The following is a 72,089-nucleotide window of genomic DNA, read 5'->3' as shown; positions in this document are numbered from 1 at the left end:
TATAAATTTGAAAACAAACCTGGAGGGCAGAAGGTGAAGACCCCTAGTAATATTGCAGTATTATGGAACAAGTCAGGTGCTCTAATTTACGAAAATAGTGAATTCTGGAAATCTTGAGTTTTTATTCTACTTTATATAATCACTCAAATAAACAAACTTTTGGAATACTACAGATTTCATAGCAGCAAGCTGAAGCCCTCATAGAACCCTTTACAATAGAAGAAGTTAAAAAAGCCATTAAGGGGGAAAGAATTCTGTTTGTCTGGGGAAAGAATTCTGTTACATATGTACGAAAAGTTATCTGGGAGCATGGACCCCAATATACTATTTTCATTGGATGCAGAAAAAGCTTTCAACCTAGTGACCTGGAATCATTTATTTGAAACCCTTCATAGGTTTGGGTTCCCTGATGAATTTGTGCCTATGCTGAAAACATTATACAGAAACCCACAAACATTCAGAAAGGGACATGACAAGACATGCCACTGACACCACTGATATCTTCTCTCACTTTAGAGCCGCTGGCAACAGCTTTAAGAGAAAGTAAAGAGTATAAAGTTAATAGTATTGGTGATTTGGAGAACAGTTTAGCAGTATTCCTCCACAACATACTACTATAAGTTTCTAAACCTGAAATTCCCAACATAATAGAAACAATGCAGTTATTTGGATCATTTGATGGCTATAAAATAAATATTAACAAATCTGAGGATCTCCCTCTATGTTTTTACTGATTCAATTTAAGGTTGTGAAAAATAAATGTAAATATTTAGGTATAAATAATTCAGCAAACCTAAATGACATATACAAATTTAATTATACACTAGTAATAAATAATGTAACATAACAAAAATGTAAACAGTGGAAAGATTTGAACCTCTCTTGCTTGGGAAAAATGCTGTAATTTAAAAGTGTCCTTCCCAAAACTAAACTACCCGTTGCAGATGCTCCCTGTCTGTATATCTTGAGCAGATGCTACCAAATAATCATGATGGGCCTAATTCAGTAAGGAAAGTAGAGAAAAAAAACGAGTAACTTTGCACCTTGGCAAAGCGATTGCAATTAGTACGCCATATGTTATGACGCACACATTTACATCGCACTTACACTTGTAATTAATATACATTTATTAAGGTTCCAATCCACATTTATTTATTAGTAAAATGTATTAGAGATTATTTATACATAAACGATAATATATTCAAGGTACCTAATGCTTAGGTTATAGGAAATGTATCATGTTTAGTGTCATTTTGATATATACATTACCATGATGAATGCACTACTATCGAGGAAGCGGTCATTTCCTGCGATCGCTATTAAGGAAGATAAAGGATTAATGCTTAAAATGATATTGTGTTTGGAATGCAAATAGGTTGGTAAAAACTGGTTTAGATCAGTTCCCTTAGGCACAACATGTGCTCAGCTGTTGGAGTGAGCTGGCCACACCTTATCAGAGAAATCCTTTGAACTGACCTATGACCAGCAGACGACTGGAACATCTTTAACTCTGGACCAATGAAGACCTCTGTAAGTGTTATCTGTATACATAGTTACATCAGCAGTCTTTTTTTTGTAAACTGAAGCTGCATATAAGCAAGCTTCTCTGGGTCATTTTTTCTCTACCTTCCTGACTGCATAAATACACGGACATGGGCCCAGGTGAAGCACTAGCAGAAATGTAATGTATTCCATTCTTATACTTTCCTGCTTTATTGTAATATATTTTATGCGTTATAACGGCTTGCTGTAAATCCTGCTATATTTTACAATTAAATATCTTTGTGCGTGGAATCACAATAATCGCACTGGACAATGTTTATTGGTAAGCAATAAAATGAATGCAATAAAACAGGGGTGCAAAACATATGTTGTAACATATGGAACTAACATTGTTTGTTTTTAATATATATAATATATATAATATATAATATTTAATATATATATATATATATATATATATATATATATATATATATACATATACATATATATATATATATATATATATATACACTCACACTTATACACAAACGTGGGGACCTATGGAGGAGCGCTTGGCTGTAGGATTCGAAGGGAGACATCAAGCATAAGTTGATGTGCTCATTAGTGGATGAGTGTGACAGAATCTAGGCATGCCCAAACTTACTACATGCCATTTTAAAGGCATGGAAGGAATTAGAAGAAACTGTTCACTATGTCAATGTAAAATGAATGTTGTCAAGCCTAATGGAAAAATTCCTCTGTAACCAATAGAATCTATAGCTAAGTTATTGTTTTGCTTCCAACTTATAATAAATGACTGATAAACATTTTTATTATCTGCAATGAAGCAAAGTTAGTTAGTCAGTGGTGGGGGTGAGAGGAACTGTGAGAGGGAAGGACACGGAACATGAATCTAGCAAAGCCAGTGAAAATAACAATAAAAACAGGGTTTGGACAGACTGTAGTAATGATGTTATTGAGCTGGATAAAGAAAATAAAACCTGTATATCAGTTATGATTCCTAGTCTGAACTCAGCGGGAGGAAACAGATATAGAAAAATCAAATGTCTTTAGTAAGGCAGATAATTGTACACAGAGGTTCATAGAATTTGCAGGTTTAAATAGCAGAAATAACAGGTATTCTCAGGTACACAAAATAAGAACAGGGGCAGAAGATAGCAGGATTAGTTCATAAAAGCCACAGGTTCCAAGGAATAATTTAAATGAAAATGTACAGTTCAAATGCAGGAACAAGGAGACAGAGTTACCCAATCTGCCAAGAGACACGAGGCACCAGATGATGGAAACAGGTATCAGACTTCCAGACACCAAGAAGGCATGAGACACCAGATGAAGGAGGCAGAAATCCAGATAGTCAGGAGGCATGAGTCACGGGATGAAGGAGGCAGGAATCAGAATTCCAGATAGCCAGAAGACATAAGGCACCGAATGAAGGGTCAGGTATCGCAAATAACAAACCAGAGTCAAATACCAGGCAAAGGGTCTGTCCAGGCAGTGATATGCGTAGTTGGGTCCCAGGCAAAGGGTCAAACCAGGCAGCAATAAGGGACGGTCAGGTCACAGGCAGAGGTCAATCTGAAGTATAAACTGGTGCATTTAATTCACAGAGAAACAGAGGCAGCCAGGAACAAACAATGAATTGCAAGAAACACTTACTGAGGCAGGTATATAAAGGAGTGGAACAGATGCAGGCACTAATCAGATAAGGAGATTGACACTTGCAGGTGAGTTGGAATGTTCAGGGGCAAAACAGCAGCACCTCTGGTGGAATTGAGGTACTGCAGCCACATACACAATATCTATATAGTTTTAAAAAGCATCTAAAACTAATTTCACAATTTCAAAATCCTTACAGGTTTTGGGCGCATAGGTGGCCTCCAGGACACAGCCGGTCTCTTCACATTTTCATACCAAATAAGTAAGTGAATATACAATATAAACTACACTAGGTACACAGCTAAATATTAGAGGCTGTGCTATGATTAGAACATTAATTTGAAACTTGCTGATTTAAATTAAGAGCAAAGTTTATAATATGATATTTTTCAGCATTTGGTTATTGTCAGGTTGTTCTTTATAACTGTTAATGAAACTTACAATTACCTCAGTAGACACTAAAGTTAGTATACTTACTGTGCTAAATGATAAAGCATCATAATATTCTTTTTAACCGGCAGTAATCCATCAAATCTCAGAGCCACGAGAAATCAGATTGTTTTCTTACATCTCATTTATCATTTTAGTAAATGTGGACAGTACTTTTGAGGCAAGGAGTATGATTCAGCCATATGTGGACAAACCAGGTTCAAGATTCAAGGTTATGATGTCTGTAGACATCTATTCTCAAAACTTTGACTCTGATATACAGTAGATATTGGTAATGAATGGACCGATAATGTTCAAGAAAAGAACTTGCATATGGAAACCAAAATAAAAAGTAAACTATGTTACTACATATTTTTTTATAGATTCTGAGATTTATGGCTAGTCAACAAGATTTACTAGTAATTCTTGCATTTCTAACTTTTGCGGCCTGGTTTTAAAGCAGTTTTGCAGAAAGCCATTTTACCATGGAAATAAACATACAATACCATTTTACATATTTACAGCATATTTGCATTATCTAAATACACAAGAAGAATCAGAAACAGTTTGTCCAGAGGTGACATATAAGAATTGTAAGTATCCTTAGGTAGATGAATCCTGATAATCACTGATCACCACATAACACACAGTACAGCATCACAAGAAGGAGAACTTTCACAAGATAAACACAGAACTATATGTAGAATAACCGTTTTCCTGGAATTCATCATTCTCTAGTAATATTTCATTTATTTGTTTATTAGTTAGTTAATCTCTACATATTGGAGAGATTATCTGATTATTCTCAGATATGGTAGCAAATTTTATGGCTGACATGATAACATGGCACAAATGAGGCAAGAACTAAGTCTTTTCATTATCATATACCATTGCCAAAGAATATTCTTCAGATAATGCATCTGAAGTCTTTTTTTTGGCAAGTAGGACTGGCTTTAGATGCTGAATTTGGGACACAAAGACAAAATCAATACACAAAGGACTGGATGAAACAAGCTGAGACGGATGATTAGATTCAGATGTGGAGGGTCCCAGAATCTCCCCAGAATCCTGAATTATACAAATGCAGACATGACTGTCCAAGAATCTCAATAAAACATATGCAGATACAGATCTCTACACGCAGTTCAGGTACATTCATAAAACCGGGCATAACTTATAGACATTGGTCAATAAACTAATATACTTAAAGATAAAAATAATATCCTTCACCATTAATTGAAGAAACTTTTAATAAGTTAGGTCATTAAATAGGAATACATTTTGGAATATATCTTCTTTTTGTCCAAGAAACAGGTACACAATCTAGTTTCTAAGTTTATCACAGCCTTAATAAAAACCCATATTAGAAGAAAAGAGTACGACCCAGCCCAGATTTACTTACTAGAAAGCTAAGAATGAAAGAAAATGTTCTTGCAGAATCAATGGCAGAGAAAATCCTTCTTTTGTGTCTAGAGAAATAGGTTGACTTTTGAACCCTATTAAAGGAAGTTTTCGATGCAGCAATAGTCAATGTAAGACTTGTGCTTTTATTGTCTGTAGACAGAAACAGAATCACATACAATAGGTGAAGTTGTTCGTATTAAATTATATATGAATTTTTGAAGAAGCTTTGTAGTGCAGTTAGTAAAGCATGTAATTGCTGAGAATAAGGTTTGGCCAGCATAGATGTAATGTCTTTGCCAACTTTTGTCAACTTTCCTCACAACAGTGTCTCTAGACACAAACCGTTGGAACGTATTAAATATCCTAATGTACTGAAAGCACCAACTGAATGCATTACATTTTTGTCATATACTACTAAAATGCTAAAAATAACTTATTAATAAAGAGCCCTTTTTGAATATATAAACTGAGAACATTAATCATTAATAGTTTAAATGAGAATTTAGAAATCTATTATTATTCTATTGATTACAGTATTACATTTATATGTTTAGGGTCTGTATTTTTTCAGATTCTTACTTATGTAGGAACAAAATGGTTTTCTTGCATGACTTCCATTCAGTTGCAAAAGCTTGAAGGAAATGAAAAGTAGTTTAAAAACTACTCAGTTTAGTCTTATGTATGGGTTAAATGACCATACAACATGGGGACTGCCATTATTACAAGTGTCACTTGCGTGTTTGTAGCTTCTGTTTACATTGGACAATGCATGTCTGTAACATACTTCTCGGCCAGTCCTTTTGTGGAGTGTACATTGCTGTACGCTCTTCCATATCTTTTAATCTTAGTGACAAAATTAAATCTTGTGTTTACACTTCTCCTCAAAACTTGACTCACTCATGCGCCTACACCATAATCAGCAATTTGCCCAACTCGTCCTTTCGGCAGGGGAAAACTTCTGCTCCTCCACAAATGTAACCACGTTGGAAATATAGTCACACTTGTGTACATCATGGACCACAGCATCCGCCAAAGGGATTTTCTGCTGGGTCTTTGCTATTTTGCATTTCCTAGCTGGCGTTTATTGAATGTAAAATATAGACCTTACCTATTTTAACTGTCAGACAATATGTGACAGGATTAACAGATTCTAAAGATTGACAAAACTGTGATACATTTATACTGAATAATTTAAAAAGTTATTTGAGTCATATACTAAACAGTGGTAGTCAGTAAGACGGTACTGACTGCCCCTACAGAAGACATGACGTCACGAGGACTCCATCTGAAGAGGAGGGCGACCTGCCAAATAAAGTACTTACCGGAATGCAGATGTCTTCAGATGGCGACTCGTTGTCTTGCCGGCTTCCGAAAATGGCGTCATCCTCAAGCGCAACTCCCCTTTAAGGCAGCGATGGCTGGAGCCGCCTGTCATTTATGATAGGTAAGTACTATTTTAGGGGTTAGGCGTGTTAGGGATATTAGGGTTAAGATTATGGTTACCCTTAATCTTAACCCTAATATCCCTAACACGCCAGCAAGACAGCAAGTCATCATCTGAAGACATCTGCATTCCGGTAAGTACTTCATTTGGCAGGTCGCCCTACTCTTCAGTCGGAGTCCTCGTGTTGTCATGTCTTCTGTTGGGATAGTCAGTACCGTAAATACGTATTACACCCATACTCAATATACAATAAGCATGTGAATAGCACTCACTGCACATACTACTGCATACTAGGACTGATATGGATTTTTTTTTTATATAGGCTTACAGGTTTATTTTCTTCCATAAAAATAGGAACAGCACTGCAGATTGCAATCTTAGGGGTAAATTTATCAAGTTGAGGGTTGAGAAAGTAGACATGTTGCCTATAGCAACCAATCCGATTCTAGCTGTCATTTTGTAGAACGTACTAAATAAATAACTAGAATTTGATTGGTTGCTATAGGCAACATCTTCACTTTTTTTAAACCCACAGCTTAATAAATTTACCCCTTAGAGTGATTAGCAGAATTGCATTAAGTTAATATCTCTGCTTTCTCTTGGTTATTTATATATAAAGTTATTGTTATTATACTCTATTAGGGCCTGATTTTGAGTTAGGAGCAAAGTAAAGAAAATTAGCAAATTTGCACCTTGGCTCGACCATGTTTCATTGGAGGGGGAGGTAATTTTAAAATGTAGGGACAGAATTATAGTTGGGACATGGCATGTAATAGATCAATTTTAATTTCAGTGTAAAAATAAAGCTATCAAGTATTTGTGTGCTAAATGAAAACAACAGCCAGTAGTTTCCTTGCGTGCAAAAAAATTAAGTCAATTTGTACCCCTTGCATTATAACATGATTTGTCCAAGTGCAAATTTGCTCCTTTTCTTTGCTTTGCTCCTAACTTAAAACCATGCCCATAGTTATTTACCTTTATTAGTCTATTGCTGTGTAAATTTTTGTAGTAACAGTGACTTTTCCAGTTTGGGAAGTAAAATAAATTTCTTAGGGTTTTCCTTTTAGGCAAGTAGTTTGTTGTACTTGCTGGGATGCAACATGTAGCTTAAATTATACAATTTCTAAACTCATAAAATAGCTGTTTTGTTTTAAGTAAGATGTAAGATGCAACTAAGATGCAACTAAGTAAGATGCAAAAACAGTAACCACCTATTGTGATAATATATCAAAGGTTACTACACAGCTTAAGTTTGATTTTTATTAAATAAAATTGCATCTTATTTACAGGTAATAGAATTTTGTCACCTGGCTCTGTAACGTATTATTATTGACTTTTGCTCATGACAAAAAGACGAGTAAGAAGCTAACATTACCATAATGGCAAACTATTATATACTGTAATTTAATGTTTTACTACTACTACTACTTGTGGAGAGAGAATCTTCAGAGTACTGTATTGGTGATATAATAATGGTTTACATTACAGTACAAAATAAAATAATCTGTGGCTATCAAATAATTTTAAAGTAAGTAAAGAGTTTTAGGAGCCCAGTCAGTAGATTAGACAGCTGTACGGGCAAATAAATTAGCAGTAGAACAGAGATTTATGATTTATTACTCCAGATTTTTATTTGGTTAGTTTTCAATGTAGAGAGAGGTGGCTAGAACAAATGAGGGGAGTGTTACGTTTAGAAATCCCCCACGAGTTACATACTATTAATTTAAAGGAACTTCAGGTTCCTTTATTTTATTAGACATGTCAGCATGTAACAGGTGAGTGATGTCATTTTGTTTGCTCTGTTCTGAAATCTAATATTTGTGCCTCCCCTCTAGATATTCTGTGTTTGCTCCTGGACAGCATTCTGCATCAAACATTAGTACATCTGGACATCAGTGCATCTGAACATCAGTGCACCAGCCTGCCAGGAGGAGGTAAGAGTTACCATTTTTAATTTTACAAGTGTATGAGGGGCTAAGAAGTGGGAATTGGGGGGAGGAGGGGCAGTAGGCTGGAGCTTTGTCTAGGGCACGGAGCAACCTTGCACCAGCCCAGCATAGGCTAGTACATGCACATACACAATTTACTTTGTAAGCTGTTACAATGGTGGAAGACACTTTAGTCCAGAGTTCGCCAACCCCCGACAAACAGCACCCTGCATTGTGGCCCGCCGATCGGCTATCAATGCAGCACTTCTCGCCAACACTGAACTGCTGCGCATTTTATGTAGCATATGAACTGTATGCATTACTGTGGAATAATATGAACAGGGGGAACAACTCTATGGTATGTTATGAATTGTGGGCACAACTATTTGGCATAATATTAGCTAGGACTCTACTATGAGAAAATCAGTGGTTTTGTGTGTTTTTGCTTGAGTTTCATGTTCATACTTGTAAAGTTTTATATGGCTGCACTTTATACAAGATTGTCTACTTTGATATAGTTTACTTAATGAAGCTTAGTTATTTTTTTGGAATGTATATTTTTGTATGTGTAGTTTTTTGTTATAGATATAGATCTGTTGCGCACAATGTTTTAGAGTTTTGTTAACTTAAGTTATTCTAAGGTTATCTTGTAAAAGCCATAATTTTAATAATTTATTATAAAGTGAAGAACTTATTGTTGATTATTTATATATAATATTGTTGACAAAGTTTTCATTATTTATTTTAATTAATGTTTATTTAATATTTAAAACATGTTTAGTTTCATATTAAAATTCTTTCTCTTTGGAAATGTGCAAGTGATTACTTTGTCACCCATACACAAACACAATCTGGTTTCATGCTGATCAAAGTTTTACAGGTTCCACTAGACACGCCCATTGGGTGGAGCTGGACACACCCACTGGGCGGAGATGGGCACGCCCATAGGGGGAAGCGAGACACGCCAATAATGTTTTTTACTATCTCCCTGAAATGATGAAATGATTTTGCAAAAGTTGCCAAGTATGATTATTTTGAGTATCTACATGTGTACTTTATAAAAACAATTGTATTTGTTCAGTATTTCAACATTTGGGTAATTAACATCAAATTAAATACATGTACTTAGTCTCAAACAATGTAGCATAACAGGCATGATAAGTACATGTGTAAACTGTATCTACAAAACTACAAAAGCCTATACCAAGTCCTAAAAGAAGACAAAAATGGGCGCTTCTGTGTAGATTTAATATATAAATTTAGTATGAGGACCTTACTCAAAAAGCCACCATATATTACACCTGATAGTGGTGATAGCAGCTCTACTTTAAGGATTTTTGTATTTTTTGTATTAATCCCTACATTCAATATAAAAACCAAAAGAAAAAAATAGAAAAGGGCTTTATCAAGCAAATTACACCATCACAAATCAATCTTGTTTAAAAGAAATTTATTCTTATTAAAAATATATAATTTTCATATAAAAACATATACCATATACCATAACAATTTATATACTAAAAAAATATTATTTTCCAGGATAAAGCGTGCTTTGATGTTCAAATAATGTCACTATATACCTACAGTGCACTTGTAGGGAACCAAGTCATTGAATTGAGGTTCAAACTTCATTACCTAGTTACTCACACACACAAAGAGGATTTATACAATATTGTCTCCTTGACACACTTTAAATTTTAATAGCTCACAGGAACTTTGCTTCATTGGAACTGAAGAACAAGATTATGCTTTTAACAGGGGTGAGTTTAGAAACTTGACATACTCCAGCAGCAGCTTAGTTCTCTATCAGCTGCAGGTGCTTCTGTTTTCTTAGTAGCTTGTTAGGATACAGTTCCAGATAGAGTAGCAATATAACACATATGTGACTCACTTGTTCCCAGTTGATCGTGTTGCTATTTGTGCACGCTGTCCTTACAGCAATATCTGACTAGTTTCTCCACCATACCATGTGGTTTCCTGAGAGCACGTTTTATCCTGGAAAATATTTGGACTGTTTCTTAGTATATAAATTATTATGGTATTTGTTTTTTGTGAAAATAACATATTTTTAATAAAAATTAATTTCTTGTAAACAAGATTGCTTTGTAATGACATAATTCGCTTGATAAAGGAGATATGCGCTTTTCTTTGTTTTTCTTTCGCTTTTTATGTATATTGCATCTCGCAAGTGAAATTACCGCCTTCAGTTAGTTATTATTTTATCTAAAGAGCTGAACATAATTGATACATTTATATTCCAGAACTTAATTTACTTGCAAATTTCAATAAATACAATATATTTGTATTATTTGTTACATTGTCACAGTATTTGGTGAAAATATTGATATAATTGTTTAGATGCGACAATCAAGGAGTGGTGATAAAAAAAAAGTATTAGAAAACAGTAATAAAAATTATTATTCGGAGAGTAAATCCAATGTGTCTGTCTTACTCTGACTCTGTCTCTAAGTTATAGATATTACTGAAGGATTAAGGCGACATACATTCATTTGACTGTTTCAAAAATATTTATTGGAAAAACTACAGCAACAATCAACGTTGTTGTCTCGCAGCAGTGAAGTCATGCAATCAATTCTGACTTGGGCCCTACCAATATGGAGTTTGTATGTTATCACTGTATTTGCACAGGTTTCCTCCAGGTGCTCTGGATTCTTCCGACTCCCGACAGACTTAATGGTAGGTCAATGGGCTTCTGACAAAAATGAACACGTGTGTGTCCGTGTGGTAGGGATTATAGACTGTAAGCTCCACTAAGGCAGAGGACTCATAAGTACATACATGGTAATATTGCACACAGTTGTTATGCTACTGTTGCTTAGGAACACATTATAAGCACTGGGTAAAGTTACTCCCTTGCACCCTTGAGATCTGGAAACACTAAAGGAATAGAACAGTAGCTGTTACACTACCATGTTTTGTGAGAAAATAGGTACAGACTGGTTAAGTGAAATTCAACCGCTCGTTTTGTCAAACCACCTCTTCTAAATGATCAGTTCGCCCACTGCTGCAGATGCAAAATTTAAAGTTGTAATCAGAGTTGTAACAAGGAGCCAGAGTCTGAACATCATGTGCTTTCTGACTCTGTAACACAAGGCTGTGATTTTTAACCTGTTTCTCACAACAGCTATTTCCTTATCTATTTTTTTAAATTATTTCTCCCTCACTTTCCATCTCTCTCCACTTTGCAGTGTTCTTTCTCACAAACTTTTCTGTTTTCTCTCTTTGGTTTAAACATTATTTCTCTTTCACTCTTTTCCATACTAAGGGCCTGATTCATTAAAGGATCTTAACTTAAGAAACTTCTTATTTCAGTCTCCTGGAACAAAACCATGTCACAATGCAAGGGGTGCAAATTAGTATTTTGTTTTGCATATAAGTTAAATACTGACTGTTTTTTCATCTAGCACACAAATACTTAATAGCTTATTTGTACACTGAAATTTAAAGTTGATATTTGAAAAAACAGTCAGTATTTAACTTATATGCAAAACAGAATACTAATTTGCACCCCTTGCATTGTAACATGGTTTTGTCCAGGAGACTGAAATAAGAAGTTTCTTAAGTTAAAATCCTTAATGAATCAGGCCCTATGACATTAATTATCTTCTCAATGTTAATTTTCTTTCTTCATCTGTCTCCTGCTCCTTTCTCTACTGTCTCTGTCATAACCGTTCTGTGTAACAGTAGGTGCCACTCCTCCGTCATGCGCATGTACCTCTTCCACCCAAGCATACACCTGCTGCAGGTATTCAGAATACAATTTAAGGTATTACACTGGTCCTTGTGACCCACAGTGCACATAGCGCCTGCAGTACATGCTCCACTTTCGCCACCACTGCTACACCTCTGGATTCAATGCTAACTATTATTGTGCTGGGACTATTGTATCAGTCGCCCAAAGTGTAACAATGGCGTAAGCAGAATCTAGAAAAAATATAGGACTCTGCTTGGGTCTTTCTTGGTGATTTGCTTTTAGAGAAACCTAAAGGGCAGAGGATGGAGGTCTGTGGGGAATGACCTCAATTATCTTCAATTAAGAGGAGCAAGGGGACTCTCAGTTACTTTGTTATATTTTTCTCCAAAAGTAAATTTTTCAACTATTACATAAAGTCCGGTCTTAACTAAAGCAATGTATCTTCATTTATTTGATTTGCTAGATTTCATACAGTAAATAAGAATCAGAATACATACATTAAATGATTTTAGACAATGTTTATGATTGTATTAATTTTGAACTATCTTAAGTTGCAGTTTCTCAATCTCATCAGGATACCACAAGGTGGCAGTATATCCACACCTCAGAAAACATTTGTTTTTTTCTGATTATACATAGATTGCTTTAAACATCTCAGATTAAAACAAATAGGAAATATAAAATGGTCAACCTTTTCAAAACATATCACTTAAATTATTTCTTAGGTGGAATATGCTTCTGCTGCATATGCAAAGAATTTATGCAGCCTTGAAGATTATGCAAAAACAGTTGGAAAGAGCAAAACCTGACACTTTATATATTGCTGGGAAAAGTCACTTTAGCTCATCTCATACAGTTTTAGCAAAATATATCTGTCTGTAATTTTTAAGCAGCCGATAACCTCATTTGCTGTTTTTATCATAATGCATAATCTACACCCAAATGTCAGTTTTTATTAAATGCATCTGAGGAAGAGGCTCCAAAGAAAAAGAGATTATAATCAAAATCTCTATTTTATTAAATGTAAAATCTCAACATTTAGAATTTATGTTTAATATTATAACTCATATTTTGTAATAAATAAAAAATATAATATGCAATTTACATATGTATATGACCATGTAAAAATCTAAGATTACCAACCCCCTGACACTGACAATTCATTTGTCTGCTTTATTATTATTTTTTTGTAAACATATTCCTGCATTCAAGAACACCTAATCCTAAAATGAGAGTTGCTTTCAGGGGCGCACGCAGGATTTTTAAGGGGGGGTTTCCCCCCGCCCAAAAAAACTCAAAACCTAGAGAGAGCTGCTGCAAATGCGCCCACGCATGCACAGCAGCTCCATTTCGGCAGCACTGTACTATACAGCAGCCGCGGCGCTGTCAAAGAAGCGTCCGCGGCGGTGCTGTATACAATACAACGCTGCAGCGGATGCTTCTTTGACAGCGCCGCGGCTGCTGTATATTACAGTGCCGCTATGTAAGGGCACTTCTTTAGCGGAGCAGAAGGGTTTCTGGATACCCAGAAACCCCCCCTGCGTGCGCCCCTGGCTTTATATAAAATAGATGCAATTAGCATTTACAACAGTGATAGGAAACCTGATACACTTTGGGGGCCTCATGATGCAGTTCCCTGACCTTCAAAAGGGCCACATATTACCCTTATTCTCAGCAGTAATTTAAATCAATACATTTAATCAAAGACAGATACATCTTTCTATAATAGCATATCAGCAGACATTTTAAACAAGTGTCACAAGCTATTACTATCAAATCTGATGGTAAAGTAGCAAGGAGCTGGGGGCTATAGGTGAACTCTCAGAGGGCCACATGTGGTGCTAGGGCCACTGGTTGCCCATCACTGATTTACAAACTATATAGCTCTTTCCAAGATAGTAAGAAAAAATATCACTGAAGACTTCTTCCTCCATCCATACATAATAAGGGAAATTGTACACAAAAGAAAAATCAGGTACCATTGTTAATCATACCAATAATGATTGCACTACAAAAATCACTGCAAGAGCAAGGTATACAATATTTGTGAAGGCTGCAAAGAACCCCAAGGTATTACAATGATCTGCTGTCTTCTCCTAATTTGTCTAATGTCAGTGTACATGAGTCTACAATGATGAAAACACTGAACAAGAGTGATTCATCAAGGCAAGTCTTTCCTAAATTTTGAGTTTATCCTACGCAAAATCACTCTGCACATGCCCAGAACTGGGAGTTACGGTCCAGAAACAAAGAGATAAGGATGTATATGTCAGCAATGTCTGTGAGAAAGTGAGCGCAAGGTGGACTTATGATATCATATGACTTTGGGGAGTGAACTGGGCAGGGTATGGATGTGTTGCCATATTCACTGATAAATATGGGTTTGCCAAACTCGAGCTCAAGGAACCATGGCTCTACAGACATGAAAGTAACTAGTCTTTCTGTCATATCTCTTACACCAGCTCGGGGTCTAGTCTAAGTCCAAGCCAGCTGTCAACAGTGCTGGATAAACACAGCTGCACACTCTTGTCATCTGATGCCACAGCAGACCATACACCTGCATATACTTCACTCATTATAAAAGATTTAATGATGCACACTTACATTGTTGGGAGTTTATAGTGGTTAGTGAATTGTGGAAACTAATATAGTGTATTTACCTGGTTTATTTTTCTTGAGAGCTATGATTTCTGTGTGCATGATGTTTCTTTGTCTAAACTGTATTTAATAATGTATGTTCCACAATAATTCTCTTTTTTTAAATGTTATGTACCTGTTGAACAGTTTTTCACATACTTCATTGCATTGTTTTCTTTTTTTAATACCATATTTTTGGTAAGATGCTTGTATGTGTATGTTTTAACTTTCCAAAATTAAAGGTTCTTGTTTTCCCTTTTTTCTCCCCCTTTTCAAACAGATCAGCATATTTGATTTCGTTTTTGCACTGGTGACCTCTTTGCATTTTATTTTTTGCCCTCTGTTTTTTGTTTTTTGACAGGTATGTTTTCTCCATACTATGTACTTCATACTGTGGTATTTGTAGTTGCATTTCTGATAAATACATGTAAGTTGCTTGTATGTGTATGTTTTATTTTTTTTCTCCCCCTTTCAAAAAGATCTATAATGAGCAGAGCTGGATTAACAATAGGGCTAAAGGGGCTACAGCCCAGGGGCCTCAGGCAGCTGGGGGGCCTGCCGGCATTCATTGAGTTGCGGGCGTCCCCGCCCCTGACTGTCACCTGTTCAAGGAGAATGACAGGCAGCTAACAGCAAATGTTATGCTGTTAGCTGCCTGCTGTCACTGTAGGACTTACGCGGCACGCAGTAATCTCCTTACTGAGGAGATCTTGTGAGAGTGAGACTATGACAGTCTCATTCTCACGAGATCTCCTAAGTAAGGAGATTACTGCGCGCCGCGTAAGTGCTACATGGAGTGGAACAACGGAAGGAGGTAAGCTCACGGGGGGGGAGGGGGGGGCGCCTCACAGTACCCTTAGCCCGGGGGCCTGCCTTCCCTTAATCCGGCCCTGATAATGAGCCTCCTGATGCCAGAAGTAGGTGTAAGTAAGTATTAACTCTTTTGTGTACACACAAACTACAAAGGTTGCAAGACATGAGGTAATTTATTTATATGCAACCAGTACCCATCTTTCTCACATATATCCAATATGTGATGTGGAGCAAATGCTGTACCAGCGGGAGGTGGCAGCTCAAGAGGGGGTCGACAGGCATCAACCTATCCAAAACCAGCAACTGATCTTTCGTCACCGGTCCAGGAAGCATATCTTCAGGCCACGTGTCTGCCTCTTTGGGATGTCAGATGCTGAGATGGTCCGTCGCTATTGGCTCACTCCTCATGTCATCATGGACACCCTGCGCATTGTGCAGAGTGACCTAGAGACACATCCCAACAGCAGTTCCGCCATTGACCAAACTGTTGGAGGTACTGCACTTTAGCTCCACTGGTTTGTTCCAGATGACAGTGGGAGTCACTGCATGGATGCCCCAAGCCACCTTCAGTTGTGTACCGAAGATGTGCTGAGAGCGTTCCTGTCACAGCTCAGGCAATTTATTCAACTGTCACTTGATGAGGAGACCATAGCCGGTTTTCCGCAAGTCATAGGAGCTGTAGGTGGGATACATGTATCCCTGGTACCATTGTGTGGGAATGCTTTCATTTATTTGAATAGGAAGGATTTCCACTCGATCAATGTCCAGGCTATATGTGACCCATCACTCCTCATTTGTGACCTGGTTGCTATAACCACGACTCCTTTGATGTCAGGCAACCAGGGACAAGGTGCAGATTAGAAGAGAGTCAAGGAGCTGCAAGGCCACATGGAGACGCTGGGCTACATGATAATTTAAAATCTATTTGGTCATTATGTATTAATAATCTTTTGGATCATTCAGACCTTTCTATACACTGTAGTGAGAAATGATAGTTTGTCCTCTGATGTTAAATCTCACCATTCTGTAATATTGTGCATGTTACAATGCAAAGGGTATTTTTTTTCTTTATGGTTTTCTTACACATTTGCAAGAATAATGTTAGTTTATCATGTTTCCTAAATAACAAACCTATATGGTCTGACATGCTCAAACCAAAATAGAAATAAGCACACACATATTAAAGGTACACTATATGGACAAAAGTATTTGGCCACATTTGTTAATTATTGAATTGAGGTGTTTTAATTAGATCTGTTGCCAGAGGTGTATAAAATGAAGCACCTGGCCATGCAGTCTCCATTTGCAAACATTTTTGATATAAAACGGGTCGTTCTGAAGAGCTCAGTGATTTCAAGCGTGGTACTGTGATAGGATGCCACCTTTGCAATTAGACAGTTCATGAAATTTCATCCCTGCTGGATATTTCATGGTCAACTGTAAGTGATATTATTAGAAAGTGGAAGTGTTTAGGAACAACAGCAACTCAGCCAAGAAGCGGAAGACCACGTAAAATCACAGAGCGAGGTCACTGACTGCTAAGGCGCATAGTGCGTAAAAGTCACCAATGCTTTGCTGATTTCATAGCTAAAGAGTTCTGAACTTTCACTTGCATTAATATAAGCACAAAAACGGTGCGGCGGAAGCTTAATAGAATGGGTTCCATGGCTGAGCAGCTGCATGCAAGCCTCACATCACCAAGACCAATGCCAAGCATTAGATGGAGTGGTATTAAGCACACCGACACTGGACTGTGGAGCAGTGTAAATGTAATCACGCTTCTCTGTTTGGCAGTCAGATGGGCGAGTCTGGGTTTGGCGGATGCCGGAAAAACGTTACTTGCCTTAATGGATTATGCCAAATGTGAAGTTTGGTGGAGGAGTAATAATGGTATGGGGCTGTTTTTCATGGTTTGGGCTAAGCCCCTTATCTCCAGTGAATGGCAATCTTAATGCCTCAGTATACCAAGTAATTTTGGACAATGCTATGTTTCCAACTTTGTGGCAACAGTTTGGGGAATGTCCTTTTTTATTCCAACATGACTGTACCTCAGTGCACAAAGCAAGGACTACAAAGATATGGTTTGATGAGTTCAGTGTGGAAGAACTTGACTAGTCCGCACAAAGCTCTGACCTCAACATCTTTGTAATGAACTGGAACGTAGATTGCAAGCCAGGCATTCTCGTCCAACATCAGTGCCTGACCTCATAAATGCTCAACACAATGGATGGGCACATATTCCCACAGAAACACTACAACATCTTGTGGAAAGCCTTCCAAGAAGAGTGAATGCTGTTATCGTTGCAAAAGCGGGACCAACTTCATATTAAAGTATATGTGTTTTAATACAATGTCATTACAGTTCCTGTTGGTGTAATGGCCAAGCATCCGAATACTTTTGTCCACAAGGTTAAGCAAAGGTGCAAATAACCCAATTTCAGATGTTTTGCTTGCACCTTGGCTGGATTTATTGAAGAAATTATGAAACCCCCCAAAAAGATTTTATCCCAGACAAACCATAAAAAAGTATTGCCTGCTAATTTGGTTAGAATTTGCCTCAGATGTCAAAATGTACCTGTTTTTTAATTTAGCTCACTCAATTTTTGTGTTATTTTTACAATATAATTTACCATTGGTCTTGGACACGCTCTCCCCCAACTATAAATCTGTACTCACTTTGTAAATTTTTCTCACCCTCAAATGGAACATGGTTTGTGAAATGCGCAAACTTAATCCTTTTTTCACTTTGCTTTCCATAATTAATCCGGGCCTTAGATGCAAATTTTTGATTTGGCACTATACCAGTCCCACCATATGATGTTAACATATTCCATAAGTATATTTGGTATCTTTTGTAGGTCTTGACCAATTTTTTCTCACTTTTTCTCTCTTGTTACTCTTCATAGGAGATAGAGCATCCCCATTCCACCCTTGACTCCTCACTTCTATTTTGAATCTACACACACAGCATGAAATCTCGTACAACTTGGCACATACAGACACCAGATCAGTCATTGATTGGGCACTTTGGGTTTTAAAGGCACAACTTCGGTGTTTTGACCAATCTGGTGGGACAATGATGTATGCGCCAAGGAAAGTATGCAACATCATCACTATTTTTAAGGTAAGTAAATGTAACAAAATCTGCTGCGAATGTCACTATTTAAAGTCTATGGGCCTGATTCATTAACGATCTTAAGTTGAGAAACTTCTTATTTAAGTCTCCTGGACAAAACCATGTTACTGTCACTCACCGGACCGTGAGTGCCTCTTCCCGGACATTTAGGAACCGTGGCCGTCCTCCATCCTGAGGGTCTGCGCATGCGCAGCCCTTTCCTATACTTCAGTGTATGTCCCTTTAACTCAATTGGCAGATCAGGCAACACTCCCTATATTAAGCACCTGTGGTCAACACCACGTGGCCTGATCTTGGAGTCTCATTCCCGATGAGCCTCTGAAGGTATTTCCTCGTGTATTCAGCGCTGCTGATTCCTGTGGTTTCCAAACCACTTCTACCTCTGTGGTTTCCTAACCACTTCTACTTCTGTGGTTCCCATACCACTTCTACCATCAACTGCATCATCGTGACTGTGAGCTGATTCCTATCCGCTGCCTCTGTGCACTACAGTCTCCTATACCACTTCAACGCTATTATATTCCATAGTGACTGTTTGCTGATTCCTATCCGCTGCCTCCGTGCACTACAGTCTCCTATACCACTCCAACGCTATTATTTTCCATAGTGACTGTTTGCTGATTCCTATCCGCTGCCTCCGTGCACTACAGCCTTCTCTCCTTATTCACTCACCTGTTCATCATCAAGTCTGTGAGCTGATTCCTATCCGCTGCCTCCGTGCACTACAGCCTCCAGCTGGCAACTCGCCTGTGTTCATCATCGTGACTGTGAGCAGATTCCTAGCTGCTGCCTCCGTGCACTACAGCCTCCAGCTGGCAACTCGCCTGTGTTCATCATCGTGACTGTGAGCAGATTCCTATCCGCTGCCTCCGTGCACTACAGCCTCCAGCTGGCAACTCGTCTGTGTTCATCATCGTGACTGTGAGCAGATTCCTATCCGCTGCCTCCGTGCACTACAGCCTCCAGCCGGCAACTCGCCTGTGTTCATCATCGTGACCGTGAGCTGATTCCTATCCGCTGCCTCCGTGCACTACAGCCTCCAGCTGGCAACTCGCCTGTGTTCATCATCGTGACTGCTAACAGATTTCTACCGCTGCTCCTGTGCACCTCAGCGTCATCTCATCTCTCCCGTGGGTTCGCAGAGTCCCGCTGCCGCTGCCAGTCCTATCGTCCATCTACTGCTGATCCGCTCTCCACGCCTTCCTGGTTCCCCTGGTCGCTACCCTCCTGTCAGCATTGGATTCGTGTCCCTGTTGGTCTACTTACCTGTGCGCTGCACCTACTAGACTCCTGCTTCTTACATCCAGGGACTTCTCATCCTGACGGCCTCCTGCCGCCTAGGTATCACTGCACTCCTGTCTGACTGCCTTCTGAACCACGGTATGCATACTTCTCATTGACTGTGCTGGTGTATTGCATATCTTGCTGGACTGTGTTGGTTCTCCTCTGGAGTCTGCAATCCGCTGAGTCTTTTGCCATCATTGACTGTGTTACCTTGTGCTGGACTACTTCAGAGACTTCCTACATTTGCAGACCTGTTCAGTCATTTATATATATTGTGCATATTACTATGGATCGTGTTTAATGTGCCCGTGTACATCCTGTGTTGCAGTCTCTCCCCGTACACCTCCTCACATATATTTTCAGTGGTACAACTTGCTGAAGGCAGACCACTGATTCCTGTTCCAGTATCACCTGTTCCATTCCTCTCACATAGCAGTGGTACAACTTGCTACCACAGACCACTGACTTCCCGGATACCTCCACTTGGATTCCATTCCTTCACTCAGACAGCGGCACCACTTGCTATCCGCAGACCGCTGACTCTCATCACCTCCTCGTTTCTGTTGGACATTCCTCCTCACTATAGCAGTGGTACAACTTGCTAACGCAGACCACTGACTACCTCCACTTGCCCTTGTCCATACAGTTCCTCGTGTATTATCACCTCCATATTACCAGTGCTGCTAGTCATAGACTTTCCTGAGCATCTCATCATCTACTATTGCCTGTTCCGTGATCACCCTGCTACCAGAGTACACTATTACCATCTACATTGCTCTGGTAAGCTTACCACCTGGTGATCCCTGGGTAAAGACTCCTAGTGCCCGTGACAGTAAGATCAGGCCATGACAGACCCAGATACGGAACCCACCGCCAAAGAGATGCTGCAGCATCTGGTCAGCCGTGTGGAGCAACAGGATGCCCGCCAACAGCTGTTACTTCAGTGTTATCAGTCATTAACCTCCCAAGGAACATCTGGACAGACTGTGACAGCTACTCCTGAGGCTTCTGTGCTTTCCTCCGTTTCCCCAGTGCCATCCCAGGTGTCTACAGCTTCCACGCTTCACCTGCCTACTCCGTCAAAGTACGATGGAGACCCCAAAACTTGTAGGGGTTTCCTTAACCAATGTTCAGTCCATTTTGAGCTCCAACCTCAAAATTTTTCTACCCATCGTTCCAGAGTGGCCTATCTTATCTCTTTGTTTTCAGGACAAGCCCTGGCTTGGGCCTCCCCTCTGTGGGAGAGAAATGACCCTATATTGCAAGATAGTGCCAAATTCATTTCTACATTTCGAAGTGTGTTCGATGAACCAGGTCGTGTGACCTCCGCTGCTTCCAGCATCCTCCGCCTACGACAAGGATCTCATACAGTAGGCCAGTACGTCATTCAATTTAGGATCTTAGCCTCTGAACTTCAGTGGAACACTGAAGCCCTAGTTGCCGCCTTCTGGCAGGGGCTCTCCGATAAAATTAAAGATGCACTGACTACTCAAGAGCTTCCTTCATCACTTGAAGATTTGATCTCTCTATGCCATCGTGTTGATATGAGATTTCGTGAAAGAGAGGCTGAGAAAACAACTTCTGCTAAAGCACCTCTTCGTTCTAACCCTCAATTTCGTCCAGTTTCACCCTCTGTGATTCCCATGGAGATAGGACGTTCCAAATTATCTTCCGAGGAGAGAAAACGAAGAGTAAAGAATAGACTCTGTATCTATTGTGCTGATTCCACTCATATTCTCAGCTCCTGCCCTAAGAGATCGGGAAATGCCAGGCCCTAACTAGTTCTGGAGAGGTGAAGTTAGGGTCCCTGGAGTCCTCTCCATCTTCCTTGAAATCTAAAGTCTGCGCTTTTGATGTTACGATTTCCTCTGCTACCAAAACCTTTGAGTCACAGGCATTAATTGATTCCGGAGCAGCAGGAAATTTTATTTCCAAATCATTAGTAAATCAATGGTCTCTACCAGTGATTACCTTAAAAACACCCATTACTGTGACGGCTATAGATGGCTCACGTCTCATCAACGGTCTCATCACTCAGAGTACGTCTCCAGTGACACTTCAGATTGGTGCTCTGCATCATGAAGTAATATCGTTTTTAATCCTTCCTGTTACGACAAGTCCGATTGTCTTAGGCCTTCCATGGCTTCAGTGTCACTCTCCCCAGATTGACTGGCGCACCCCTCAAGTCACGTCTTGGGGGCCTGAATGTCACCATCGTTGCCTTTCTCAAGTTATTCCTCTCAAAGTACAGCAATCTTCCATCTCATCTACCTCACCGGGTCTCCCTCCTCAATATGCTTCATTTACCGATGTGTTTGATAAAGCTCAGTCTGAACGTCTTCCTCCTCATCGTTCTTGGGATTGTCCGATCGACCTTCTACCTGGCAAGACTCCCCCCAGGGGCCGGGTCTATCCACTCTCGTTACCTGAGACTCAAGCTACATCTGAGTATATACAGGAGAACCTCCAGCGTGGGTTTATTCGACCTTCCACCTCTCCCGCTGGAGCTGGGTTCTTCTTCGTCAAAAAGAAGGATGGATCATTACGCCCTTGTATAGATTTTCGTGGACTCAACGCCATTACGATCAAGAATCGGTACCCCATTCCGCTGATCACTGAGCTATTCGATCGCATCAAGGGAGCCCGTATTTTCACTAAGTTGGATCTTCGTGGTGCCTACAATTTAATCAGAATCCGTTCCGGTGACGAATGGAAGACAGCGTTTAACACCAGAGACGGGCATTACGAATATCTGGTAATGCCTTTCGGGCTGTGTAATGCCCCCGCTGTTTTTCAAGGCTTCATTAATGAGATCTTTCGGGACTTATTATATGTATGTGTCGTCGTCTACCTGGACGACATATTGATCTTTTCCCAGGACCTGCCTTCTCACCACCAACATGTGGCAGAAGTCCTCTCCAGGCTACGAAAAAATTCATTGTTCTGTAAATTAGAAAAATGTTCATTCGAATTACCCCAGATTCCATTCTTGGGGTATATAGTTTCCGGAGTTGGCCTGAAGATGGATCCAGACAAGGTGAATGCTGTACTACATTGGCCCCAGCCAACTACTCTTCGTGCTATTCAGCGTTTTTTAGGTTTTGCCAATTACTATAGACGCTTCATTCAAGACTTTTCTTCCATTGCATCTCCTATTGTGGCCCTGACTCGAAAAGGGGCTAATCCTAAGCAATGGTCGCCTGAGGCTTCTCAAGCCTTTCAAACACTCAAAGAGTCCTTCTCTTCGGCTCCAATCCTTCGACAGCCTGATGTGACACTCCCCTTCTTTCTAGAAGTAGATGCCTCTAATGTGGGCTTGGGAGCTATTCTCTCCCAACGCTCTGAACAGCAAAAATTCCATCCTTGTGCCTTCTATTCTCGGGGTCTTCTGCCCGCAGAGAAGAATTATACTATCGGGGACAAGGAGTTACTGGCTATCAAAGCTGCATTAGAGGAGTGGAGATACCTATTGGAAGGAGCTCGCCATCCAGTGACGATCTTCACGGATCATAAGAACTTGTCATACCTTCAGTCTGCCCAATGCTTGAACCCTCGCCAAGCAAGATGGTCTCTTTTCTTTTCCCGTTTCGAATTAATAATAACCTTCAAACCAGCTGCCAAGAACAAAAAAGCTGACGCTTTATCTAGAGCTTTTGTGACGTCCTCTGATATAGAAGAGGTTTCCAACCATACCATTCTAGATCCCAAATGTATCTCACTGGCTGCTTCATCCACCAAAACGCTACCATTTGGGAAGACTCTCGTGCCTCCTACTCTAAGGAGGAAAATTCTTTCGTGGTTCCATGCCTCTCGTTTTTCTGGACACGCCGGTGAACACAAGACCTTTGAGATGCTCTCTCGAAGTTACTGGTGGCCTTCAATGAGGAGAGACGTCAAAGAGTTCATTGCCTCCTGTGAATTATGTTCCCAATTCAAATCTTCCCGCAGAACTCCAGCAGGGTTGCTGCGACCACTACCCATTCCGTCCAAACCATGGACCCATATTAGTATGGATTTCGTTACTGACTTACCACCTAGTAAGAATCATAACACTATTTGGGTGGTGGTGGACAGATTTTCGAAGATGGCTCATTTCGTCCCTCTGTCTGGTTTGCCTTCCTCGTCTATCCTGGCTGAACATTTCATTAAAGAGATCTTCCGCATCCATGGATGTCCGTCTGAGATTGTGTCAGATAGAGGAGTACAATTCGTTTCCAGATTCTGGCGAGCCCTTTGTAAAACCTTGGGCATACGATTAGCACTCTCATCTTCTTACCATCCGCAATCTAACGGACAGACTGAGCGTGTCAATCAAGATCTTGAGACTTTTATAAGGATGTTCTCTTCAGCCAATCAAGACAACTGGGTAGAGTTGCTTCCTTGGGCCGAATTCGCCCATAACAACATGTACCATGAGTCATCATCCAAAACTCCATTTTTTGTGGTCTACGGTCACCATCCGTCTTTTCCGGAATTTCCTGCCCTCCCGCCCACCCAAGTTCCAGCGGTGGAGACTGCCTGTCAGACCTTTAAAAATATCTGGTCTCAGGTCAAAACCTGTTTGAAGAAAACATCTATCAAATATAAATCTTTTGCAGATAAGAAGAGGCGGGCTATTCCACCACTAAAAATTGGAGATCGTGTCTGGTTATCTACTAAAAACATTCGTTTGAAGGTCCCATCTATGAAATTCGCCCCTCGTTTTATTGGTCCATATAGGATCATTCAAGTAATCAATCCAGTATGTGTGAAACTTCTTCTTCCTAAGAATCTTCGGATTTCTAATGCCTTCCATGTGTCCTTACTCAAGCCTCTTATTATCAACCGTTTTTCAAAACCTCCCTCAGCTCCGCAGCCAGTTCAAGTTCATCAGGAGGAGGATTTCGAAATTACTGAGGTACTAGACGCAAAAATTTCGCGAGGAGTACTCCGTTTCCTCGTTCATTGGAAGGGCTTTGGTCCTGAGGAGCGCTCTTGGATCAAAGCTGAAGATCTTAATGCTCCTGCCCTTTTGAAGAAGTTTTATTCCAAAAATCCGGACAAGCCCGGTTCCAGGCGTTCTGTGCCCACCTTTAAAAGGGGGGGTACTGTCACTCACCGGACCGTGAGTGCCTCTTCCCGGACATTTAGGAACCGTGGCCGTCCTCCATCCTGAGGGTCTGCGCATGCGCAGCCCTTTCCTATACTTCAGTGTATGTCCCTTTAACTCAATTGGCAGATCAGGCAACACTCCCTATATTAAGCACCTGTGGTCAACACCACGTGGCCTGATCTTGGAGTCTCATTCCCGATGAGCCTCTGAAGGTATTTCCTCGTGTATTCAGCGCTGCTGATTCCTGTGGTTTCCAAACCACTTCTACCTCTGTGGTTTCCTAACCACTTCTACTTCTGTGGTTCCCATACCACTTCTACCATCAACTGCATCATCGTGACTGTGAGCTGATTCCTATCCGCTGCCTCCGTGCACTACAGTCTCCTATACCACTTCAACGCTATTATATTCCATAGTGACTGTTTGCTGATTCCTATCCGCTGCCTCCGTGCACTACAGTCTCCTATACCACTCCAACGCTATTATATTCCATAGTGACTGTTTGCTGATTCCTATCCGCTGCCTCCGTGCACTACAGCCTTCTCTCCTTATTCACTCACCTGTTCATCATCAAGTCTGTGAGCTGATTCCTATCCGCTGCCTCCGTGCACTACAGCCTCCAGCTGGCAACTCGCCTGTGTTCATCATCGTGACTGTGAGCAGATTCCTAGCTGCTGCCTCCGTGCACTACAGCCTCCAGCTGGCAACTCGCCTGTGTTCATCATCGTGACTGTGAGCAGATTCCTATCCGCTGCCTCCGTGCACTACAGCCTCCAGCTGGCAACTCGTCTGTGTTCATCATCGTGACTGTGAGCAGATTCCTATCCGCTGCCTCCGTGCACTACAGCCTCCAGCCGGCAACTCGCCTGTGTTCATCATCGTGACCGTGAGCTGATTCCTATCCGCTGCCTCCGTGCACTACAGCCTCCAGCTGGCAACTCGCCTGTGTTCATCATCGTGACTGCTAACTGATTTCTACCGCTGCTCCTGTGCACCTCAGCGTCATCTCATCTCTCCCGTGGGTTCGCAGAGTCCCGCTGCCGCTGCCAGTCCTATCGTCCATCTACTGCTGATCCGCTCTCCACGCCTTCCTGGTTCCCCTGGTCGCTACCCTCCTGTCAGCATTGGATTCGTGTCCCTGTTGGTCTACTTACCTGTGCGCTGCACCTACTAGACTCCTGCTTCTTACATCCAGGGACTTCTCATCCTGACGGCCTCCTGCCGCCTAGGTATCACTGCACTCCTGTCTGACTGCCTTCTGAACCACGGTATGCATACTTCTCATTGACTGTGCTGGTGTATTGCATATCTTGCTGGACTGTGTTGGTTCTCCTCTGGAGTCTGCAATCCGCTGAGTCTTTTGCCATCATTGACTGTGTTACCTTGTGCTGGACTACTTCAGAGACTTCCTACATTTGCAGACCTGTTCAGTCATTTATATATATTGTGCATATTACTATGGATCGTGTTTAATGTGCCCGTGTACATCCTGTGTTGCAGTCTCTCCCCGTACACCTCCTCACATATATTTTCAGTGGTACAACTTGCTGAAGGCAGACCACTGATTCCTGTTCCAGTATCACCTGTTCCATTCCTCTCACATAGCAGTGGTACAACTTGCTACCGCAGACCACTGACTTCCCGGATACCTCCACTTGGATTCCATTCCTTCACTCAGACAGCGGCACCACTTGCTATCCGCAGACCGCTGACTCTCATCACCTCCTCGTTTCTGTTGGACATTCCTCCTCACTATAGCAGTGGTACAACTTGCTAACGCAGACCACTGACTACCTCCACTTGCCCTTGTCCATACAGTTCCTCGTGTATTATCACCTCCATATTACCAGTGCTGCTAGTCATAGACTTTCCTGAGCATCTCATCATCTACTATTGCCTGTTCCGTGATCACCCTGCTACCAGAGTACACTATTACCATCTACATTGCTCTGGTAAGCTTACCACCTGGTGATCCCTGGGTAAAGACTCCTAGTGCCCGTGACAGTTACAATGCAAGGGGTGCAAATCAGTATTCTGTTTTGCATATAAGTTAAATACTGACTGTTTTTTCATGTAGCACACAAATATCAACTTTAAATTTCAGTGTACAAATAAGCTATCAAGTATTTGTGTGCTACATGAAAAAACAGTCAGTATTTAATTTATGTGCAAAACAGAATACTAATTTGCACCCCATGCATTGTAACATGGTTTTGTCTAGGAGACTGAAATAAGAAGTCTCTCAAGTTAAGATCCTTAATGAATCAGGCCGTATTAGAATAAAAAATTAGATTTGTTTTAGTGAATAATTCCAAATGGTGTAATATTTTAAACCAAAAAAACTCATCAAATACCAAACATCAGAAACAAAATTAAAAAATAAGACTTTTGAAGTTTCAGACAATATGGCTCTGATGGCTAACTTCCATGCCACATAATTTCCTTTGTGCAGCGTTGAACTCTCATGTGTTAGTGTTCAGTCGTACAATTATTTCCGACCACTATTTAAAGTCCATCTGGATTGAGCAGATAAAACCGAAGTGTGTGCTGCACTTTTATTAAAAATAAAGCAAGGCACACAGTGAAAAGAGTGTTTTGCTATAATCCGGCATAACTAATCTCGTGGGCAGGTCTCACCATTCTGAATGTTTTTCTTTAGTTGAAGATAAGGGAAAGAATGCTTACTGGCGTCTTGTGGAATGTTATTGTGCAATGACTTCTTTTGGACAGCAACACTTTGTTGCTAATACCAATGGCGATCATGGTAAAACTTTCAGCAGAAATTAATTTTTCCTCTTCTGGTTCTCTGCATTCTTGCTGTGGAGTTTGTATTGTACACTGGATATTCTGCTGCTTGTCTTGGTGTCGGCGGACTCGGCAGTATCGATGTTGGCACATTTCTTTCCCAACAAATTTCTTCATTCGCGTGTTGAACTTCAGCCTCAGGCATTGAATTTGGAACAGAATTGTCATCTTTTGCAGTTGCAGTGGTTTGACTGTTTTCACTTTCGACTGGGATTGTGCCTGAAGTTCCTGATCCTGAAGCACTTGTTGTTGGATCACTTGGGTGAGGAGCATTTTTTTATACCAGTGAATTAATAACTATTGGTCTTAACATTTTAGATTCAGCTTCCATTGATTGTTGCAGTCACCTTCTAGATGCCCCACCTTCAAATTTCCTCGACTTCATGCTTTCTCCATCCTGACAGCTCACACTTCCCCATCACACCTCACTGCTCACTCCACAGCTAACTCCCTCCCCCCACAGCTCACACTTCCCCATTACACCTCACACTGCTTTCATCATTGCTCATACTGTTCCCCTCTCAACTCAAACTGCTCCCCTCATGCCCTTAACCTTTCTCATCACCCTAAATTATTTCTTCCACTACCCTAATTTATCCCAGCACCTTAAATGCCCCCCCACACACTTATCCTAAATCTACCCAAGCAATCATAAACACACACACTCTTACTGTAATTCTACACTAGCAATCACACAATCGTAACTACTTGAGAAAAAAGTGAGTCTTAATGGCTACAGCTCCTTCTCCACCCTGTGAGTCTGATAGTTGGTATCTCAGTTCATGTAGCCCTGCCCTCATGCTCAGACATCACTCTCCCTCCCTCTCCTCTATTGAAGTTTTGACAGCCCTACAGGAGCTGGAAGGAGCCTGCAAAGAATGAGCTGGGCTCACCGCTTATTAAAATATTGCAGTGGGCGCAATGGACATTGTGGTGGCTGGTTCCGCCTCCAGGGCAGCCTGTGCTTTGCGCTAGGACATCGGCCGCACCCCCCCAATTATGGCCCTGTTACCTAATTTATGCTGTTTTCCTTTAAAAGTGTTTAGTTCTTCACATAAAAAATGTGATATTTTAAAATGTTTTAATAAAAAAAACCCTGTTGAATCTATACAAGCATGAGAATTGTAATAATAAAAAATGGATGAAATTAACTTACCTAACACACCAATTCTGCAATTCCTCAAGTAAACGCTGAACATTAAACAATCCAGTCTAGTTTGCTAATTATAAACAATTTAAACCCTCAGTGGCGCACGCAGGGGGGGTTTCTGGGTCTCCAGATACCCCCCCTACACTAAAAAGTGCCCTAGATATTGTCACTGTAGTATACAGCAGCCGCGGCGCTGTCTAAGAAGCGTCTGCGGCGGTGCTGTATTGTATACAGCACCGCCACGGATGCTTCTTTGACAGCGCCGCGGCTGCTGTATACTACAGTGCAGCCGAAATGGTCGGGGGTGGAGGAAACCCACCCTGAAAAATCCTACGTGCGCCCCTGACCCTTGCGAAGTTTCGAATCACTCACCCCTGAAAATCTTAAGGACAAATGATGTTCTCATGTGTCTGTGTGGATAGATGCATCATGCAATAAGTGCATGTGTTACTGCATGCTACGCCAGTTTAACCCCAATTGATTTGTTTAGGCGCTACATTTGAACTTTTATTACTTGGAAACTGAAAAATTGGAAAATGTATAAATATATTAAAAAAAAAGTCGGAACACAAAAACCATACGTCGTAAAATTTTGAGGCCCTCTGCCAGTCAGAGGCCTGGGAAATGTCTCCCCTAGCCCCTCCTCTGATATGGCCTGTGTGTGTGGCACTCCCTCCCTTCCTCTGTGTGCCAAAAACCTCTGAGATGGTGAAGGTCTGCCTTGTGCCTTTTATTTTAAGCAGAGCTTTTTTTATGTAATAACTAAATCTTACATATGACGCTGCTGTGCTCCAAAAACAGTACTGCAGTTTTAGGTAATTTAGTAGACAGATCCTAATGAATCAATCCTAAAGTTGTACAAGTGATAAAATAAAAACTTATTTGAACTGGTTTCCTAGGGCTTGAGGCTTGAATGGAAATTCATGCATTTTAAGAATACAATGTAAATAAATGCAATAATTCTTTATTTATTTACTGATTAACATGTATTTATTTTTTGAAAGAATATTTTATTACATTTTTAGCATATTTTCAGGGGTTGGGAAAAAGGAAAATGGAATTGGAGAAGGATATGGACAACGCAGTGGTTGACACAAGAACATTATCACCTTTAGATACAATACATTCAGTACTAAGATACATGAGATACAATCTTTCTATTATTCCAATGTTCAGATCATCATAGCAAATTAATTCAGAAAGCAACCTATTAGAATGGAGAAATATTTTAATTTAAGGAAGATATATCCCAATATTGAGAAAAGCTATGATCCATTGAGAAGAGCTGGAATGAAAGAGGGGTGATCTAAGTATGGGTTCTAAATTATCTGGTCTCCAGGCCCTAAGGTGTTTGAGTCATGGGAACCAAATGGGCGTAAAGTGACAGTGTTTATACAGGTTATAGCTTCCATTCTATTGACAAACCACATTTTCATTATTATTGATGAGAGTGAGAGAGATTCAGTTTTTTCAGCATAAGGCAATATGGAATTTAACTGCATTAATTAAAGTGCCAACTAAGTTGGTGTATATGTTTCGGAGTGTCATGTCTGATAGCAGGGAGTATGACAGTGAGACAGGCATGTAAATGTTCTTGATATTAACTATGAGGCAGCGAGGCTTGCCTCACAGTGGGGCTAGCATCTGGCACTACCACCATATGTGATGCAGGGAACCTTCCAGTCGGAAGAGATACCAGCACTGATTAATGGGATCTGGAAAAATGTTGTGAAGTCTCATTGGCACAAGTGCCCACATTAGCTCGGATCTCTTGCAATTTCTCTAAATCAAGGATCTCACCCATGTCCCACTCCCGCACCAACTCTTTAATTTGTATACCTGAAGAAAGAAAATGTATATAGAAGGGAGTAAGCCTCTAGCAAAAGGACATAATGAATCTATAATGTGGAATGTTGAGGGAAAAACATGATCCGTATAGAGTCTTTTGTGAAAGTGATGCAGATGAAAATATTGGATCAGTTGGTATCAACTGATCAGTTGGATCAGTGAGGTATGGAATCTATTATGGACCTAAAGGAGGGGAAGCCCTGGAGAAGTGCAATGTCCGCAGGGAACAAAATTCCTTTACTTACCCAACCTAAAAAGGAGGAAAAGTCGAGTGTAAGTGCAAAGTCAATGTTATTCCAAATTGAGATGAATGAAGGTGTAGCTGAACTCAGAGGAAATCAGCAGAGATTAACATATTATTATTATTATCATATTTTATTTATAAAGTACCTCCAAAGGTTTGCAGCATCGTAAGTGGCATATGCCGTACTACTCAACAAACAGACAGCAATGATCCATAACACATTATATAAAACATGTAAAACAAAGTACACAGACAAGATATACAGATTAAACAAAAATTCACAGATAACTTGGTAATGCAGATAAAACTATTTACAGGCTAAGGATAGAGTGGGATTGTAATGTCTAATGTGAAGTAGGCCTTATTTCAAGAAAACAGTGCTAGGGAAGCAGGCTAAAAGGTACAGAAGGTGATGGAATAGTAGAAAGAGAACAACAGGAAAAGGGGCTCTGCTCATGATAGCTTGCATCTTACAGGCAAGGGGAAGACACAAATAGGGTGGATATGAAGTGGGGGAGAGTGAGAGATCAAAAGACAAAGGAGTTAGAAGGAGGGCTATTAGTCTTGAAAAAAGAAATGAGCTTTAAGGGCACGCTTGAAGCCCTGATAGGACATGGGTGATTGTTCCACAGGTGGGGAGCAGACCGGGTGAAGTCCAGGAGGTTGGATTGGAAAGAGGTAATCAGTGAAGTAGTGAGGCGGCGGTCATTGGCATAGCGAGGAGTGAGCATAGAGAGGTGTTCGGAGATTTGGAAATGTGTGGGGGATATATATATGTATATATATATATATATATATACAGCGGGTGAAATAAGTATTGAACACATCAACATTTTTCTCAGTAAATATATATTTAATGTGGCTATTGTTATGAAATTTACACCAAATGTCAGCAAAAACCCTTTCAATCTACATTTGCAAAGAAATCAAACCATAGATGTCCATAAATTAAGTTTTGTGTAATAATGTGAAATGCCACAGGGAAAAAGTATTGAACACGCTTCCTGAAATTTATTTAAAACTTTGTACAAAAGCTTTTGTTGGTAATGCAGTGTCGGACTGGGACATGAAGGGCCCACCGGGGGAAATGCAGCGGTAGGGGCCCACTACAATGGGGTGTGGCCAACTGTAAGAGGGGTTGTGGTCAGTCATTAAAGGGGATGGGGTCAGGCCATGGAGGACAACGTATAGCACCTTAGTATGGTCCATAAAGAAAAAGAGGACATTTGCAGTGAGGAGCCGCGAAGGAAAAGACAGAAGAGAAGAAAGAAGTCAATAGGAAAGTAAGTGAAGGGGAGCAAATGCAGCATGGAGGGCACTGTGTGAAACAGGGGAGACAGGGAAAGGGGAGGGATGAATTGAATACAATCAATCATCATCAGCTATTTGTGTGCTGTCCATTCTTTGTGGTTAGTGTTCTCTCCCCTCATAGTGTACACAGAAAACAAATGCTATACTACAGTACTAGAGATCAACCGTTCATCATATGAAAACCACAATATAAGGGTATAGACTAAAAATTAATATATCCATGAAGCACTATGGAGACCACAAAATTATTAGCATAAAAATATATGCACATTTAAAATATTACATAAATCTAATTACACTCTAGACACTGGCAAATAAAAACAGGACTCTAAAAAATGATCTACCCTAAAAAAAATGTACACTCAATAATAATCCAATGCCACTACAAAGGACAAAAGCAAAACATTAATATTAAAGCATATAGCAGATGCAATCCTATAAGGACCTAACTGTCTGAATGTGTTTTATTCTGATTAAGATATGCTTCTATAGGGAATAGAGTCCCACAATTGATTGAAAACAAATAAACATGGAACATGATATAAACAGTGAATTTGGTTACTAGTTTATTAGGAATCCATTCATTGGTCAGCTGCAATAGGATCCTTTTATAGAGGCACTGAAGACGTATATTGCAATGAAGCCATTCTAATTTATCTCCCTCCCTCCGAGGTCACACAGTGGAGAGCTCTAGAGAAGTTTGCACGATTTATTACTTACTGATTACACGGACTCACACTGCAGTTAGGATGGCAACTTTATGACTACAGGACGCCTGCAACTACAGCAGAAGGAGTAATCTGAGATCTGTGTCACTGTGAAGCATTTCTGCCTCTCTCTGTCTCAGGAGCAGGAAGTGTTCTCACGTGCTGGCTGTAGGCAGGGATTAGTTTGACAGTCTCCGTTTCATATGTAGACTGACCGCAACTCGGTAATTCTCTGCTCTGCCTCACCAACAAAGAGGGCGGGGTTATCAGGCAACAGGGCCTCCCGGGGGATACCCCGGCTCCCCGGCAGGCCAGTCCGACACTGTGGTAATGACAGCTTCAAGATGCCTCCTGTATGGATAAACTAGTCGCATGCAGGTGTGATTTTGCCCCACTCTTCAATGCAAATAGTCTTCAAATCTTGAAGGTTGGGTGGGCTTCTTCTATGAACTCTGATCTTTAGTTCTTCCCATAGATTTTCAATTGGATTCAAGTCATGTGATTGGTTGGGCCATTCTAGAATTTTTATTTTCTTTCTCTTAAACCAATTGAGAGTGTCCTTGGCTATGTGTTTGGGATTATTGTCTTGCTGAAATTTCCACCCTCGATTCATCTTCAGCATCCTGGTAGATGACAGCAGATTTTTATCAAGAATGTCTCGGTACATTTTTCCATTCATCTTTCCTTCAATGAAATGCAGTTTATAAGTACCGTGTGCAGAAAAACAGCCCTACACCATGATGTTCCCACCTCCAAACTTTATTGTTGGTATCGTATTTTTGGAGTGATGTGCAGTGCCATTTCTTCTCCAAACATGGTGTGTATTATGGCAAATAGTTAAATTTTGCTCTCATCTGACCACACTATATTCTCCCAGTATTTCACAGGCTTGTCCAAATGTTGTGCAGCAAACTTTAAACGAGCTTCAACATGCTTTATCTTCAGCAAAGGAGTCTTGCGTGATGAGCGTGCATACAGGCCATGGCGGTTGAGTGCATTACTTATTGTTTTCTTTGAAACAATTGTACCTGCTAATTCCAGGTATTTCTGAAGCTCTCCACAAGTGGTCTTTGGATCTTGGACAACTCTTCTGATAATTTTTTTCACTCCTCTGTCAGAAATCTTACGTGGCCGGTTTATGGTGTAATGGTGTTCTTTCCACTTCTGGATTATGACCCCAACAGTTCTCACTGAAACATTGAGCAGTTTAGAAATCCTTCTGTAACCAATGCTATCAGTATCTTTTGCAACAATAAGGTGGTGAAGGTCTTGAGAGAGCTCTTTGCTTTTACCCATTACTAATTACTAATAGATTTCAGCTGTTGTCTGGCTTTCCATGCCTTTTTGCACCTACCTTTCTCCTTGTGTTCAATACTTTTTCCCTGTGTCATTTCCCATAATTACACAAAACTTAAATTATGGACAGCTATGGTTTGATTCCTCTGCATGTGCGGATTTCAAGGGTTGTTGCTGACATTTCGTGTAAATTTCATTACAATAGTCACATTAAATATATATTCACTGAGAAAAATGTTGATGTGTTCAATACTTATTTCACCCGCTGTGTGTATATACATATCTATCTATCTATCTATCTAGATATATATATATATATATATATATATATATATATATATATAACCTTTACATATTCTCCCAATGCTCATTGGAAGAAATACAATAGCAGGAGTAGATATTAACTAACAGACTATGAGGTGAAAGGACCTTGCTAGCACACTTACAATCTTTTGGACCAAAAAAAAAATAAATTATCAGTGTCAGCATGTACCGTGGATATGCACATTAAAACAATAGGTAATGTTAGACTGTAAGGACTATCAGAACATGTAGATGGCGTTTGTTTTCCTCTTTTCCTAGTTTACTTTTTTACATGGATATACAGGTCATTTTTCTTCTCTCTGTAACCAAACTACAAACCAAGGGTTCAGTTATTTACTGTTTTGTGCTCCAAAGATAAAGTGAACCATGTTGAATGAGAACAAAGAAAGGACACAGATGGATTTTATCTATTCTCTTGCATTTTCCACATTTCCCTCAATAATACATTGCGACATCACCTGGTTCATCCCAATTGTAACGATCTGCTTACAGCTTACTGCTTTGCCTGGGAGCTCCTGCCTCCTGGACTTTTGGACTTTATTATTTGTTCATTTTGTGTGTTGCAGCAGTACCTTCATTCACCAGAGGTGCTGCTATTGTGCCCTACTTGTTTGTATCAGGGGTTAACCTGCCCTGTAATTATTCCTTGCACCTGGGTGTGTCCCTTCTTAAACCTGTCACTCCCAGCATACATTGCTGGTTATTGTTGTCCCATCCTGTGATGTCATATTCTTGTTGCAACATGTGGATTCTTCCTCCTGCCTTGCTCCTCTGGTTCATGCCTGCTTGGAACCTGTTCATACTTCCTGCTTCCCTGCATTAGCTGTTTACCTGCTGGTTTCTGAACATTCGTATTATTTCCTGCATCAGCTTGCATCTGGTATTTACTACTGCTCTCGATTACCTGCTATTTATACTTTTCTGCAAATAAAAAGAGTGTTTTCACCATATTCGTGACTCCTAGCTGTACTCCTGTTTGTGACAGTATAACCAGCCTACAAAACAGCTTTGGAGTCAGGTGAAAGTTTTGTTTTATTCTGGGACCTTTTTTCTGCAATCAAGTTTTCATTTGTTTTTTGCAACATGTCTGTTTCACCAATCATGGAATTGCCACTGCTACAAACTTTACAGATGGACATTATATTGCTACGTTCTCAGCTTGCTAGATTTTCCTCTTTACTTGTGGACCCACTCAGGAGACTGTCAGATTCTGCCTCTCTTAATTCAGAAGCTGCTGAGCTGTCTCAATCCACCTTCTCGGCTGATGAACCTGTGCAAACAGCACCTCTTAAAAGTACTTTTACAAATTTGCTGTTTTCTATGAACTATGGGGAAACAAATTCCCAGTACACAGGTGGTCCACGCCCCCATCTGACCGAAGAGGAACGGCGGCGCAGGATAACATACAAGTTGTGTCTCTACTGTGCCAGCAATGCACATTTCTTGCAGGACTGTCCCGTCCGTAGACCACGTCAGCTTACTGAACCATCTCCTGTTATTTCCTCTCCGCATTCCAAAATTGTTTATGCTCCACCATTTCTGTTCTCTGGGAAGAGACCCAATCTTCCAGCTCCAGCCGCCTGTCCTGAGGCGCCAGCTCCAGCCGCCTGTCCTGAGGCGCCAGCCTCTGTCTCCTGTGCCGAGGTGCCAGCCTCTGTCTCCTGTGCCGAGGTGCCAGCCTCTGTCTCCTGTGCCGAGGTGCCAGCCTCTGTCTCCTGTGCCGAGGTGCCAGCCTCTGTCTCGTGTGCCGAGGTGCCAGCCTCTGTCTCCTGTGCTGAGGTGCCAGCCTCTGTCTCCTGTGCCGAGGTGCCAGCCTCTGTCTCCTGTGCCGAGGTGTCAGCATCTGCCTCCAGCTCTGAGGTCACATCATCTGCCTCCAGCTCTGAGGTCACATCATCTGCCTCCAGCTCTGAGGTCACATCATCTGCCTCCAGCTCTGAGGTCACATCATCTGCCTCCAGCTCTGAGGTCACATCATCTGCCTCCAGCTCTGAGGTCACATCATCTGCCTCCAGCTCTGAGGTCACATCATCTGCCTCCAGCTCTGAGGTCACATCATCTGCCTCCAGCTCTGAGGTCACATCATCTGCCTCCAGCTTGGAGCCTGCTGCCACTGTGTCCGGTCCTGAGCCTGCTGCCACTGTGTCCGGTCCTGAGCCTGCTGCCACTGTGTCCGGTCCTGAGCCTGCTGCCACTGTGTCCGGTCCTGAGCCTGCTGCCACTGTGTCCGGTCCTGAGCCTGCTGCCACTGTGTCCGGTCCCGAGTCTCCTGCCACTGTGTCCGGTCCCGAGTCTCCTGCCACTGTGTCCGGTCCCGAGTCTCCTGCCACTGTGTCCGGTCCCGAGTCTCCTGCCACTGTGTCCGGTCCCGAGTCTCCTGCCACTGTGTCCGGTCCCGAGTCTCCTGCCACTGTGTCCGGTCCCGAATCAGCTTGCACCTGGTATTTACTACTGCTCTCGATTACCTGCTATTTATACTTTTCTGCAAATAAACAGAGTGTTTTCACCATATTCGTGACTCCTAGCTGTACTCCTGTTTGTAACCGTGACACCAATGGTCCAAGGATATATGCCTCAAAATGACACAACATGTTGGCTCTGTTGTCTACCTGTCTTGCAAATCGGTGCATAATCTTGAGGAAAGCTATGCAACTATTACCTATTAGAACAACACTGGTTTCTTTTCTCTGCCTGCTTTGAATAATATACTTTTAACTCTTTGGTTACACAGTCTGCCAATGGCATAGTTTTTTACTTAGTCCTCAAGAGGATCTATCTTGGATAGAAAATATATAAATCGGGTATATGGCGCAGATAAGAAGGAAATATAGTTGGGGGCAAGGTAAAGGATTATGTGAATGTTAGCGATGAAGCTATGTGTAAATAATCTAAGAATTAAAAAAAAAAGAAGAAAAAAAAGGAAAAAAGAAAAGGATACATGGTGTAATACTGTAATGTTCAATATTCAGATGGAAGCACTCAATGGAAGCACTTAGGCAACTGTTCCTTGTTTCTTGCGAGTAACGTAAAGAGATGGGGGCCACAGTAATCTGTAGAGGTTCTTTATAATTCTTGAATGGTTATATGTGATAAACCATCATTTTCTCGTTTCAATGTATAGCACATAATCAAGGAGTTAATTCAAGTTCTGATGTGGATTTTCGCTCTGACTCAGTTTACATGTGAAAAATTAAAGTAGAAAATATCCAGATGTAAATACTGTTGGTTTAGAAGGGTCAGTTTAAAAACTGCCAAGTGGACACTTACAATGTGGGAATTTATTTATAAGGCACCACAAAATTTCACAGTGTCGTACAGTAGGGAAGAGGAGTATTTACAAACAGGTATGGAACAAATATGCAAATTACTGAACATTCAAGAAGCATACCATGGTACATAAGCTGTAATAAATAAAGTAATATAACAAGTGCTATAGAGAGCATGTAGAAGACATGGGTGTAAACGATGTTTCTTTGCATCAGCTATTCTGAAGTTTAGCTATAAAATATCTAAAAAAAGACATATTTGAAATGCAGTTTGCTACAGAAAGAGTTGTATCTAAAGAAAATATTCTCACACTTATGAAAACAGTAACCAGAGAAATCCTGACCTTCATTACATTTATTTGTTATAGTCTACTGTTAACCTATCTCAAGATTTATCTTTAGTAAGTCAAGCATTTTATTGTACATTGTCATTGCTGCAGTGGATGATCTCTATTTTAAACAACCCTGTCTATTGAAATATATAAGTCTGTAAATATTGCTAATATGATATTCTAATGATAAAAGCCCTTAGGTTAATTTTGTTTTCAATCCTGTCCCACCATTGATAGCTTAATTAAGTTATAATAGAGTGCAGGGACTAAGCATGTAAACTACATAAAATTGTAATGACCCCATTTATGATTTCTTGCCAAATATTAATTAATAATGGCTCTTTATACTCCCTAAGTATAGAAAAAACAGACATCCGCAACACCTGCCATTGCGAGCAGGTCAAGCTTATTCAGAAAAAGTGTGTAGACGTTTATGGACTCATGCCAAGCAAATATAAAGTGTATATTTCATGTATTTATATGTTTGTTAATGCATTATGTATAACATTATTGTTATTGTTATTATTTATTTATTTACATGACACCAACATATTCCATAGCGCTTTACAATTAGGAGCAACAAAGATATAAATCGAGACTGGGTATTAACATACAGACAAGGAGGCAAGCTTACAATCTATAGATCAATAGGAGTTTGATACTTGAAGTGACACATATTGCATAATGGTCCAGCCAAAGTGTAATGGCAAAAAGTGCTTTATGGTACTAAATGATCCTGTTATAAAGCAAAGTTAATTTGCAGGTCAGAGGCTTGTTTGAGCATTGAAAGAAAACACATGTAAGTATTTTATGAAACTGTATAGATGGATAGTAAATGGGAAAACAAGCCCAGGCAGGTTAGGAGGGCAGTATGGCAATTTAATAAGCTTACAATACAGAAATTGCTTAATCAATTTATAGGTGCACAGCAGGTGCTTGAGAGGGTGGGGTTATCCAGATAGGAACAAACACAGAGAAAAATCCCCCAGAACACTGCTGTGAACAACCAAACGAGCTGCTCTATGATAAACCACATGCCCGGGACTCTCATTGTTCAGAGTTAGGACCACCCTCTTAGGAGAAGTGCCTTGACGGGGCAGTTGGCTTATCATATATTTGCAAATGTGTGTAACTGAGACTTCTGCATTTTTTTCCACAAAATTAATGTATTTTTAAAACACATGGGAAATGGGTATATGCTGTTAGGAACTCCTTCAGTCAGCACGACAAAATCCGGAGTCTGCTCCGAAGTCTGGTGTTCGCTGGAGCCCCTAGAGGTGGGGACAGACTTGGCTGCAGACGAACGGAGGGTCGTGTAATGTGCACTGACTGAGGAGAACCATGGGGTAGCGAAGCAGTACACAGTAGAGTGAGATCCAAGCAAAAGGTCAAGGGCCAGCAGCAGGCAGCGATACCAGATAACAAGCCGAGGTCAGAGGTCACAGGCAATACAACGAGGTCAAGAAACAAGCCAGGGGTCATACACGGGAAATCCAACTAGAATACAGCACAGGAGCAGGAAAACAGGAACAGGAGCCTAGCTACACAGGAAGCTATAACTGGCAATGAGGCTCTGTCCTCACTGCCTTAAATAGCAAGGAGAGCCAATGAGAATGTGAACCAGAGAGACTCCTCCCTGCTACCTGACAACAAAATCCTATATCAGAAAAGCGCCCAGAGACTCCCTACTAAAAGACTCTAACAGAGTCTTACAGCACTATGCAGCCAGCATTATTTTTTCCTGCTTGCATGCGCCCGGGTGTTAGATCACTGGCCGGGCGCTGCAGCAGTAGAGTAACAGCGTCCCGTTTGTTGCCCAGGCAACCGGGACGTAGGAGGAGGAAGTGACGCCCCGGTCGTCATGGAGACGGCCGGGACGCCCGGCGCTGGCGGATGTGAGTCCTGGCGGCCCTTCGGGGAGCCGCGGCTCGTAACATACGCATGTCAGTATTCATCAAGGAGGGGATGTGAAGATACATGTGGTGTTGAATGCGGGTACAGGTCTGCTCTGCTCTATGAGACAGGACACCGCAGGATACATTCAATACAAATGAGGAATATAAATTAGCAAAAGAATGCATGGAAAAAAACAAAACCTATTCAATTAATGTCACCTGTTAATTATATAGTCATAAATGACAAACCATTAATAAATAAAAAAAGTTGCTGTTGTTTTTTTTCCACTTAATAAAAATTATTAGCATGGAATTAATGTCTACTGTACATAAAATTATTTTTTGCAGTTGCTCCTAATTGCAAATAGATGTTCTAGCATCATACTCAGCCGTTATCACTAGTAATCGGCACTTGACTGTAGCTGGAGCAAGAGATACGCCTGAAAAACTGGCGTCTTAGAGATGCCTAGAGTTTGAACCAGATGCTGCTGCATTCACTCGAGCTTGGCCCTTTCTTTATATTGACTATAGGCGTATGCCCTTTCCTCACACTGTTCCAAGCCTGAAATCATAGACTGTCGTAGGTGTCTTTGCACTTGAATTTGAATTGAATCCTGCTGCATTCTGTGTTGTATGGTCTGGTTCTGAGCATATGCGGAGTAATTGTGCGCATTATACACAAAAAAATGCCAGTTACGCTCCTTAATAAATCCGGCCCTTTATGTACAAGTAAAATAGCAGTTCTCTTACTGGTTCACAGCAGTGTGCTGGGGGATTTTTTTCTGTGTTTGCTCGTTTCTGGATAACCCCACCCTTTTAAGCACCTGCTGTGAACCTATAAATTGATGGAGAAATCTCCATTTCTGTATTGTTGTTTGAGAGGCATGTTTGGTATCAGTAGCTGGCAGGGAGTGCTGCTGGGGTATAAATCTGGAAGCATCTTCAATTTTGCATACAGCGTACACACGCATACACTTGCAGGCAAGTTTTTAATTGCCTGTTATGCCTACGGTTGCGTTTTACTCTGAATCAGACCCATAATCTCCCTCAGTGACTATTGCAATTCCATCCTTACTTCCCCTAACCAGACTCTCACCCTCTACATTCCATTTTGAATGCAGCAGCTAATTTTGGAATAATAGAAGCAGTTAAATAAATATGCTTTTATTTTCTATTACAATAAATTAATGTAAAATTAGTGAGGTTTGCATTTAAAAGTGATATCTTACATAAAGTCATTACAATACAGTTAATATTTATATAAATAGACACACAAGATTGCACCCTGACAAGTTGTACACCTGGCTGAAAAATAATCTTTTTGTGGCCCTTCTCTGAGTGACACAATAGATTGATGCTATCTGATATGAACAGTGACATGATTGATTGTGGTCTCACTTACTGCTGGGTGCAGTTTTTAAAGTTTGGGTGAAGATTTTTTGTGATCAGCATTGTTAAACTTTCCATTTTTCCATTTTGCAAGTAGTCCATTTTGTTTTAAATATGTTGTATTGTTCTGTATCACAGACATTATTGTTTTTCTGTAATACTGTCAATGCACTGCAAAGTGCCTTTTTTACCGTGATGTTGTTATCTGGTAAGCATTGATTGCTGGTATATTTATATATACCACTCCCTCATGATGGCTGTCATTGTGTGTTTGAGACTGGGCGGAAGAACATATGGGAGGATAGATGAGCACAAATGCAGGGGGGTAAACAAATGCAAATTACTGTTAATTAGTTAGAAAAACTTGAACACTATTTACGTGATTAGTTTATTAGATGAAATGGAGCATGTGAGAAGAAAAGGGAAATGAGCAAACAAGCAGCCCAAAAAATGCAGCAATGTATTATTTAACTTTAATGGATCAAAAAATTATATTGAACAATTACATTAGTTTTATTATTATTATTATATGAGTACATATGGGAGAGAGAGATGTAAACATGTAATAATGTTTTCATTTTGTGGACCTGATTCATTAAGAAACGTAAATATCAATATGTGCTCTATTTTGTGTTAAATTGCTCTGCGCATGCCCAGAAACGGACTATACACCAGTGAAAGGAAGTGTATGCAATTCATCTTTGAATGCAAAGGATATCTCAGAGAGCGTATGAGTTCAAGGGTGGAACATGGGTTGGAAGGAACGTATGTACAGTATGGTGGTAATCATTAATGCAAACACGTTTATACCGACACCACAAATAGCAGCAGTACAATTCCGATTGCTGTAATTCCGAACTAGAGTCAATTCCGACTTGCTAAAAAACTGACTAAGAAGAATTCCAGCATTAGAACATAGCGTCAGTGAGATTGACATCACTTTTAATCGCGACTATTACTTTTATGCTATTAAGGGGGCAATGCGAGTACCCGGTGGGTGTCTACTGTCCAGCCCTTCCTTAAACACATTACACACATTCCTAATGTCCCCCCTAGACTGAATGCTAAGATATAGTGAGGTTGATTTCAGAACAAGTTACATCTGTCCTAATTGGTCAGCTGATCTGAGAAACTATTAGGCTTTGTCAGGCTGAGTGCCATAAAAAAGGATTCAGTGATCAGCAATTCAACACAGGTTATAGCAATAGATAACAAATTCCTGTTACATACTTTTAAAAACACAGTTGCACAGATGAGAAGTACAAATTAATGTACTACATAGCCAGTACATAAGCAGTTTGACATTTAGCATTCAGCCATCCGAGAGCTATGTTTCTTAACTAATCTCACTTTCAGCCTCACTTATATTAAACCTTGTTTTATATTAATTGGCAGTGCCCGTCACAGTGCTTCCAGTTATAAAAACACTATTTTGGAGTGGGAAGGGAAGAAAATGAGGTTGGTAATAGTGAGGTACATGATCCAATTTTCTATTGTATTGACATATTGCTTGGTATTATGTTCAGAAAAACGTAAGAGTTTTGTATCTAGTTACTTTAGGATTCTTGTAGACTTGAAGATAATTTGCACCCTAAATAAACATATAAAACACGAGCAAATATTGCACTTTTTCTTTGTTATGTTGAGTTGCACGTATCTTATGATACTCAGCACAGACCACATCTCCAGGAACCATACTAACCACACTGCATTTCCTTTCTTTACTTTAGTTGCACTTGCATGCCCCTGATCCACTTCTGCTGGCACAGTGGGCCGCAAGTGCAGCTTGTGTGAAACTATAAAGCAACACTATCTGAGTTTGTCTATCCAACTGTGAAGTGTGGCTGTGATGATATTTTTACTATTGCTGTTTTTCAATCCTTGAGATTGTGATTGTTGGTTGCAAAATCTAGTTGCAGTTATGCTAAGGACTGTATGCATATTTTTATACTTTTTTATTTATCCATTCAACCAACTAAGAACACACTACCATCTGAATAATTGTTGGCAGCACCCCTTCACAAGTATATACATATAATTGACAATCTATAGCTTCATCTCCAAGTTATATTGCAATTCTGATTGAACCACAAAGATTGGCAATATCAGATGTTTTCTGGCAATTATTTTGTGCACACATTCATAAATTAAATTGAATTGCTTTTTAGCATTATATGCCTTATCAATTTAGCAATTGGCCACATTGCTTGTAATGGTATTATGTTTAAGGTTTGTATACAAGAGCTCTTGTTACATGTATATTATTTGTGATTTGTGAATAAATATAGTAATTTAATCTTTTATCCACGGATCTTTTGAGTGTTACATTTCTATAAGTTCTATACAACTACTTTCATCACTTTTTAGTGGTTCTTGTGGGCTGTCGCAAACTTTGTCTATATTGTGTGAAACTGCATTCCATGTTGTTTTACTGCACAGTAAATCAGAAACTGTTTGTCGTATCTCCTGAACCTATAGTTCTGTTCATATCAATGTGGATCTAACTTTTTTGACGTCACCTCAAGTTGTAAGGTATGTACTGGTTATTTACTGCACTGTGTACTGTATAATGACAATGTACTGTGGCAAAGAGGCATATTTGCCACAGTTCCCCTATTTAAAACACAGCCAGTCTGCAGCAGCAGGCTGCAGACAGGGTTAAAGGTTCCCTGGGATCCTCTTTTAACACACACACATACAGGTGTTTCACATGGGTGTGATTGGTTTGCTGTGATTTGTTATAGTGCTTGGATGGTGGATAAATGCACTGTCTGTATGTGTGAGAAGGACCACCAATGCCAGTAAGTGGCCGGCTTGCAGACAGGGAAGAAATGTCTAGCCAGATGTAGGTGGTGGGGATTTTTGTGTACTGTTTATGGATATGACTGCTGATCCAGCGTTGGAACTGTTTACCATCCTGACCACTGCTAAATATACAGTTAAATGGTTCAGCATACCTGTCTTGGATTCCTGTGAATGCTGTGCTTTCTCACAGTACTATGTGTCATGGCTCAGATGCAGAGTTCAGTCTAATCACATGGGTACAAGACGAGAGGGTTCTGGAGTGTATCCCAGAACACATTAGTGTATGGCCTCTGTATTAGAGGTTTCTAGTTGATGACTTTAGATACCCATATTGCCACTGTACTAGTTAAAAGTGCAGTGCACATTTAGGCAGATATACCATGAAAACAACGGTGGCTTTATTTGTGAGTTACACAAAGGTTTACCAGTAGCATCAAGTATAAACACCACTCAAATGGCAACAAGTTAGCAAAGCATTTTGTAATAGGTAACAGTAATACTTTACCAATTTGGCAACAAGGTAGCAGTGTCTATTGCAACAATTATAAAAGAGGAACACACTGTACCTCAGTATTCCTTATTGCAAACCAGCAAAAAGTTGAGGAGCTATTTCTACACCTGGGCTCATCTTCCCCAGGGACGGTCTGAATTTATTTTCACAATGTTTGTAGAAAAATTTGCAGTCTTTTGTACCCACAGTTGGTTCTGTCCTGATCCAATATTTGGATGATCTTTGCTGTGTTCCAAATCATTCCAGGCTTATCTTGAAGTTAGTACACAACTATTTTCTTGCAGAAACAGATCATAAAGTAACCAAAGAGAAAATTCAGTTACGTACTGACAAAGTTAAGTACCTAGGCCATTGTTTGACAGACCTTGCCAGAGATATTTATATCCCCAAAGGGTGGCTCTGATTCTTTAACACTCTCTACCCCAAAATCAAAATGCAGCACGCTCATTCCTTGGTATGTCCCCATTCGGTTGTCAATGGATACCAAGATTTTCAGCCATAACTTTCCCTCTCCAACAATAGATTTCACAGAATACGTATGCCAGAAAACCTTTAGCAACCTCCTGAATCCATTTAGGCATTTGAAGAAATTAAATGGCTCTTGGCTTTTGCCGTAGCATTAGGCATTTCTAATTATAAGAAATCATTTCAGTTGCACTGTACTGATAAGTAAAATTGATTATATCTGTATTACCAATAACAAAAATGTATTTAACTACTAATGAACTCAGCTTATGTGTCTGTATTTTTAAGAAAAATATGTACAGGGCATTTTGAGATAAAAATAAGACACAAAAACATATTACATAGCACAGAGACAAAAACATGTTATATAACACAGATAAGAAACACATGTTTAGTACATTTCCATGACCTTTTGAATAAAATAAATAACAGGATAGGTTCAAAAATGCAGACCAAATATATGTCAACCTAATGAAGATTAATGATGAAATGGTCTTAAGGGGCAGCATTGACGTAAGTCTGGGAGGGTCTCGTTTGGCAATGATAAATAGAATTTGTCTATAAAAGATCTGTGAACTAAAAATGAATGGTTATGATAATTGGCACTTGCAAACCTGGGTGTCCTGCTTCACCCAGAATGAGCTGTGTCTTATAATAAAAGAAAATAAATATATATTAGAATCATCTGACCGCTCATCTCCAATTATTACTTAAAGAAAAGATTAATCATACCTTAGACCAGTGGTTCCCAAACTTTCTCAGCTCGAGGCACCCTTAGGGTCACCATAATTTTTCCAAGGCACCCCTAAGCAAAAATAATTACCGGGTAGTCCCGTTTTTTAAGTAGTTGGGTCAAAATGACGTAAGATGTATTTAGACCCCTTCACCATCACATTGTGCCCCTTTATCATATCACTCTGTGTCCCCCTCTTCGCCATCTCACACCCTGGGTCCCTCTCTATGCCATCTCACTCTGACCCCCCTTCAGCGTCTCTCTGCCCCCTTCAGCATCTCTCTGTCCCCTTCAGAGTCTATCTGCCCCCTTCAGCATCTATCTGCCCCCTTCAGCGTCTATCTGTCCCCCTTCAGCGTCTCTCTGTCCCCTTCAGCGTCTATCTGTCCCCTTCAGCGTCTCTCTGCCCCCTTCAGCGTCTATCTGCCCCCTTCAGCGTCTCTCTGCCCCTTCAGCGTTTATCTGCCCCCTTCAGCGTCTATCTGCCCCCTTCAGCGTGTCTCTGTCCCCTTCAGTGTGTCTCTGTCCCCTTCAGCGTCTCTCTGCCCCCTTCAGCGTCTCTCTGCCCCCTTCAGCGTCTATCTGCCCCCTTCAGCGTGTCTCTGTCCCCTTCAGTGTGTCTCTGTCCCCTTCAGCGTCTATCTGTCCCCTTCAGCGTGTCTCTGTCCCCTTCAGCGTCTATCTGTCCCCTTCAGCGTGTCTCTGTCCCCTTCAGCGTCTATCTGTTTCCTTCAGCGTGTCTCTGTTTCCTTCAGCGTGTCTCTGTTCCCTTAAGCGTGTCTCTGTCCCCTTCAGCGTGTCTCTGTCCCCTACAGCATCTATCTGTCCCCTTCAGCGTGTCTCTGTCCCCTTCAGCGTGTCTCTGTCCTCTTCAGCGTCTATCTGTTTCCTTCAGCGTGTCTCTGTTTCCTTCAGCGTGTCTCTGTTCCCTTCAGCGTGTCTCTGTCCCCTTCAGCGTCTATCTGTCCCCTTCAGCGTCTCTCTGTCCCCTTCAGCGTCTATCTGTCCCCTTCAGCGTCTTTCTGCCCCTTCAGCGTCTCTCTGTCCCCTTCAGCGTCTATCTGCCCCCTTCAGCGTCTATCTGTCCCCTTCAGCGTCTCTCTGTCCCCTTCAGCGTCTATCTGTCCCCCTTCAGCGTCTCTCTGTCCCTTTCAGCGTCTCTCTGTCCCCTTCAGCGTCTCTCTGTCCCCTTCAGCGTCTATCTGTCCCCTTCAGCGTCTCTCTGCCCCCTTCAGCGTCTATCTGTCCCCTTCAGCGTCTCTCTGCCCCCTTCAGCGTCTCTCTGCCCCCTTTAGCGTCTCTCTGCCCCCTTTAGCGTCTCTCTGCCCCCTTCAGTGTCTATCTGCCCCCTTCAGCGTGTCTCTGTCCCCTTCAGCGTCTATCTGTCCCCTTCAGCGTGTCTCTGTCCCTTCAGCGTGTCTCTGCCCCCTTCAGCGTGTCTCTGCCCCCTTCAGCGTGTCTCTGTCCCCTTCAGCGTCTATCTGTTTCCTTCAGCGTGTCTCTGTTTCCTTCAGCGTGTCTCTGTTCCCTTAAGCGTGTCTCTGTCCCCTTCAGCGTGTCTCTGTCCCCTTTAGCGTCTATCTGTCCCCTTCAGCGTGTCTCTGTCCCCTTCAGCGTGTCTCTGTCCCCTTCAGCGTGTCTCTGTCCCCTTCAGCGTCTATCTGCCCCTTTCAGCGTGTCTCTGTCCCCTTCAGCGTCTATCTGTCCCCTTCAGCGTCTCTCTGTCCCCTTCAGCGTCTATCTGTCCCCTTCAGCGTCTTTCTGCCCCCTTCAGCGTCTCTCTGTCCCCTTCAGCGTCTATCTGCCCCCTTCAGCGTCTATCTGTCCCCTTCAGCGTCTCTCTGTCCCCTTCAGCGTCTCTCTGTCCCCCTTCAGCGTCTATCTGTCCCCTTCAGCGTCTATCTGTCCCCTTCAGCGTCTCTCTGTCCCCTTCAGCGTCTATCTGTCCCCTTCAGCGTCTCTCTGCCCCCTTCAGCGTCTCTCTGCCCCCTTCAGCGTCTCTCTGCCCCCTTCAGCGTCTATCTGTCCCCTTCAGCGTGTCTCTGTCCCCTTCAGCGTCTCTCTGCCCCCTTCAGCGTGTCTCTGTCCCCTTCAGCGTCTCTCTGTCCCCTTCAGCGTCTCTCTGTCCCCTTCAGCGTCTATCTGCCCCCTTTAGCGTCTCTCTGCCCCCTTTAGCGTCTCTCTGCCCCCTTCAGTGTCTATCTGCCCCCTTCAGCGTGTCTCTGTCCCCTTCAGCGTCTATCTGTCCCCTTCAGCGTGTCTCTGTCCCTTCAGCGTGTCTCTGCCCCCTTCAGCGTGTCTCTGCCCCCTTCAGCGTCTATCTGCCCCCTTCAGAGTGTCTCTGTCCCCTTCAGCGTGTCTCTGTCCCCTTCAGCGTCTATCTGTCCCCTTCAGCGTGTCTCTGTCCCCTTCAGCCTGTCTCTGTCCCCTTCAGCGTCTCTCTGCCCCCTTCAGCGTCTATCTGCCCCCTTCAGCGTCTATCTGCCCCCTTCAGCGTCTATCTGCCCCCTTCAGCGTGTCTCTGTCCCCTTCAGCGTCTATCTGTTTCCTTCAGCGTGTCTCTGTTTCCTTCGGCGTGTCTCTGTTCCCTTAGGCGTGTCTCTGTCCCCTTCAGCGTGTCTCTGTCCCCTTTAGCGTCTATCTGTCCCCTTCAGCGTGTCTCTGTCCCCTTCAGCGTGTCTCTGTCCCCTTCAGCGTCTATCTGCCCCTTTCAGCGTGTCTCTGTCCCCTTCAGCGTCTATCTGTTCCCTTCAGCGTGTCTCTGTCCCCTTCAGCGTCTATCTGTCCCCTTCAGCGTCTCTCTGTCCCCTTCAGCGTCTATCTGTCCCCTTCAGCGTCTTTCTGCCCCCTTCAGCGTCTCTCTGTCCCCTTCAGCGTCTATCTGCCCCCTTCAGCGTCTATCTGTCCCCTTCAGCGTCTCTCTGTCCCCTTCAGCGTGTCTCTGTCCCCTTTAGCGTCTATCTGTCCCCTTCAGCGTGTCTCTGTCCCCTTCAGCGTGTCTCTGTCCCCTTCAGCGTCTATCTGCCCCTTTCAGCGTCTCTCTGTCCCCCTTCAGCGTCTATCTGTCCCCTTCAGCGTCTATCTGTCCCCTTCAGCGTCTCTCTGTCCCCTTCAGCGTCTATCTGTCCCCTTCAGCGTCTCTCTGCCCCCTTCAGCGTCTCTCTGCCCCCTTCAGCGTCTATCTGTCCCCTTCAGCGTGTCTCTGTCCCCTTCAGCGTCTCTCTGCCCCCTTCAGCGTCTATCTGTCCCCTTCAGCGTGTCTCTGTCCCCTTCAGCGTGTCTCTGTCCCCTTCAGCGTGTCTCTGCCCCCTTCAGCGTGTCTCTGTCCCCTTCAGCGTGTCTCTGTCCCCTTCAGCGTGTCTCTGTCCCCTTTAGCGTCTATCTGTCCCCTTCAGCGTGTCTCTGTCCCCTTCAGCGTCTATCTGTCCCCTTCAGCGTGTCTCTGTCCCCTTCAGCGTGTCTCTGTCCCCTTCAGCGTCTATCTGTTTCCTTCAGCGTGTCTCTGTTTCCTTCAGCGTGTCTCTGTTCCCTTCAGCGTGTCTCTGTCCCCTTCAGCGTCTATCTGTCCCCTTCAGCGTCTCTCTGTCCCCTTCAGCGTCTATCTGCCCCCTTCAGCGTCTCTCTGTCCCCTTCAGCGTCTATCTGCCCCCTTCAGCGTCTATCTGCCCCCTTCAGCGTCTCTCTGCTCCCTTCAGCGTCTATCTGCCCCCTTCAGCGTCTATCTGTCCCCTTCAGCGTGTCTCTGTCCCCTTCAGCGTCTATCTGTTTCCTTCAGCGTGTCTCTGTTTCCTTCAGCGTGTCTCTGTTCCCTTCAGCGTGTCTCTGTCCCCTTCAGCGTCTATCTGTCCCCTTCAGCGTCTCTCTGTCCCCTTCAGCGTCTATCTGCCCCCTTCAGCGTCTCTCTGTCCCCTTCAGCGTCTATCTGCCCCCTTCAGCGTCTATCTGCCCCCTTCAGCGTCTCTCTGCGCCCTTCAGCGTCTATCTGCCCCCTTCAGCGTCTATCTGTCCCCTTCAGCGTGTCTCTGTCCCCTTCAGCGTCTATCTGTCCCCTTCAGTGTGTCTCTGTCCCCTTCAGCGTGTCTCTGTCCCCTTCAGCGTGTCTCTGTCCCCTTCAGCGTCTCTCTGCCCCCTTCAGCGTCTATCTGCCCCTTCAGCGTCTCTCTGCCCCCTTCAGCGTCTATCTGTCCCCTTCAGCGTCTATCTGTCCCCTTCAGCGTGTCTCTGTCCCCTTCAGCGTGTCTCTGTCCCCTTAAGCGTGTCTCTGTCCCCTTAAGCGTGTCTCTGTCCCCTTCAGCGTCTATCTGTCCCCTTCAGCGTCTATCTGTCCCCTTCAGCGTGTCTCTGTCCCCTTCAGCGTGTCTCTGTCCCCTTCAGCGTGTCTCTGTTCCCTTCAGCGTGTCTCTGTCCCCTTCAGCGTCTATCTGTCCCCTTCAGCGTCTCTCTGTCCCCTTCAGCGTCTTTCTGCCCCCTTCAGCGTCTCTCTGTCCCCTTCAGCGTCTATCTGCCCCCTTCAGCGTCTATCTGCCCCCTTCAGCGTCTATCTGTCCCCTTCAGCGTGTCTCTCAGTGCCCCCCTTCACTTACCTTCTTCCCTGACGTTTTCTCTGCTGCTGCTCACTGAGACTGCCGGACATGATGAGGTCACGCCCCCGGCAGTCAGTGAGGAGGAGGATCCGGCGCTGGATGATGGGTAAGTTGTTGGGTTTTTTTTTGGTTTTTTTTCTATTTTCTTTTTTTTTCTAGACGATCGCAGCACCCCTGTGACAGCGCCGCGGCACCCCAGGGAGCCGCGGCGCACAGTTTGGGAACCGCCGCCTTAGAGAATTGATAAGAGAAATAATATCTCTTTCAGTGGAGATACGGGCTCTTGTTATGTTTTAAGTCAGAAAAATACATTCTTTGGGTGCAGGTGCACTTCATTTTCCAATCATTGATGCCAAGATTATTGCTTCTGAAACTTATGTGAAAATTTATAATCTTTGCCTTCTGATTTCTCAGAGGTCAGTGTACATGCGTATCAATAAACTTGATTATTTTCTACATTAAAACTTTTGGACTCCTTTCTTTAGTCAGATGGCTACTTCATGGTAATATTAATAATATGCCACCCCTTCTTCTCCTCTCCGGTTGACCTTCCTACCTCTTTTGAGGACTCCAATGGTGAGAAACAGCTGTCCTGTTAAAAACTAGGAACTGAATAAAGGGAGTGTTGCTGACTCCACTGGGTCTTGTCAACAAATGTGAGGTAGTAATGCCTAAGAGGCACTTCAGGATAATTGCACTACTGCTCCCTTCATGGACATAAGCACACTTCCAATGTAAGATACCTGATATATGGAACTTGGCATGCAGTATTTCACTGCAGCTTCATTGTAACATTATGTGTTAAAGTGAGACAAGGGTACATTAATTCATTCAACATTCACCTTATGCTTTCCAGGATGGATTTGCTCTTGTATCACAGGTCCTATCTGCAGTCTGCATGATTTTGCAGACTGCTGGATGAAGTCCATAGATGTTGAAATGTTTGTAGCAGCAGATCATCTACGGCTGTTATTTTCTTAAGCATTCAATTCTGAAACACAAAAAATAAAATAATGTGGCCAGAATACAGTTGAATTTATAAGTCATGAATATTCCTCCAGCAAAAACAAATAAATACAATACGTTAAAAAAAGTTGTTAATGTTCAAGACTAATGGGTTTTTGAGACAAGTGAAAACATGGTAGAAAATGCTTAATGCCATATAATAATTTAATGACATATTCATGTATGTCATTGAGGACAGTGTAAACAAATATATTTTATTTTAAATGTAACCTTTATTGAAACAACAGAATAAAACACAAAATTTGGGTGAGAATTGATAATAATTACTTTAAAAGTATAATTCTTGAAATAACTTTAATTGGGACTGTGGGGGGGTTAGTGGACACTTTAATTTTTGCATCACGTCAGTAAATAACCCACAATGTTGTTATATGTAAACATCACATTTCTGGACATTGCCCTCACAACTGTGGATAATAAACTTTTTTCTGAGACTTATTGTAAGGAGGTTGGGTGATATAATTATCTTCTTCTTGATAGTGTCACCATACGTCATCTTGAAGTGAGTATTCAGCCTTCCTAGATATAAGTGTGATTGACTAACATCATGCAAATCAGTGTTGAATGATGTGCCTGAGGGGCCGACTAAAAAAATGCTCATGAGAAGATGGGACACAACCAGTAGATGCATATAATAACTAGCTGATTTAAGTAAAGCTCACAGAGAAGCAAAAACAAATATATATTCAGTGGTCGAAGTGGGAGTGTATACGGTGGTATGGTCTACCACCACTTCTGCTACTGCCTTCAATGTAGACCTATCAAATTCCATTAACTTACATTCCCATTACATTTTCTAAATTTCCTCTTCAACTACTGGATATACTTATGAGGAGAAACAGGCTATACCGGGTTTATACAAACCCAGTCACCATTTTAAGTAAGGATAGCTAAATATATATATAAAAGTAAATGATAAAAAGTTAACTTTTAAACAAGAATATATTAGAGATGATGAAGAGTGGATACAAACTGCTTGCAATGTGTCATGATCTATCTCCTGCAGCTCCTGTTTGCCAAGAACAATGTTGGATTTTTGCCTTCATATGTATGCAGCTTGCAGTACCACTGTTCCACCAAAGGGGCCACTTGGTACTTGGACTTCTCTTCTACCTGACAGAGATAAGCTCATTACTCCATGATGCTTAGCACCAGTTCCTGGCCTATATAAGTCTGTCTGTTCCAGCAGCCTTTGCCAGTTCATCTGTTGCATTTCAGCTGCTGGTTTTCCTATTTATGAATTCTGTTTGATTTCCTGGTTTTCACCTCTGCTTGGCTCCACGTTTTTGCACCTCAACGTAAGACCCAGACCTGGCTTTGTTGTGACTTCTCTACTGCCTGCTCCCTGGTATCGTGGTGGATAGTGTGGATATGACCCCTGGCTTGTTTGACCCTCCTGCTTCATGGTGTCTGTATTTCATTTCACCACTAGTAATCCTGCACCTATACTCAGTGGCATATCCAGCTCTTGTATCTACATTCCATTGCACCTTGTGTGTGTCACGGCTCTGAGGTTTTTTGCAGATCCCCTGCCTCACTATCGAGGATAGTGGAGGCAGAATACAATGATATTCACAGGATAAGTTCACGGCTTACAAGCATCAATAATAACACAGGAGAAAGTAGTATATATATATATGGGAATAAAGAAAACACGGCGCCACATAGTGTATTACCACGATATTAATACGTAATAATGTGAGAGAAGATAAGGTGTGATAAATCAGATGCACACTCAAGACTTGTTGCAACTCTCCAATATGAAAGATGGAACCGAAATGGTGATTAGAGATATACACACGTGACAACACACTATATCCAATGCCACAAAAAAAAAAAATCACCAATAACCATATATCTGCGTACCAGATCGTAGAACTAGAAGGTAATTGTATATGCTGAAATGATGTCTCCAAGGCTGTACAGATGTTGCCAGTAACGTCACTCATCCAAATGAATTATCTCGTTAGGACTGGAACCTCAGCATCATAGGAGCAATAAAAAACTCAAATAGTGTAATACTGTAAAAATCATATTTTACCAATAGACGGTAAGTAACACACTTTTGACATACAATTGACATCAGTCAATTGTAGATAAGTCCACAGCACTCCCGCCACGCTGGTACCACGATATCCAAAACAATAAAAATCCTCAGACACTCCTCAACGCGTTTCGTCTGCTAAGTAAACAGACTTCATCAGGAGGTAAAAATTGAATGATAGAGACGCTGGGATCTCCAGCGTCTTTTTAAATAATGTCCAGCGCCATTTTGGAACATGCGCAGTAGCGTCATATAACACTGTGACGCGCGTATTGCTAGAATCACATGGGTGACAGGTCAGTCACGGGGTTACCTCTAGTGGTGAGCACCAAAACCTAGAGGATGCTGATCATAATAAAAAATGTCCTCATAAAAGCATCCGAATAATAATACAGCTTGGAATTAACAATCAAAACATCAGCTAATGTCTGATCTCTATGTATCAATCAAAGCGCAGCCTCAAGAGTATAAATGCAATAAAAACAACATAATACATGTGTAGTACCCAACATATAAATAAAGTATACAAATAGTCTAGAATGTGGGACATTTAGATATTAGGAACAATATAGTCTACTAAAAATAAAGAGATAATTACAAAATACCTGTCAATTAGTTAAAAATATATAAGCATGCATTTACCAGGTGCATGGTACATAGATATAAATTGTGTCATATTGTAAAACCCAGCACATAGAGTAATACTGGCTATACAGCAGTAAACTAAATAGATAGAGAGACACTAAAAAATATATATACATGACTATAGATAGTATTAATAAGGAATTCAAATAATGAACAATAAGAGCTGCATCTAAAGGGGATATGTGTCTCAACATAACATGATTACATACTCCACATAAGTGGTCTAACAAAAGGATAAAGAATTATATCTCTATACACAATTATATACCTAATACAGTACAGATAGTGAAAAACAAAAACTGATAATAATAATATACCATATTACTCAAGTGATACTCAGAAAAATAGCAAGCACATAGTGGCTCACAATGACTCAATACATATTTGAAGTGCATAAAGTGTAATTATAAACATTTCTATAAAGAAATCTCAAGACCCAACTAAGTTGGAATCATGCCATCAATTAAAAAGAATGTGATACAAGATAAATATAACACCACACATCTAATGACCATAATCTAAATTAATTTAAATAGGATCCTGACAATAATAGAATTAATATTTATAAAAATACCAGGAAATTGCTTATAAGAATGGAGCTCATAGCTGTCGTTAAGACCAAAAGGGGTAAGTATATTCATTGTAAATATCCAGTACATTTCTCGTTGAGATAGCTTCTTCTGTAAATCACCACCTCTAGGTCCTAGTTCTACCTTCTCTATAGCCATGAATTTGATGGATAAAGGATCTGCTTGATGTTTCTCTGAAAAATGTCTGGACACAGAGTGACTAAGAACCCTGTTTTTTATGTTCCTTACATGTTCCTGTATGCGGATTTTCAAAAATCTCTTAGTCTTTCCAACATACTTAAGACCACAATCACATTCAAGGAGATAAATGACCGAAGACGACAAGCAATTGAGAAGTCCTTTGACATGAAACTTAACACTGTTACTTGAATCATAGAAGGTTTTACTAATATATATATATATATTGGCAGAGATGAATACACGGCAATTCGTAGTAATGCAGACACAATTCACATATGCAACTTCATAGTCGGTAACCCTTGGCAACAGCATGAGATGAGATGATATACAGTTCAATGCAGTGATGATAAACAAGAACACTTGGATCCAATAGAGAACCACACAGCAGATGAATGTGAATCACTGGTACAGCATACAGTCCAAACAGAGTAGTATATAGAACTTAGCTGATCCGAGAGTAGAGATGGCTCAACATAGCAGGTGATACTGGAATCGCTGATTCTTATTAAGTAAAGCAGTAAGCGTTAAACATCACCCAAGGACTTGGATGAACACTGACACATGCAGTAGAATGTTGCCTAGAAGTAGCAGAGACGTGAGTAGTATCTGAATCATGCGTGGAACTACAGGTAGCAGGATTCGTTGTAACTGCAATGGTAAGTTCGCTGTAGTATGGAGCAACTGGACAGAGACACGCAACTTGAGTCCAAGTACTAGCCACCGGCACAACAAGTAGCTCATAATAACAGTCCAGTAACCAGGTAACAGCAGAGTAAGGATAACCTGTCTGAGACGTGTAACTACAGGTGACAGGTAACTTGATAGTAGCTCTAACAGTGAGATGCAGCGATCATAGCCAGCCAGCAGTAAAGTTGAACCAATAGATAAAGCACAGGTTTAGCAACAACTCACGATACTCATTCAGCGTGCAGATGAATAGCGGAGAGAAGTTCCAGCTTGCAGGTGAACAGCGGTAAAGAGTTTGCAGCTTGTAGATGAACAGCGGTAAGAAGTTACAACTTGCAGGTGAACAGCAGTGAGGAGTTTGCAGCTTGCAGGTGAACAGCAGTGAGGAGTTTGCAGCTTGCAGGTGAACAGCAGTGAGAAGCTTGCAGGTGAACAGCAGTGAGGAGTTTGCAGCTTGCAGGTGAACAGCAGTGAGAAGCTTGCAGGTGAACAGCAGTGAGGAGTTTGCAGCTTGCAGGTGAACAGCAGTGAGAAGTTTGCAGCTTGCAGGTGAACAGCGGTAAGGAGTTCAGTCCAGCGAGCAGGTAATGGACACATGGAAGGAGAGGTATACAGCCAGATCCAAATGCAATCAGAGTAACACGAAGAACAGGCAATGAGCCCATAACCTTGGGAGGTTAATATAGTGCTCCAGGACCAATGAGGTTCAGGGGGAGGTCCAGATCACAGTATTCAGGAACACCTGTGAAAGTAATGTCTATAAGGCAGAAGCAAGCAGAATCACAGTTCTTAAAGGGAAAGTCACAGCGCCGGCACCTGACTATGGGACCGGCGTGTGACAGTGTGTCATCTCCACTGTCTAGTGGTAATGCTCCGCAGACCATTGCATCCTGTCTCCAGTATCTCATGTGTATTGATCCGCAGACTATTGCACCGTGTGTCATCACCACTGTCTAGTGGTAATGCGCCGCACACCATTGCATCCTGTTTCCAGTATCTCCTGTGTATCGGTACACAGACTATTGCACCCTGTGTGTCATCTCCACTGTCTAGTGCTAACGCTCCGCACACCGTTGCATCCTGTCTCCAGTATCTCATGTGTATTGGACTGCAGACTATTGCACCCTGTGTATCATCTCCACTGTTTAGTGTTAATGCTCCGCAGACCATTGTAACCTGTCTTCAGTATCTCCTGTGTATCGGTACACAGACTAATGCACCCTGTGTGTCATCACCACTGTCTAGTGGTAATGCGCCGCAGACCATTGCATACTGTTTCCAGTATCTCCTGTGTATCAGTCCGCAGACTATTGCACTCTGTGTGTCATCTCCACTGTCTAGTGGTAATGCTCTGCAGACCATTGCATCCTGTCTCCAGTATATCTTGTGTATCGGCCCACAGACTATTGCACCCTGTGTGTCTTCTTCACTATCTAGTGATAACGCCTCCACAGACCACTACACTTTCCCAGTTTGCTGATCATCTGTGCTTTGTGCATCCCAAGTTAACTGGAGTCCTGCTACCTGTGATGCATCCGGTGCCTCATGCCATCAGAGTCCAAGTAACCTGCAGTCCTGACACCCATTACTCACCCAGTGCCTTGTGCCTCCCAAGTAACCTGCAGTTCTGACACCTGTGACTCATCCAGTGCCTCATGTCTCCAGAGTAAACCAAGTATCCGGACACATTGTGTCTATGGCTTCCTGAGTAATCCTTGCTGTAACTGCCATACTCTGTTAATTTATATTTGATGCCCTATCATTTTTATTAATCCCTTACCTGTGTAATCTGTGTTAAATAAAACCCACTTCATTCTGGCCCTTAATGTCTAGTTTCTCTGGGAGGATTGTATTCGGAATGGAGTCCATATGCAAATTACCCCAATGTTTAGAAATTGAGTTTATAATTCTCATCTACCAGAAATTATATTGAGTATTAAACTGATTTTTTCTTTCTGAGTATATTTTTTTTTAGAGTATTTCAATAATTTCTCTCTATTCCACGTTTAGTTTTTCCTATTGCAACATTATACACATGTCCAGGATAGCCTCTTCTTCTAAATTGGTCTACATACAATGCAATTTGCCCTTCATCTGAATTGTTAGTATGGTATATTTGTCTTCCAATTTCCCATATCTCCGCATTTAAAAAAATGTTAATGGTTTTTATCAATTGTTTTAATATAACTGTTAGTCACAATTTGATCATTTATCCCTATTAAGACCAAATCCAGAAATGCATTTTTTTTGTTAGCCTTTTACATGATTTTTAGGTTATAGTCGTAACAACTAACAAAATTTAAAGTATCTGTTAATATCATCATGTCTCCTCTCCAAATTAAAATAATATTGTCAATACATTGCTTGCTTAATTTGTAATCTAGGGAAAAATAATACTCAAAAAAAAATGTGTATCTATTCCTGGTTCTCCATTAGTAAATTAGCAAATATGGGGGCAAAATTGATCCCTATGGCTGTCCCACATCTAATGTTATCATACAGACCTTGTACTAACAGATTCATGAGTGATGTCACCTACTTTTCTGTGGGTTCTTTTATGTCATATATGAATTTTGACCTCCAGGCAGTCTTTCAGCCTCTATAATATTATCTTCTTTATTGATAATTACCAGGCCTCTCCCTTTGTCCACTTATTTCACTAAATTACTATCATTCTTTTGTAGAATTTTAAGTGCCTGTTTCCCAATGTTATTTATGATCGTTTTGTAAGAAATGTCATGGTCTGAATCACATAATTTTTTCTTAACTATTTTGTAAAATATATCAAGATGGCTACCCTTGGACACAATTTACTTTGACTTGATGCTAGATTTATATGAACTGCCATAATTAGAAAGAGTAACAGAATCCTTTTTAGCAAATACACTTATTCAAATCTTTGAAATGTCTGAAAGTTGTTGGTTTTCTGCACAGTAGAAATCTCTGGCTGGGATAATACATGTTGGGAGAGATTACAAGTTCAACTCTGGGTGGGTTAGTTAGTTTTGATTTCTTCTTTTGTGCATTGTTAAGGCCCCACTCCATTTCTCTATTTGTCTGCTGAACTTCTGTTTAGCAGTGAGGTTAATCCAATATTTTCTGGTAGTGCAGTTATCTGTGAACATAATTTATTTATACAAGTTGCCAGTTTACACTATTGTCTTTTTGATAGTGTGCTTAGTTGTTGTGTAATAGTCAGATGGATTCATTATAACCTAAGCTGCATGAGGATTGATTATTTCAAGAATCTGAGAGGCTTGTGGCAGAGTTTTGCTCCACTACATATCTGATACACTGGGGTTTCAGTAAGAGCATGTCCCACTGTTTGAAGGACTGACTTTGTTTTACTGTGGCTTCACCTGTCAAGAACAATTAAGTACTTGAATAGGAGTTCTGCTTGTAAAGGACTCATTTGAAACACCACAAGCTGATGGCAACATGCTGTATATCTCCAGAGCAATCTTCTAGCTGTATAACTGACTGTATAACTTGCCTATTCAGAACATCATCTCTTGAGTATTGCATGTGGGGTTAAGCAGAACAGAAAGAGATTTTAGATTAGTTCTTTCTCTGTGAGTAGCAATGGGAGTTTTTTGTTTGTATACTGTAATTGGTGGTAAATTTGATGAATGGTTTAGATTCTGAGAAATCCGTCAGATCCGAGATTCGGCGTTCAGAGTAGACACACAATACAACTCGATTCTTCGTACCAAAATTGAATCTGAAAACGAGCCAAAATGTAGTTTCCAGGAAAATATGAAACTAAATTACTTGTTATACAAGAAGTGTGTCATTGCACTTCCGGTTAATGTGTTCCAAGCCTGAAGACTGCATTTGATAGTGGAGGTGCACCTCCTTGATACATAGCTTAGGTACTCATAGGGAATACAAACCTACTAGGCAGGTGTCCCAGTGAATCATTTAGGAATCTCTGCGCTTTATTTTGTTATAGTGAAAACCTGTTTGTGTACTTCCAGTTTTGGCATTTCCAGTTTCTGCGTCCCAGGGTGGAATGCTTATTGTTTGGCGTGCCTCATAGAGAATTCAAGGGAGCCATTGCCTCATATGACTATGCATCACCTTTTGATGAAAAATGAGCTGCAGTTAAAGATAATCTGGGATTGCATAAGAAGTCTGGTAATTACATGTGTATTTTGTTTTTTCTTAAAATTTAATTTAGAGAAAAAACATATGTGAGCACAAAATCAACAAAATGGATACAAAGCTACATAGAAAGCATGAAAGGCATATGAAAAAAGATATCATCTGACATGATACCTTAAAGTATGTAGCTAGACAATGACTATATCAGAACATTTGTAAAACAAGTGTTTTTTTAATAACTATCTTTTCTTTTGTTCTATGTGGTTGTCTTGACAAAGGCCCAAATGTAGGACCGAAACACTGACTTATAATGTGAGATATGGAATTGAATTAAAAGAATTTTATCCAGCCAGCTTGCTGCAAACTTTGGCCAAAATTTGTAGAATTTGGACAGTTGTGAAGCGATCATTCAAAAATAGACTGTAAATGAATGTTAATGTTATAAATAGTAATATAGGAGCAGAAGTAGCTTAAAATCACATAGTTTTACCTATTTTTCACAATATTTATATTTAATTCAGATCCAAAACTATAACCAAAACTTTTCATGTTTTTGAAGCAAAATCTGTAACAAAATCAAAGCACGAAGATATTTTAGAACCAAAACCAAAACATGGGGGTCAGCGCACATCTCTAGTAAATATTATTAGCACCTAGGTACTTTTTGGGTTTCTTAGAAGATATGATTATTCAAATATTTAACAGTTATTAGTCAAACTAATGGTTCTCAGGAAACCTTTGCTTTGTTATATCCATTAAATGATGAACTCTTTGTTCAGTCTTCACAAAACTCTGTAACTCTGAATGGTAAATATGGTAAAAAAACATAAATAAAAAAATAAAATAAAATCATAGTGAAAAACAGACATACAAAATTGAAGAAGATGGCCTTGCTCATGAGTGCTTACATTCAATACAACACACTATTGCACTGTTTTTACTCTAGCCGAAATCAGATCTCAATATTCTTATGAGCTGGAGGAACTGACTGCACTGATCACTTTGTACTGGAGGTTTGTTCCTGCCTGTTAATGCATAGGGGAGCCAGTTTGTCAAGTATCTTGTACTGCAATGCCTGTTTTGTCAAGTATCCTGTACCACAATGGTATTACTAAAACAAATGCATTAAAATTATAAGCAAAAGAAGAAACTTTCAAGTGCTCATTATCAATGCTGACTAATATATATCAAAGATGCCATTTCACAAGCTTGGCAGCTTCTAGATCCATTTTCTCTGTTGTCTGAATCAGCCTGCTCTGAACACATGGTATTTCACCTTGCTGCTGCCATATTAACTACATCAACATTTCCAGCAATAAACCCTATTATTTCAGAGTTTCAGACTACAAACTACCCTTTAAACCAACAGTCTAACAAAACTATATATTGACCAATCTGACCACTTCCTGAACAATCCAATCATTTGCTATCATCCAAGTCATCATCTCAGCTACACATTTCAACAGCAGCATAGCAGGTTTTCCAATACTATCTACATGGTTTCTTCTCTTTCCCATAAAATACTTTTCCAACACAACCATTCTATCGAACAAACAAACTATGCACAACTATTTCCATACACTTACTATGCATTTACACTAAACTGCATTAAACAAACTATTTCCATACACTTCTATTACACAGCATTTGCAATTTCCATTAGCTTTTTCCAAGAACTGAAATCGGTCACAATATTTTAAATGGCCGACTTGCTTGTTAGAAGTTACAAGCACATGTTTTTCACATGTGCTTGTAATGGCCTAATTGACTACCAACTAACAAGGTCTAGTTCTTAAACCTCTGGTAATAAACTTGTAAGTCCACCACAAATATCTATTTTACACAAAAGACATCTATTCCAAATAACCTTTGCCACAACCACATTTGCTTGCATGATCAAAACTTCACTAACTCCATTTTATCTGAACTCAGACAATTCCATTCAAATAACCTAAAAAAACTCCATTAGAATATTAAACCAACACAGAACCACACAGAACTATGTATAACACAAATGCTTCCATGACCAAAACATTAAACCTACACAAACCTATGTTTCCAGATTTAGTCACCTTCCATTCCATTCTATTTTTCCTGCTAGCCAGGGCCTGGGAGGGCCCTCGGGCAACTTACTTCCCTGCATGTCCAGCTAAGAGCTGTATTCGCATGTCTTATCAGGCTGGGAGCTAGGCACCAAGAGAAACCTTTGTGCTCTTTGCTATATAACATAATGCCTTTCTTCTGGGCAGAGTTTACCATTCCACAGGAACTGCTCACAGCATGTAACCTGTCTCAAAAGCCAAGACCTGTTTTTCTCAGGTCTTCACAAGTTCCATAGTAACAGGTGGGAGAAGGGATTGTATGTGCAAAGTCCCTGTCCTCATTCAATTATGGCTGAATTCGGATATATATTATAAAATGAGTTATAAAATAATAGATTAGTTATATACTCTTCATCACCCACATTAGAAATATAACTAAATAAACAGTGGAGTAGATGATGGCGCTTCAATAATAATTAAAAAAAACCACTTAAATGTGACTTATATAAGTTTTTTGATCATCCGTCATTATTTTATGTTCTATATATGTAAAAAAGAAGTATGCTTGTTTGTTTGCTGGCAAATATCTTCCACAGCTTCCAATGTAAAGCTGCCAGGTCTTACATAGTTATTTAGTATTGAACCTATTAGACTGAACCAATAGCGACAAAGTGACAAATATTGAAAACATCGTTGTTTGCAAACAATTGTTTGACTGCTGGAAGGAATCTCGCGACAACACAACATAGCAACAAAGCAACAAATCTTATTTTGTGAATAGTATTTTTGCTCTATTAACCAAATAATTTGTGAAGATATAAAAACTGCTACACGTTACAAATCGGACCTGCACAATGCCAGGTGACCCTGCTTGACTACTTTGATCTGGGGAGCCTGCTCTGAGCCTGCATCCGGACACCCATGCACTGATTTGGATGAAATCAATGTGAGGTGGTCCAGTTGGATCCTGGCCAGGTTTTAGGGGGTGTTAGGGTCCCCGTTGGACCTCCCGTTGGTGTACGCTGAGCACAACTTTGACCTGGGCAGCCTGTTCTGTGCCTGCATTCAGACACCCCTGTACCAATCAGGATGAAACCAATGCAATGTGGTCCAGTTGGTTCCTGCCCAGGTTTTAGTTGGGTTAAGGGACCCAGTCAGACTCCTGTACGCTGGGCAGAACTTTGACCCAGGGAGCCTGTTCTGGGCCTTCCACTTTATGGATTTGGATGACATTTAATATGAAAAAAAAAATGACACTGGGAAGCCACCTCATGGATGTGTTGGAAGAGCTTCTAAGCTGCTAATTATTTCTAAAAGCTTGATAATTACATCCAACTCATTGATAACTTAATTACTTGAAGATTTAAACTCAGCAATGCTGTGTACTTTAGTGAGTATAAAATAAATCAAGTTGATTCTTTGTCATACAGAGTGAGGTTCTTTTTCAAACACATCAGCAATCTTCCAATAAACATCATATCGCAAAAAAGAAAAAATAATGTAATGTAGTCTTTTTATTATTAAAGGCATTAAACGTGCTTTGATATTAGAATAATGCATTTTAATGTGGTGCTGCTTAAAAATGTTAATTTAATTATTAATCTAAAGAATTGTTTATTAACAACAAAATTATACATAGCATATATACTGTGTATATTGTTGTTTATGCTTGTGTGTGTTTTTTAAATCCTTTAGTTTAACTTTTTTTTAATAAGGGAACTTGAAGGTCAATTCTGGGTTTCAGTTCCATTTCTCATACAATAATGGAGATTGGCCATATGAAGCTGTAACTTACTATTAACACCCTGGGCTAGTTTTGCAAGGACGGATGAGTATCATGCAACTGCATCTGATATTTTATTTTAATAAATGTATAAAATACATAATTATAATTGCAACAAGTAGACCCACAGAGAGGGGACACATTACCAAACAATCAATAATTAATATTAGTATGCTTTGTTTTAACCACTATCCAGTTGAGCTGAGGACTGGGCACAACTTACAAACCACTAATAATAATAATATTAGCGACAGACACTGAATGGAATTGCCATAGTTTAGTATTACATGTTGTAAGATTGGTTTACACAATTTTGTACCTAGGCGTTATAAACTGATAATGGGAAACTTTGTTAATTATGTTTTTGTATCTTTGATACTTTATATGCAGTAACTTTTTTATTTGAATTCCCTCAGAGGAAATGAGATCCTGATTATATATAGGTATAGCAATTCAAAGGTCCTGTGAATATCAAAATGTTTCCAGTGTGTTTGGGTGAAAAAAGTCAGGGTGTATCCGCTTGGGCTGTCTTTTTAGTCTTATTGTCCTATAAGCTTGTTGTTTTAACAACAAAAAATAGATTTAGCTAGTTTAACTAGTATTAGTAATTAACAAATGTCTTATAAATATAGTATTTTTTTAGAATATAGTCTGAAAGTAAGAGTGAGATGAAATATTTTAGGTAGTATGTGTGGCTAGAATAAGCCATCAATCATCTTGTCAATCCACTTAAATCCTACATACAGTTTTTAGTGGAAAAATGTCAGTTTTGCTGACTGTGCAGCTTTAGTTTAGCTCTTTTAATGCTTTTCTGTCCATTTTACCTACCTATAAAAAATTACATTTATTTATGTAGATAGCTTGGCAAAGGTCACAGCTATTGAATATTAATTTGATATCTTTGACTATAGTCAGGTTTCTTTGGTTTTCTTTTTCATTTCTGCCTTATGTTATTCAGACATTTAAATGAAATTGCCAGGATATAAACGAGTCTCAAAAGTGTATCCAACAGCAGTAAAACTTTAACAGCTCAATGTTGGAGAAACCCTACAAAGTTTGGCATTCCTTCTCTCAAATTATATCTGCTAAAAGCAGCGTGCATTGCTTCACTGTTTTTATTATAACTAGTGCGGCCAAAATGTAGACATGCAAAATAGTTAATAAGCAGCAGTAACTCACTTGCACCTTAAATGGAACTTAAGGGTGCTCTTTTTTAAAGGAAAATGTACTAAAAAAGATGCAGATATATTTGTAATTAATATGTTGTTTCATGTGTGTGTGTGTATGTATATATATATATATATATATATATATATACATATACACCTTATTACAAAACTGAAGTGAAGCACAGTAAACAGGTGGGAGATTTAAGCTGGAGTGTTAGGTGGTAGGGATTGTAAGTCATTAACGTTCATCAACAGCTTTTTAGGCAGCTAATGATTTGGAGGCATCTTATATCTGTGTAACATTTTACAAGTTCCTTATTTATTTTCATTTACTTGTTGTATATCTTGGAGATTTGTTGGATTTTATGTGAAAAAGAACCCACAGCCTTCTGCTGGAGTGAAGGTCCACCCCATGCCAGGTAATCATCATTGACAGTCCCAATGGTGAAAGCTTATGTTAGGACAGAAGTAGTTTCCTTCAAGTGCTTGCATGAATCTGCATGTGACATAATGGGTCAGACAGTCACCATCTTTCCCCTCTGTCACTTTGAACATTTACAATGTAGCATGCTTGTGTGAACTATTTATTGGAGTAAGTAATTTATTTGAATTGTATTAATCACATTAGTACAACCTTGGACTGCAGACAAATTCTATTAGGATGCACTTAATAATGTCCAAATTATTCTTAATCATCTTCATCCCCTAAGGATTTGTAAGCCAATAGCATCTAGGATGAAATTGACATACATTTGTACTGTGGGATCTCCATCGTGGGAAAACTGGACAGTTTAAGAAGGTCCTGCAGCGGGACCCAAGGGGATTTAAGGTTCTATGGAGCCTCATGTTTGAGCGACATCTCTTACCAGCACAATTGTGTTTCTTTCTCCAAATCTTGCGCCTTAGTTCTTTCTTTATCAGAATATCTTGAAATGGTGGAACTCTGCTCCATCAGGAGTTTCTTGTGAGTCTACCCACCTGGTGTGCCTGCAGGAGCAGGATGACTGAGGTGCAGACCTGCAAGCTATAGAAGATCGTAACAACAGAATGGCCTGAATTGCCATTGAAGACTATGAGACTGACAACTTAGCAGGTAGTTTATACAAGACATCTATGGGGCTGAACAACTTGGCCTGGAGACATTAAAACAACCGCTTTGCAGGGAGTCAGAGCCCGGAGGGATCTGGTGGACCCAATTGCTTCTTGGCAACAACTTGGTCAGGAATTGTCTTCAATTTTGTCCGGAACCTATTTACATTGTGAGGAATAGGACTAAGCAGCTTGGCCAGAAATTGTCACAGCCACTGCTATTGATTCTGCTGTAACATTTAAGGTACAGGAAAAGCAAGCTTGACCAGCCTACAGATACTCTTCTAGGCTGGTGTACCATTGTTGGATCACATTAGGAGCTGCATCAGCCATTTGAGCAACTATTGTGCTCCCTGGGACCGCACCAGACTCCTAGGCATCAAAACAGCTGAAACTACAGCTTCGCCGGAGTATAATTTATACAACTTGGCCGGATGAATCATCTCATAGACTTTAATAGTGACTCAAATATAGTGTGTCCTTATAGTGTACTGTATTGAAAATAACAGCTTGGCCAGACACCGTAGTGCTCTCAACATACTTGTGCACCTTCCTTGCGGTTGTCCCAGCAATTGCATCACGACCACTAGAAAACTACAACTTGGTCTGAGAATGGTTTTATACAGCTTGGCCTAGCTAAATAATATAGCTATTTCTATATAACGTTTATGGAATAATAGACACTGGGCTGCTGTTGACTGTTGTTTGAAGTGTGGTGATCACTTGAGTGTTTTTTTTAACTATTTTAAGTTGTTGTGTGCTAATTGTCTTAGTGCCTTTTGTAATCATCAATATCATCATCAACATTTATTTATATAGCGCCAACTTATTCTGCAGTGCTTTACAATTGGAGGTTATCCTGTGGGCTCTGGCCCTAACACTTGGTATCCTGATGCTGCACTTATACAGTGATGTAACTCTTTCAATCCAAACGCACACACTCTTGCACACACACATACTCTTGTACACACACACTTACTTTGTTTAGTCCTTAGCTTTAGTTTTTCAGCTTTTGCTACATACTTGAATTTACAATATTTTTGAAAATAATAAAAAAATATGCAGCATCATAATCTTCATTACATAAATTACATATTTCTTAACATCAGCTATTGTGTTACTGGTAGTATTTTTTTATGCAATTTCATTTATATTTAACTTATTCTTTTAATCAATTAACATTAAAGTCAATAAGTATGTTAGTTCAGCAATAAAATCATTGCATATGCTACATCCGCCCTTAGCAGTTTTTGTTTCTTTCTGAGCTTTTTATGAAAATTAACTTATCCCATTGTGAATAGCAGGAACTGTGTGCTGGCATACATGGTGTATCTTTGTGCCAGGATCAACATTTCCAACCATTTATACTGGTTGAGAACTTGAATATAAATGGCCATTTGTTCTTATGGGCATATGTAAATAGAGAAAAAAATGAGAAATTCACATATGCTCCATAATTAGTTTTCTTTCAACATTGGGGATGGAATAAACACATATTCTGTCCAGTTTTTTATTCTATTTGCATTATATTTTAACATATTCTTATATAGTAAGGAAATATGGGCATTTGTTTCACTTAGTTGAAGAATGAATATGCAAAGCCAGATCTATTTTGAAATTTAAGGAAGCATTTAAGTCCAACAATATTTTAGTAATTTACAGTTATAGTGGTGAAGGTTTTACACCACTGATATTTTCACAGTTTTGGGTTTGCTTTGCTTCTAGTCAATGAAAAATCTCAGTAACTAGTTCATCCCATCCCTTTTCAAATTGTGATCATATTTAATATCTTATGTGCAATCTCCAGGAATGTAACTAGAATATTGCGGCCACCATAACAAAAATTTGAAGGAGTCATAATGTTTTTAAAGAGCCCCAAGGTTTTTTTAGGGAGCGACACACTCCAGTGCTCTACATTACTTAACTTACCCAGCTGGCCAGCCACTTCCTATTTGGATGTCGGAGTAAGTAGTGTTGGTGTGATGGCAGTCAGAGAAATGCCAACCACCGGTAGGGACCTCATGTAATTTAACAATTAGCATAGACAGACAGACATCACAAATTTCTTTTCTGAACACCCTTCAACTCCTGTGCACCTGCAACCCCAGTAGTTATAGCAATATCTTATCCTTTCAGTACTGTTTTGGGGAATTAACATGCCTCAGGTACTTAAAGGATGTTGCATAAATCCAGAGTCAGATTGGCCAAATGGGGTACCGGGAAAATCCCCAGTGGGCTCTGTTGCCTGCAGACACTTACTATTGTACTGCTTTTACAGTCTTTCAGCTCACAACTGGAAATATACAGTGGGACCCAGGTACACCCATCTATTGTTTGGAGAAGTCTGGAAGAATTGCAGCCAAACAGCCATACCTTTGACATGGAAACAAGGCCAAGCGACTCAACTATGCATGAAAACATAGGAAATGGGATGCAGAAAAATGGTAGTAGGTGCTCTGGACTGATGAGTCAAAATTTGAAATATTTGGCTGTAACAGAAGGCAGTTTGTTTGCGGAAGGGTTGGAGAGTGGTACAATAAGGAGTGTCGGCAGGCAATAGTAAAGGAAGGCGGAGGTTCCATGAAAGTTTGGAGCTGTATTTCAGCAAATGGAGTTAGGGATTTGATCAGGATTAATGGTGTCATCAATGCTGAGAAATACAGGCAGGTACTTATCCATCATGCAATGCTATCAGGGAGGCTCCAAATGAATTCTGCAGCAAACTACATTAAGTGAAACATGTCTCCATTTAAAGGAGATGTAAGAGTGTCAGATAAAAATACTACACAGAGGTATTGCGCTACTATGGCATATCACGTTGAATAACAGAGACTCATCCCACAGGATTTGTTGCAATTGCTGTTTTAGGGGAGCCTAAGCATGCAGAGCCAGAGGCTGTAGCACCTGCTTCAGAAGCTGTTCCATCCCCTACTCTGGTGACTCAGAGGCAGTTGCACCAATAAATTACTTCTTTATGGGCAGAAGTGACTCCTCATCGAGTGACAGATGAATAAATTGATGGATGTGCGACAGAAAAGCTTGTAGCATCATCTTCAACACACGACAAAAGGTAGGCTGGGTTATACCTGCCCAAACACCTATTGTGGTTTGGAATGACCCAGATACACAGAAATGTAACCATTTCATCAGTGGTTATATTGCTGTTAAGATTGTGTGCAAAGACTTTAGGTCACTCTGCACAATGCTCAGAGTGTCCATGGTGACATGAGATGGAATCAGATAGCAATGGATCACCTCAGCATCTTGCATCCCAAAGAAGCTGATAGGTGGCCTGAAGGTACTTTCTGGGAGAGTGATGTTGTGCCATTTGCTGGTTATGAAGCGGTCAACATTTGTCATCTTCCAGAATCATCTGCTGTGCAACAGGTGGCTATATAAGACAGGTGGGGAAAAAATGACCTTATACATTGACATTTTTTCAGGGCTCTTTAAAATGTCACATTATAAACCAAAAATGCTTACAACTAGCACAACTTCCATATTTGGCAAATGTATTTATTTATTCAGGTTCTGAAAATAAAAACTAAACTTAATATATTTGATATAACAATATATTTCATTGCAATTTAGTAGCAAAGCACTATGTACAAAATGTACAGCTCAACATAAATGATAAAATACTTGATTGCTTTGAAAGGAGAATTAAAAAAAAACTAAAAACCAGTAATGCTAATGTACATGACCATTTAAAAACTAAATGGATAGAACCATGATTAGTTTTCATTGTGTTGCTAATGACATTTGTGAAAGTTTCACTTTCGTCTTTAACCAGTGTCTCAATGAAAGGTAATGGCACAATAGTTGTCCTCGTTCAATGGTATTATATAGTGTTGTTTTAATATTGTATATTGGTTATTAAGATATTTTTCTTTGTGTTGTATAGAGGTCACTAAAATGCATACTAATTTGTATAAAGGTGACTAGATTACTAATTATAAGGTGCTGTGTTATATTTCAAACAAGTTTTTTCACATAGCAATTTTCCATATATTTTATTGGCTATATAAAACCAGGCTCATGTTAGACAAACCAAATGCCCACAATGATTTCATCACACCAGTTTCTCTGTTCCGGCACATTGGTAGATGAAATTGTGCCACTTGCTTGCTTTTTCCCTACCAGGCCAAAAGTTGCTAGCCCAAGGCCGGCTGCAATCCTACTTCCCAATTTGCATAAATAGTTCTGTCACAGCATAGAAAATCTGTGAATTGAAATGACACGCCTATGCAGAAATATTTACTTTAACCATACAGATTATTTAGGCAACTTTTCTCCTCCAAATAATATATGCATTCACAATTCCATTTAGGAAAGAATGAAAACTTTAATATACAGTATACTGTGCATCTCACATAATCTCCCACATAATCATCTTCTCACAAATATAAAACCATGCAAAAATTGTGAAGGCAGTAGGAAATTGCAGAGCAGTACTAAAGTGAGTCATCACACCAAGGACAGAGTTTTTCTGATGATCCACTGGAATGCCACCTCAGTTTAACTGCTGGACCCAGTGAGTTAAGCTGTCATTACTGTTTTCTATCTCTGTTCCTCCCCTGAGGATCTATGAACGTAGGGAACAGGTTCCCTGGTTTTGTATTCTGCAGCGAGCATGATGTGCAGAAAGTTTACCATGCACATGGCTGGTCTGAGATTTTGTATGTCCACAGGAGTCTGTTAGGGTAAGACGTTCATTTGGGATGGATGGTGATGGCAACAGTTGTGGTTGCTGTGTATTCTCTTGGCGTTCCTACAATGTAAGGCTCATCTTTTATGTCTACGCATTCCACAGTCTCTAATCATTTTGATTGTACCCAACAGCAATGTATGCTCTTTACATTAAGCCAAAACCAGTCACCGCACTATAAATTCAAATAAGCACTGGAAATACTGCACCAGTTCTAGTGGATATTTGACAAGGGTGGCCAGTCTAGCAGAGGGTGTAGACTGCAATAAAGGAACAAATTAATACTAGACTTGTTGAGACCAATGAACAGGGCCTTTATGTTACTGTCCAGATCACTTTGCTACTGGTCCTGAAAGAAGACAGACCTTTTCCTCTGCAGACCATGAGAGCTTTCAACATAGGTATATCACAGTTAATATTTAGCATCATGGGATAGCTCTGATTACAGGAAGCTATGAGTTATCTAAAATTAGGATTTAACCACAATATACTCAAATTCACAAATAAATATATTATTTTATCATAGGGAGAGTTTCCTTATTATTTCTAGCATACCGGCCCACATACAGGATAGGACAAAATAATGTGGTTGTCAAGGTGATACCTCCCCCCTGATTCTGGTCTAGAAGAAATGCTAATTTTTATCTGATTTCCTGTGTCAGTGTCACACAATATGCAGCCTTGATACACTGTCAGTACCTTCATACACTTTATTGCATCTGCAACGACATACATCAGGTGTGCTGCATAAATAATAGAAATATGTTTATACGATAAGTTATTTCTTCCCATTCTCATGCGGGGGAAGGTATATCTAGCCACACCTATGTATCAACTCTTCCCCACACTTCTTAGATGTTAAACTCTTTTGGGCACTGCAATATATACCTTCTTTTTCATGCTATTGTATGCTATTTATTTGTATTATGATCCCGTCAATGTGCAGAGATACGTAATATGTTGGTACTTATAAATTAATAATAACTAATAATAGTAATAATATTAACCAGATTACTAGACCAGCTGATTTTAATGCTCTAATATAGCTTATTATGTTTGATTTTACAACTCACCATATTAAAATAAATGTTTAAAAACAGCAGATAGATCTCATTCATCTAGTTTTTAAATTATGTCTGAGACCTATTCATGCTAAAAGAGTGGCAAAGTTTGAACTGGGTTGCAAAGAACTACTAATGCCATGCTAATGCAGCACTCTTACACATGCTAATGCAGCACTCTTTCACATGCTAATGCAGCACTCTTTCACATGCTAATGCAGCACTCTTACACATGCTAATGCAGCACTCTTAC

Source organism: Mixophyes fleayi, chromosome 1 (assembly GCF_038048845.1).
Source record: "Mixophyes fleayi isolate aMixFle1 chromosome 1, aMixFle1.hap1, whole genome shotgun sequence".
Lineage (NCBI taxonomy): Eukaryota > Metazoa > Chordata > Amphibia > Anura > Limnodynastidae > Mixophyes > Mixophyes fleayi.
Note: the sequence above shows the minus strand (reverse complement) of the source record.